At 44.5% G+C, this 71,888-nt stretch overlaps 1 protein-coding gene and 2 pseudogenes across 1 annotated transcript; 2 read left to right on the top strand and 1 right to left on the bottom strand.

The window, feature by feature from the left end:
* The first annotated feature begins 18,676 nt into the window (after positions 1 to 18,676).
* Positions 18,677 to 30,639, top strand: LOC130036012 (butyrophilin subfamily 1 member A1-like). The gene is given in 6 exon segments (XM_056127974.1): positions 18,677 to 18,784; positions 19,885 to 20,023; positions 20,773 to 20,799; positions 21,768 to 21,794; positions 29,658 to 29,684; positions 30,059 to 30,639. Coding segments are annotated over 6 exon segments (909 nt in total).
* A 13,513-nt stretch (positions 30,640 to 44,152) lies between these two features.
* Positions 44,153 to 45,601, bottom strand: LOC130036057 (calcyclin-binding protein-like; annotated as a pseudogene).
* A 13,632-nt stretch (positions 45,602 to 59,233) lies between these two features.
* LOC130036010 (butyrophilin subfamily 1 member A1-like) lies at positions 59,234 to 71,498 on the top strand (annotated as a pseudogene).
* The last annotated feature ends 390 nt before the right edge of the window (positions 71,499 to 71,888 follow it).

Raw genomic sequence — 71,888 nt, 5'->3', positions numbered from 1 at the left:
AACGGGTATTTGATCATTGTATAATTGAAACCCAAGCACAAAATTTGTAAGTCTACAACTCTACCTCATGGTGTCTCACTAATAAAAAAAGAAGAAAGAAGACATAAGGGAAAAATCACCAAAAGGTAACTGATGAGCAAGGAACCCACTAGCTTTCAACTCACATCCCACTGACAATGAGTAACGCCTGTTGAGAAATCTCTGTTCAATGGGGAGACTTCTCAGGCCTAGGGTAATAGAGGAGAATTTTGATATGAGGAACTGAAAAGATGGAGTAAACTCAATTTTACTGATACCCACAAACGACACTACTGCTACTGTATTGATAGTCCTTGGCTCTCACCCACTCAGACAGAGATAAAGGCACAGGCCTGGGCCCTCCATGTAGTGCTGGAACATTAAACCAGAGCCTGTCGGAGCAGGAGGGGCACCCTGCAGGCCCCGCCCTCCCCTCCCCGGAGTCCCAGCCCCACCCCAGCTCCTCTCAACTCAGGGGAAAGGGGAGTAGGAAGGGGATCTTGGACTCTGATTTGTCCCTGAATAATAATTCTTCCCTGAAAGCTGAAGTTTCCCTGAGTGCCAGCCCCTGGATTCCTTCTTGGAGGAGAGAGGATCAGAGCCCAAGCCCAGGGAAGGTTTCCTGAGACGGCTGGAAAGACACTGGGCACTGGGGCAGGGAGGACAGCAAAGAGCAGCCACCACTGTCCTTCCACAGTCGCAGACTCATGCTCCCGCTGCTTTCATGCTTCCACACTTCAGTCGTGTTTCTTGCTGAAATACAAATTGTCCTTGTAATAAATGGGTTAATATTTTCCTTGAAGCCCCTGTGCCTGCACCTCCCCAAGGAACACACCTCCCAGCTGAGGTTCAGTCTCCACACCAAAGTGTCTGACTGAAGTGCCCAACCAAGGTGGTGCCAGGATTGTCTAAGGGGTCGCTCACTAGCAGGAGGAGTCTGCCCAGTTCCTCCTCGACATTGCCTGAGAGTCCCTTCCCAACCTCGACCCTAATCCCTGCACCTCCTCAGTGGGCTCTGCACCGTGCTTCTCATAATACCAAGTGTAGGATTATATTGGTTTGACCTTGCTCCTCCTGCAGGGAATTTAGTTTTATTGAGTTATTCCCAACAACAGTGCTCCTGGGGCACAGCCAATTCCATTAGACACTAATAATGAGATATTGCTTTTTTTCTTTATGTCCTTTGTATGGTTTAGTAATGTTCTTTTTGTATAGGCACAGAAAACAGCTAATGCTTTGCTTTTGTAACATGGGAGTTAATTGGTCACGGTCACGGTCTTCCCATTGTTTATCGATTTGCTCGAGCGGGCCCAGTAACATTGTGAGACTTGTTACTGTGTTTGGCATATCGAATACATCACGGGTAGCTTGCCAGGCTTTGCCGCGCAGGCGAGATACTCTCGGTAGCTTGCCGGGCTCTCCGAGAGGGGCGGAGGAATCGAACTCGGGTCAGCCATGTTGGCTACGTGCAAGGCAAACGCCCTACCGCTGTGCTATCACTCCAGCCAAATGGGAGCTCTATTTCTAATTTTTTTGAGAATCGTCCATACTGTTTTCCAAAAGGACTGAACCAGTCGGCATTCCCACCAGCAGTGAAGGAGTGTCCTTCTCTCACCACATCCGCACCAGCATTGGTTGCTTTTGTTCTTTTAGATGTGGGCCAGTCTCTGAGGTGTGAGATGGTATCTCATTGTGGTTTTGATCTGCATCTCCCTGATGATTAATGATGTAGAGCATTTTCTTACGTGCCTTTTAGCCATTCGGATTTCTTCTTTGAGAAAATTTCTGTTCATTTCATCGCCCCATTTTTTGATGGGGTTGGATGTTTTCTTCTTGTGGAGTTCAACCAGTACTTTATATATCCTTGATATCAATCCCTTGTCAGAGGTGTATTTGGCTAATATCCTTTCCCATTCTGTAGACTGTCTTTGTATTTTGGTCACTGTTTCTTTGGAGGTGCAGAAGCTTCATAATTTAATATAGTCCCATTTGTCTATCTCGGTTTTCACTTGCTTGGCCAGTGGTGTGACATCTTTGAATATTCCGTTAGATTCAATATCATGGAGAATTTTGCCAACTTTGTCTTCAATGAACTTTATGGATTCTGTTCTGATGTTGAGGTCATAAATCCATTTTGCGCCCACTCCTCTCTGGAAAGAAAGATGGCGGCCGCATGGGAGCCTTGTGGACAGCAGGTTTGAGCCGGGGACGGGGGGTGGCAGGGGCCTCATGGGAAGGGGGGCGTTCTGGGCAGTCCTTCACGCCCGACCGAGGTCACCAGCTGCCCCCCACAAGCGGCTCTCCGGCACGGCCACGGCCCCGGAGGCACAAGGACTTAGCACAGAGAGCCACCCGCTTGGAGCAGAAAAGCAAATGGACTATGTGTTAAACCACTCCACCATGCCTGCCCGGAGGGGAAAGGGTGTTGTCCCACTCGCCTGCTCCTCTCTGGAAAGAAAGATGGCGGCCGCACGGGAGCCTTGTGGACAGCAGGTTTGAGCCGGGGGCGGGGTGCGGCAGGGGCCTCATGGGAAGGGGGGCGTTCTGGGCCATCCTTCACGCCCGACCGAGGTTACCAGCTGCCCCCCACGAGCGGCTCTCCGGCACGGCCATGACTCCAGAGCACAGAAACCAATCTCTTAACTATCTAACTTTTAATAGAAATACTTCCAGGGTTAATAAGTAAAACAGCAGAAATCCAAAACCGCGTGGCCGCTATTGCGGCCGCGTGACATCATTTTATTCTTAAACCAAGCTGTAGAAAGCAAATCATTTCACAGCGCTGTTTCAGCATATCTAATTGGGGGGGGGGTCGTAAACTCTAAACAATAATTGTGCATCTTCTATCGAAACAATGTATCTAGTCAAAGTAGATAGAGTATTAACTAGAACTCATCTGCCTCACAGGAATTGGGAGGGGTGGGAGGTGGGGGTTCTATTGGGGTTCACGGTTAAAAATAAGTATTGGTAAAGGGAAATGTGTGTGATACTTACGTGACTGAGACCTAAACCCAAAAGCTCTGTAACTTTTCCCACAGTGATTCAATAAAGAAATAAATTATAAAAAAATATCCATTTTGATCTTACTTTTGTGCATAGCGTTAGGCAGAGATCTGAGCCCACTTTTTTGCATGTAGGCATCCCAGTTTTGCCAGCATAATTTGCTAAAGAGACTTTACCTGCTCCATTTCACTTTTCTTGCCCTCTTATCGAAGATTAGATGATCATATGCTTGGCAGGAGATGTCAGGATATTCAACCCTGTTCCATTGGTCTGCAGCTCTGCCTTTGTTACATTAACCGTGCTGTTTTAATTATTAGTGCTTTGTAGTAGAGTTTGAAGTTAGGGAGGTTGATTCCTCCCATTTTCTTTTTCCTAAGAATTGATTTAGCTATTCGTGGGGGCTTATTGTTCCATATGAATTTCAGGAGTGTTTGCTCCATTTCTTTGAAGAATGTCATGGGTATCCTTATAGGGATTGCATTGAATTTGTACAATGCTTTGGGAATTATTGACATTTTGACAATGTTAAATCTCCTGTCCCATGAGCAAGGGATATCTTTCCATTTTCTCATGTCCTCTTTTATTTCCTGAAGTAGCATTTTGTAGTTTTCTTTGTACAGGTCCATTACTTCCTTAGTGAATCTGATTCCTAGGTACTTGATTTTCTGAGGCACAATTGTGAATGGGATTGTTTTCTTCATGTCACTTTCTTCTCTTTCACTATTTGCGTATAGGAAAGCCATGGGCTTTTGGCTATTGATTTTATAGCCTAGCATTTTACTATCAAAGTCCTTTGTTTTTAGGAGTTTCTTGGTAGAAGTTTTAGGGTTCTCTAAGTATAGTATCATATTATCTGTGAATAGTGAGAGCTTGATTTCTTCCTTTCCTATCTGGATGCCTTTAATATCTTTTTCTTGCCTAATCGCTATTATAAGTACTTCCAGTACTATATTGAACAGCAGTGGAGAGAGTGGGCATCCTTGTCTCGTCCCTGATCTTAGGGGGAAGGCTCTCAGTTTTTCCCCATTGAGGATGATGTTTGCTGTAGGCTTGTAGTAGATGGCTATAACTATATTGAGGAAAGTCCCCTCTATCCCCATTTTGGCTAGAGTTTTCATCATAAAGCGTTGCTGGATCTTGTCAAATGTTTTCTCTGCATCTATTGATATGATCATATGGTTTTTATCTTTTCTTTGTTGATATGATGGATTATGTTGATTGATTTCTGAACGTTAAACCATCCTTGCATTTCTGGGTGAATCCTACTTGGTCATGGTGTATGATCTTTTTGTTGAGTCGTTGGATTCTATTTGCTAATAGTTTGTTGAGGATCTTTGCATCTGTGTTCATCAGGAATATCGGCCCGTAATTCTCTTTCTTTGTGGTATCTTTGTCTGCTTTTGGTATCAGGGTGATATTTGCTTCGTAGAAACTGTTCGGAGGTGTTTTTGATATTTCAATTTCGTGGAAAAGCTTAAAGAGCATTGGGAGTAAGTCCTCTTTAAAGATTTGGAAGAATTCACTAGTGAATCCATCCGGGCCAGGACTTTTGTGCTTGGGGAGACTTTTTATTACCATTTCAATTTCCTTTATGGTGATAGGTCTGTTCAGGTATTCCAGGTCTTCTTGGTTCAGCCTTGGGAGTCTGTAGGAGTCTAGGAATTTATCCATTTCCTCGAGGTTTTCATGTTCTGTGGCATAAAGCTACTCAAAGTACTCCCTGAGGATCCTTTGAATTTCTGTAATTTCTGTTGTAATGACCCCCTTTTCATTTCTGATTCGGTTTATTAGGGTTTTCTCTCTCCCTTTCTTTGTGAGTTTTGCTAGAGGCTTATCGATCTTGTTAATATTCTCGAAGAACCAGCTCTTGGTTTCATTGATCTTTCAGATTGTTTTTTGGGTTTCCATCTCGTTAATCTCTGCTCTGAATTTTATTATTTCCTTCCTCCTGTTCGGGTTGTGCTCCTTTTGTTGGTCCTTCTCCAAGCTCTTAAGCTGTGAGGTTAGGTTATTTATGTGGGCTTGCTCCTCATTCCTGAGGAATGCTTGTAGAGATATAAACTTTCCTCTTAACACAGCTTTTGCTGTGTCCCGTAAGTTTTGGTAACTCGTGTCCTCATTTTCGTTCATTTCTAGGAATCTTTTGATTTCCTCTTTGATTTCCTTTCTAAGCCACTCGTTGTTCAATAGTGCACTGTTTAATTTCCAGGTGTTTCACTTAGTTTATCGTTTTTGTGTGTGATTTACTTCTAATTTCTGCGCATTATGGTCTGAGAAGATTGTTGATATGATCTCTATCTTCTTAATTTTATGGAGGTATATTTTGTGGCTCAGAATGTGGTCTATCTTGGAGAATGTTCCATGTACGCTTGAGAAGAATGTGTCTTCAGCTTTTTGTGGATGAAGTGTCCTGTATATATCTACTAAGTCCCTTTCTTCCATTGTTTCCCTCAGATGAAGTATGTCCTTGCTAAGCTTGAGTCTGGTTGATCTATCAAGAGGTGATAAAGCGGTGTTGAAGTCTCCCACTAGTATTGTGTTGCTATTGATGTCTTTCTCCAAGAATATGAGTAGTTGTTTTAAGTACTTTGCTGGTCCCTCATTAGGTGCATATACATTTAGTATTGTAAGTTCTTCCTGTTGTACAGATACTTTGATCAATAAGAAATGGCCTTCACTGTCTCTTGTGACCTTCTTCACTCTGAAATCGATGTGGTCTGATATTAGGATGGCTACCCCAGATTTTTTATGGGAGCTCTTTGCCTGTAGGATTGTTTTCCAGCCTTTGACTCTGAGCCTGTGTTTGCTTTGACTATTGAGATGTGTTTCTTGCAGGCAGCAGAATGTTGGGTTGAATTTTCTAATCCATCCTGCCACTCTGTGTCTTTTAATTGGTGCATTTAGCCCATTGACGTTGAGAGAGATTATTGTTATGGGGTTTTGTCCCATTTTTCTGTTAAAATTTGGTGGAATTGAGAGGCCTGTCTTGTTTTAAAGTAGCCCATTTAGTTGTTCTTGCAACCATGGTTTTGAGTCCATGAAGTTCCTGAGCTGTTGTTTGTAAAACTCTGTGTTGTTCCTTCTATTATGAATGAGAGTCTCGCTGGGTAAAGTATTTTTGGTGAGGCATCTATTTCATTGAGTTTTTTCACTATATTCCACCACTGTTTTCAGGCCATGAGGGTTTCATCAGACAAATCAGCTGTGAATCTTAAGGATGCTCCTTTGTAGGAAATTTCTTTCTTTGATCTTGCTGCTTTCAGAATTTTGTCTCTATCTAAGGTTTTGGTCATTTTGATAAGGATGTGTCTTGGGGTATTTTATTCAGATTTTTTCTAGCTGGTACCCTTCGGGCCTCTTGAATGTGGTCACAAGTTTTCTTCAGCTCTGGAAACGCTGTAGCAATGATGTCTTTGACAGTTTCTTCTTTATCTAGGTTTTCTTCCTGTCCCTCTGGGACTCCAAAAATTCTTATGTTACCCCTCTTGGCTTCATCACGATCTTCTCTTGCCATCTGTTCCCGAATTGTGAGTCTTTTTTCTATTTTCTGCTCTTTTCTAGAGAGTCTCTTAACTTCATCTTCGAGCACACTGATTCTGTTCTTAGCAGCTGTTACTCTGCTGCTGAGGCCTTCTACTGACTTTTTCAATTTGCCTACCAGGTTTTTCAGGTCTGACATTTCCCTTTGCATTTTCCTCATTTCTGCTTTTAAATTCTCTTGTCTTTTATTGGCATTGCTTTCCATTGTTTCTTTTAGCTCCCTAAACATCGTAAGTAGCTCCCTTCTGAATTCCTTGTCAGAGAGGTTGTCTAACACTACAGTACTGTTAGTGTCTCCTGGGCTAGCCTCTTCAATAAGAAAGTTTGGTAGGCTTTTGTATTGCTTTTTCATTGTGACCAGTGTGGTTTAGACCTTCATGTTCACTATTACTATTCTGCTTGATAAGCAGAATGAATTGAGATAGGCTTAACGAATTATTGGCTAATGTGTTTCTAGTGGTTGGGCTAACCTAGAGAAGGTTTTATCTAACAGGGTAACTTATGGTTCCTAGGGGATATGTAGTGGGAGAATAACTCACGACTGCTAAGGCAGCCACAGCTCCGGAAAGGATCCCTGGCCCTGGGCGCGGGGTGATAACTTTTTGAATGAGGAGAGAATGCCTGGAGCCATTCAGCTTTGTTTTCTCCAGATGTGTCTCAGTTCCTGTCCCACGCAGATCAAGGGTTTTGAAAACGGGCTGTTCTAAAGGATCAAACTAGCTGCGCATGCCCAGAAAGAGTACATGTTGCTGGGTGCCGGGTGGTACCTGTTTGAATGAGAGAATGCCCGGAGCCATTCAGCTTTGTTTCTGCAAGATGTGCTTCAGTTCACATCCCGTGCAGATCAAGGGCTTTGAAAACTGGCTGTTCTGGGGAGTCAAACTACCTGGCACTGAGTACTGGGTGGTACCTGTTTGAATGAGGAGAGAATGCCCGGAGCCAATCAGCTTTGTTTCCGAGTGATGTGCCTCAGTTCCTGTCCAGTGCAGATCAAGGGTTTTAAAAACCGGCTGTTCTGGCGGATCAAGCTGGCTGCGCATGCCCAGAAAAAGTCCCTGGCGCTGGGCGGTGCCTGTTTGAAAGAGGAGAGAATGCCTGGAGCCATTCAGCTTTGTTTCCCTAAGAGATCTACAAAGTTTTAGGCACTTACCTTGTATGCAACCAAGCTCAGTTCAATCTCCAGCATTGTATGGCTCCCCTACCTGCAGCCAAGCAAGTTCAATTTCCAGCATTGTATGGCTCCCCCCGGAGCATCTAGGATGACCCAGGTAACCCCAGCATCAAAGTGCTTTAGCAGCACCTTCACACTGAACTACTTGCCTGGTTGGCCAAGAGTCTCTGGAGGAACACCCGTGTCATTAGAACACTGCTTGAGAGGACACCCCCTACCCCCAATTCTTCCCCTATTAGAGAGAAAATGAAAGAAAAAGAAGGAAAGGGCTAAATAAAAGAATAATGGAGAGAAAGAGGGGGCGAGAGACAATAGACAGATGACCTGGGAATATGTAGAGGATTTGGTTTCAGCCATACTGTTTATGGGACAGGTGACAGATGCACACTCAACTGCCCAGAGACTCTCAGGCAGGTTCCTTGGTAGCACAAGCACTGAATGAGGACAGAGCTAGTACCAGAGCTGACCATGTGGCGGCCCCAGTCAAGGGCCTGAAGGAATTTGCTCACTCTTCCATGGCCATGCAGGCCAGGTGATCAAGGTTCCAGGGATCCCTGGGATGGAGTTGAGTCCTCTAATAACTTTGGACCATTTCACTCTGAGCATTACATGAGTTTTCCTTCACCTTGAAGAAAGTCTTACCTTCCCACCTCAGAGCTGAGAAACAGAAACTCAGCAGGATGAGGAGACCTGCCTGGGTCATGTGGCTGTGTGGACAGCACCCGAGAGCCAGGACCCTCTGAACTCAACTGAGCTCTAATGGGGCAAAATGGATTAGGACAACATCCTCAGGGGGACTGCAAACATTTATTTTTAGGCAGAAAACATATTATAACTACTGGGTTGGAGCAATAGTACAGAGGGTAGTGGTTTGCTTTACACATGTGATCAGCCCTAGATTTGATCCCGGGCATCCCATATGGTCTCCTGAGCACTGCCAGGAGTGACTCCTGAGTGCAGAGTTAGGAGTAATCCCTGAGTACCACACGGTGTGTGCCATCCCCCACCATTAAAAAAAACATTGAAACTTCTACAAAAGCTTTGGTCTTGGGGATCGGGCTATAGTACAGAAAGTAGGGCATTTTCCTTGCATGCAACCAACCCAGGTTTAATCCTTGGCATCATATATGGTCCCCGACATGCCAGGAGTAATTCCTGAGTACAGAGACAGGCACCAGAAGTAACCTCTGAGCATCACCTGGCATGACCTAGAAAGAAAACAAACAAACAAACAAACAAACAACCCCAACCCTTTAGTCTCATCTCTTTTAATGTATATTTTGTATTTGTGTTATAACTGTGCAGCATTTGTTAATATTTCCTAATGTACATTAAAATATACTCACGTTGGGTATGTGACTCTGTTGAGCCCTGCCTAGTTACCTGAGATTGTGGGTGTGCTATTACCCAACATCTCTGAGTGTGATTCTCAAGTTCAGTTGTATGTGACCTACAGAGCATGGGAAGGAGAAAAACAAAAATTCCTCGTAAGGAGAATGTGACTATCAGTGGGAACCACACCTGAAACACTCCCAAAGTAGCAGGTCCCAGAGAGGTTAGCAGCAGCACCTGCGGGGGGGGGGAGGGGGTCAGTCAGAAAGAGGGGCTGGGTGCCTAGAAGGGTTTATTCAGGTCACTCCAGATTATTTCAGGTCTGCCACCTTGTGGCCAAGTGTGTATGCAGCTCTTTGATTATTTACTGAGTTGGAGGTAGTGAGAAAAACAGAAGATGTTGCATCACTGTGTCCACCCAGAGTCTGATTTATTTAGATCAGAGCTAACAACTTGTTTCTTGATGAACAATGTTGTTTCCGGACTTTGGACAGGACTGAGCAGCCAGTGTGAGGGAGTCTTCGTGAAGTGATTAGCAGGTGCTGTCCATGAGCAGGACTCACAGTGGCTCCTCCAGTGGATTCCACAGACGCTCCTCACATGAACACATCTCAGGACTGTGTGGTGGAGAACAGGGAGCCAAAACTCTGCTGAGCCTGTGCCTGTGCACATTAGGAGGGAGCATCTGGGAGAGCAATGGGGAGCATCCAGAGAGGAGCCCTAGAAGTGATTGATCAGGGGAATTCCTCAAAGGAATGAGCAAGAGAATAGATCTAAGTTGACTAGAGAAGGTCACGGGCTTGGGAGGAGAATGAGCCCGATGAGGAGCGGCTGCAGTAGGTGGGACTCCCTTGAGAGTCCTCTGTTTTGGCAGGTTAAATGAGGGTGGTTGGGAACCTATTTGAAACCCTAGGTAACCCCTTGTATGCAGCCTGGTTGTGAGGACTCCTGTGCCCTCTGTTGTGAGGGAAAGAGAAGCAGCTACTGTGCAGACAGGCAGATAATGTGCTCTGTGTCATCTGCAGGAGGGCATTTTGGTTCTGAGTCTGTGGTACAGATAAAGCTCTGCCTAGGGAAGCATCAGCATTGGCTGGTGCCTGGAAGCATCAGCAAGGGCTGGTGCCCTTCTCAGTGCCTGGGCCCTATCGTTCCTCCCTGGTAACCAGTTGCCCTGTCCACAAGGTAGGGCAGAGTCCCCTTGGGAATGCCTCTTGTCACTTTCACTTTCAAACCGAGAAATGAGCCAAAACGCTGTAGACTTGATTGCTGTAGAAAAGGCAGCGCTTGTTCTTGGTCTCTACGGACACCCAGAAACCTGCTTCTCTGCAGAGAATGTGTGTGAAGTGGTCTAGTTGAGCCCTTAGCGTGGCTGTAGTGATGGGTGAGGTGCTGCTGCAGAGTTTTGACTCAGAGTGTGTTGGACGTACCCACCTCTCATGGATGCTTCAGAGTTTTCAGCTGCGGGGACCGGTGATTCCATAAAATTGATCTGCCTGGTGTGCATCTTCTGGGAGATTGAGTTAGAAATTTTTTTGTTGTTGTTATTGTTGTTGTTTTAAATTCATGAGGTAGTGAAGTTTTTAAAAAAATTTTATTGGTGAAACAACATGCGGTACAGTTGTAGACTAACAAATTTTTGTGCTTGGGTTTAAGTTATACAATGATCGAGTACCCATCTTTCCACTAGTGCCCATTCTCTACCACCAATGATCCCAGTATCCTTCCCACTCCCCCATCCACCACATCCCACCCTGCCTCTGTGGCAGGGAATTCCTTTTTACTCTCTCTCTCCTTTTGGGTGCTGTGGTTTGCAAAAGGGGGATTGAGTGGCAATCATGTTCAGTCTATAGTCACTTTCAGCATGCATCTACCATCCTGGGAGAATCCTCCCAACACCCTTTACTTGGTGCTCCCTTCTCTATCTGAGCTGCCTTTTTCCCTAACATGTGCAGCTGGCCTCCAAGCATGGAGTGAACGTCCTGGTACTTACCTCAGCTATTCTTGGGTGTTATTCTCCTATTTTGTTACTTTATATTCAACTGATGAATGCAATCTCTCTATGTCTGTCCCTCTCTTTCTGACTCATTTCACTTAGCATAACACTTTCCATGTAGTACCACTGGTATGTAAATTTCATGACTTCATCTTTTCTAACAGCTACATAGTACTCCATTGTGTAGACGTACCAAAGTTTCTTTAAACAGTCATCTATTCTCGGGTACTCGGGTTTTCCCAGATTTTGGCTATTGTGAACAGTGCAGCAATGAATGTAGAAGTGCAGATGTCATTTCGACTATACTTTTATTTTATTAGTGAAACACCATGAGGTACAGTTGTAGACTTACAAGTTTTTGTGCTTGGGTTTCAGTTATACAATGATCGAGTACCCATCCCACCACCAATGCCCATTCTCCACCCCCACCAATCCCAGTATCCCTCCCACCCCCCATCCCTCATCCCACCATGCCTCGGTGGCAGGGCACTCCCTTTTGTTCTCTTTCTCCTTTTGGGTGCTGTGGTTTGCAGAAGAGGAATTGGGTGGCAATCATGTTTGGTCTATAGTCTACTTTCAGCATGCATTTTCCATCCTGGGCGGATCTTTCCAGCACCCTTTATTTGGTGCTTCCTTCTCTATCTGAGCTGCCTTTACCCCTAGAGTGTGCGGCTGGCCTCGAAGCCATGGAGTGAACCTCCTGGTATTTATCACAGCTGTTCTTGGGTGTTAGTCTCTTATTTTGCTACTTAATGTTACCCAGATGAGTGCAATCTTTCTATGTCTGTCCCTCTCTTTCTGGCTCATTTCACTTAGCATGATATTTTCCATGTAGTACCACTTGTATGTAAATTTCATGACTTCAGCTTTTCTAACAGCTACATAGTACTCCATTGTGTAGATGTACCAAAGTTTCTTTAACCAGTCATCTGTTCTCGGGCACTCAGGTTTTTTCCATATTCTAGCTATTGTAAACAGTGCTGCAATGAACAAACAAGTGCAGATGTCACTTCGACTATACTTTTTTGCCTCTCCGGGGTATATTCCCAGGAGTGGTATTGCTGGGTTAAATGGGGCTCAATTTCTAATTTTTTTTAGAATCGTCCACACTGTTTTCCAAAAGGGTTGAACCAGTCGTCATTCCCACCAGCAGTGAAGGAGGGTCCCTTTCTCGCCACATCCACGCCAACACAGGTTGCTTTTGTTCTTTTGGATGTGGGCCAGTCTCTGTGGTGTGAGATGATATCTCATTGTTGTTTGGATCTGCATCTCCCCGATGATTAGAGATGTACAGTATTTTCTCATCTGCCTTTTAGCCATTCGGATTTCTTCTTTGAGAAAGTTTCTGTTCATTTCATCATCCCATTTCTTTGAGGGGGATGGATGTTTTCTTCTTGTGGAGTTTCACTAGTGCTTTGTGTATCCTTGATATCAACCCCTTATTGGATGGGTATTGGGTGAACATCCTTTCTCATTCTGTAGATTGTCTTTGTACTTTGCTCACTGTATCTTTGGAGGTGCAGAAGCTTCTTAGTTTAAGATAGTCCCATTTGTTTATCTTTGTTTCCACTTGGTTGGTCAGTGGAGTGTCGTCTTTGAAGATACCATTAGCCTCAATATCATGGAGGGTTTTGCCGACCTTGTCTTCAATGTACCTTATGGATTTTGGCCTGAGGTTGATATCTTTAATCCATTTTGATATGACTTGTGCATGGCGTTAGGTCGAGGTCTAAGCCCATTTTTTTGCATGTGGTTGTCCAGTTATGCCAGCACCATTTGTTAAAGAGACTTTCCTTGTTCCACTTCACATTCTTGCTCCCTTATCAAAGATTAGATGTTCAAACATTTGAGGTGTGTGTACGGATATTCCACCCTGTTCCATGGATCTGCGGCCCTGGCTTTGTTCCAGTACTATGCTGTTTTAATTATTACTGCTTTGTAGTAGAGTTTGAGGTTGGGGAGGATAATGCCTCCCCACATCTTTCCCCCCAAGGATTGTTTTAGCTATTCATGAGCGTTTGCTGTTCCCTATGAATTTCAGGAGTGCTTGATCTATTTCTTTGAAGAATTTTATAAGTATCCTTATAGGGATCACATTGAATCTGTATAATGCTTTGGGGAGCATTGCCATTTTGACAATGTTAATTCTTCCATCCATGAACAGGAGATATGTTTCCATTTCCTCAAGCCCCCTTTTATTTCATGGAGTAGCGTTTTGCAGTTTTCACTGTAGAGGTCCTTTACCTCTTTAGTTAGGCTGAATCCAAGGTATTTGATTTTCTTGGGCACAATTTTGAACGGGATTGTTTTTTTCATGTCACTTTCCTCTGTCTCATTATTTGCGTATGGAAGGCCATGGATTTTTGGACATTAATTTTATAGCTTACGACTTTACTGTACAAGTCTATTGTTTCCAGGAGTTTCTTGGTAGGGGATTTAGGATTCTCGACATATAGTATCATATCATCTGCAATTAGTGAGAGCTTGATTTCTTCCTTTCCTATCTAGATGCCTTTAATGTCTTTTTCTTGCCTAATTGCTATTGCAAGTACTTCCAGTACTATATTCAACAGAAGTGGTGATAGTGGGCATCCTTGTCTTGTCCCTGATCTTAGAGGATAGGCCCTTAGTTTTTCCCTATTGAGGATAATGCTTGCCATGGGTTTGTTGTAGATGGCTTTGATTGTCTTGAAAGTTCCTTCAAAACCCATTTTGGTGAGAGTTTTCATCATGAATGGGTGCTGGATCTTTTCAAAAGCTTTCTCTGCGTCTATTGATATGATCATATGATTTTTACCTTTACTTTTTTTGATTATGTTGATTGATTTCTGAATGTTAAACCATCCTTCCATCCCTGGGATAAGTCCCACTTGGTCATGGTGTATGATCTTTTTGATGATTGTTGGATTCTCTTTGCTAATATTTTGTTGAGGATCTTTGCATCCTTGTCCATCAGGGATATTGGCCTATAGTTTTTTTTTTGTTGGTGGTGTCTTTGTTTGCTTTTGGTATTAGGGAGATATGTGCCTCATAGAAGCTCTTTGGGATAGTTCCTGTTTTTTCAATTTCCTGGAAAAGCTTGAGGAGAACTGACAAAAGTTCTTTAAATGTTTGGAAGAATTCATTAGTGAATCAGTCTGGGCCTAGGCTTTTGTTTTGGGGAAGACTTTTGATTACAGTTTCAATTTCCTTGATATAAATGGTTCTATTCAGGTATATCTTGGTTCAATCTTGGGAGATTATAGGAATCCGGGAATTTATCCATTTCTTCTAAGTTCTCTTGTTTCGTAGCATACACACTCTCAAAGTAGTCTCTGATGATCTTTTGAATTTCATTGGTTTCTGTTGTGATGTCCTCTTTTTCATTTCTGATTCGGTTTATTATGGTTCTCTCTCTCTTTCTTTGTGAGTCTTGCTAGTTGTTTATCAATCTTGTTTATGTTCTCAAAGAAACAGCTCTTGGTTTCATTGACCTTTCGGATTATTTTTTTGATTTCCATGTTGTTAATTTCTACTCTAAGTTTGATTATTTCTTTCTTCCGGTAAAATTTGGGTTTATTTTGTTGGTCTTTTTCTAAGATCTTGAGCTGTGAGGTCAGGTTATCTATGTAGGCCCTTTCCTCCTTCCTTAAGAATGCTTGCAAAAAACCACAGCACTCAAAAGGAGAGAGATAACAAAAGGGAATGCCCTGCCACAGTGGTAGGGTGGGATGGGGGGAAGGGAGGAGGGATACTGGGACTGGTGGTGGTGGAGAATGGGCACTGGTGGAGTGATGGGTATTCGATCATTGTATAACTGAAACCCAAGCACAAAAATTTGTAAGTCTAAAACTGTACCTCATGGTGTTTAAAATTTTAAATGGTAATAAAAATTTAAGGGAAAAAAAGAATGCTTGCAAAGCTATAAATTTTCCTCTTATCATGACTTTAGCTGCATCCCATAGGTTCTGGTAGCTCGTGTCTTCATTCTCATTTCTTTTCAGGTATCTTTTGATTTTGTCCTTGACTTCCTTCCTGACCCACTCGTTGTTCAACATTGAGTTGTTTAATTTCTAAGTGTTTGATTTATTTCTCAGTGTTTTTGTGTGATTCGCTTGTATCTTCAATGCATTGTGGTCTGAAAAGATTGTTGATACTATTTCTATCTTCCTGATTCTATTGAGGTATGTTTTGTAGCCTAGCATGTGGTCTATTTTAGAAAACTTTCCAAGTGCACTGGAAAAGAATGTGTATTATTTCTTTTGGGGGTGTAAAGCCTTGTTAGCCCTATTATCCCTCTCTCTTCTATTTCTTCCTTCAAAGCCAATCTTTCCTTGCTGAATTTTGTTCTTGATGATCTATCCAGAAGTGATAAGGCGATGTTGAAGTCTCTGACTACTATTGTGTTGCTAGTAATGTCTTCTTTAAAATCTGTTAGCGTTGTTTTAAGTATTTATCTGGTCTCTCATTAGGTGCATATACATTTTTCTTATATTTATTTATTGAGTCACTTTGGGAAAAGTTGCAAAGCTTTCAGGTTTAAGTCTTGGTCATACAATTATCAAACACCTTTCCCTTCACCAGTACTCATTTTTCACCACCAAGAACCCCAATATACCCCCTTCCACCCCTCCCAATGCCTGTGAGGCAGACGATTTCTACTTAACTCTTCTCTACATTGATTACATTCATTATTTTAACAAAAGATCCACCATTATTGTTTAGAATTCCCCCCACACAATCAGAATTGCTGAAAAGGCATTGTGAAATAATTTGTTTTCTATAGCTGGTTATGAGATTCATATAATTTTGCGCAGCTGCTGTGGATTTCTGCAAAGAGCCAGATAATTACGAGATTGGTTTCTGTGCATCTGGTGTTATGGTTGTGCCAGAAAGCCGTTCATTGGGGGCAACTCGTGGCCTCGGTAGGGCGTGAAGGAGGAGCCGGTACCATCCCCCTTCCCATGAGACTGCCGTTGCCCCATCACCGCCGGCTCATACCTGGCTTTCCTATAAGCTCTGAGGCGGTGGCCACCTTGTTTGTGGTCCAGATGCATTTCTGCCAAAAGTCGCTGGGTTTCAAGATTTGTTTCTGAGTCTCTGGGATCATGGCCGTTAAGCAGCTTGATCAGGAGCCAGAGAGGCCATTTGCAGGTGACAACTCAGGGTCTCGTTGGGATGGGGAGGAAAGGGCCGGTTCCACCCACATCTGGTGAGGCCCTGCGTGTCTCATCACTGCAGGCCCAAACCTGACTGTCCAGTTGCCTCTGGAGGATGGAAGTCACTGGGCTGCCAGGAGGAACAGGCCAAGGCAGGAAACCTATTCCCACCTGGAGTGGCCCAGCCCCAGTAACCTACTGCAGGAACAGGATGCATTTCTGCCAAAAGCCTTTGGGTTCCTAGACTTGTTTCTGAGTCTCCTGTATCATGGCTGTTAATTAGTTCTATCAGGAACCAGAGAGGTCATGCCTCCAATCTTATAGCCGATCCGGAGGTGGTTTGTGTGTGTGTCTCCCACATACCTAACTTTTGGCCGTTTACTTTCTTGGTAAACATTGCCCCAAGTTTTGGGGGTCTGGCCAAAGGGACAGCAGCAATTTTGGGGTATCTGAAAGTCTAACGTTGCCATCAGGCTGCTGATGCACTTGCTTCACAGGTATACAGATTGACCTGCTGGCGGAACCATACCTCCAGGTGCATATACATTTAAAAGTATGATTTCTTCCTGTTGTATGTATCCCTTGGAAAATAGAAAGTGGCCTTTGCTGTCCTTTCTAATCCTTTTCAACCTGAAATTTATTTGTTGTATACTAGTATGGCCACCCCAACTTTTTTGAGGGAACTGTTTGCTTGCAGGATTGTTTTCCATCCTTTAACTTTGAGTCTGTGTTTGCTCTGACTTTTCAGATGATTTTATTGTAGACAGAAGAAAGTTGGTTTCAGTTTCTGGATCTATTTTGCCACTCTTGTCTCTTGATGGGTGCATTTAGACCACTGACAGTGAGAGAAATTATTGTCATGGGGTTTTGTGCCATCTTTCTATAGGGGTTGGTTGTGCTTATAAGTGTTTTCCCTTAAAGGAGCTCCTTTAATCCTTCTTTTAGGTTTGGTTTTGAGTCTATGAAGTTTCTGAGCTGTTGTTTATCTATAAAATGGAGTATCATTCCATCGAGTTTGAGTGAGAGTTTAGCTGGATAACGTATTCTTGGTGATGCTTTCATTTCATTGAGTTTTTTTCACTATATCCCATTACTGTCTTCAGGCTTGGAGGGTTCCTCTGATAGATCTTCTATAAATCTAAGGGGTGCTCCTTTGTATGTGATTTCCTTCTTTGACCTTGCTGCTTACAAGGTCTCTATCCATGGCATCCATCATTCTGACCATGATGTGCCTTGGAGTGTTTTTATTAAGGTCTCTTTTAGCTGACACCCTTCTGGCTCCTTGGATCTGGAAGTCTGCATTCTTTATCTCTGGGAACTTTTCAGCAATGATTTCTTTGACTGTGGCTTTTTCATTGGTGTTGCTTCCCTGTCCTTCTGGTACTCTGATGATTCTAACGTTGTTCCTCTTGGCTTCTTCCATAGGTTTCTGATTCACCTTAGTGCTATTTTGATGTCTTTTCCCATTGTTTGTTGTTCCCTATACGATTTCTGTTGCTCATCTTCAAGCTCACTAATCCTGTCTTCGGCTGTAGTCATTCTATTGCTGAGGACACCCACGGAGTTTTTAATTTCATCTACTGAATCCTTTATTTGTGACACATCTTTTTGTAGCTTTTTTATTTTTGCTCTCATTTCTTCCTGATTTTTTCTCGACTATCTGTTCCACTTTTTCTTTCATTTCTTCCTTTAATTTTCTGAATGCCTGATCCATTGATTCTTTGAGTAATTCCTTGAACGTCCTCAGCATTTCATCTTGGAATCCTTTATCGGAGAGAACATATTTATGGGTAACCCCTGTTGATGATTTGGAAATCTTTTCTTTGTCCTCTCCTCGTAGAGGAGATTTGCACTGTTTCCCCATGTTTTTGTGGTAGTCTAGAGGTAAAACCTTGGAATTCACTAGCACTGTTCCCTCTTATTGGGTGAAAGGATTCTGAATAAGGTCAGTTGATGGGGGTCACCCTTCTCCACTTCTAGAATGTGTTCTTCCTCTCAGGCATTATTCTGTGGCTTATGACAGGCATCTAGTGAAACGTTGGAGGAAATTCTCTTTTATATTGGGCTTGTACAGCTTCTTTGTGTACTGGTCTTTTGTTGGAATTGAAGTAGGCAAGTGGATTATTGTCGTATTGTGGATGAGATGGCCAGGACTTTTCCCACAGAATTAGGTGATAAAGCCTGGGATGTGAGTCAAGAGTGCTGGGAGTGGGAAATATAACTGCACCTGCCACACAGAAGGCCATTCCCACTTTTGAGAAGGCCACGACTCCTACGGTGGAGGCCTCACCCCCAGCCAGTCCCAGGGGCGCACTGACCTAGGAATCTGCAGAGGAGGGAACTACCCTGAAGAGGTGTGCGGGCTGTCCGGTGGAACTCGGGCTGCTGCTCCCCAAAGTCTCCCACGGCTGCCCGATGGTGGGGGCGTGGCGTGGGGGAAGGGGTGGGGCGGTGGACAGGGACACGTTCCCCAGCTCCCAGATGAACCTGCAGAGGAGGTCAGTGCCGCGTCGAGGTCCTGAGTTGGTTTTTGATGAAGCAGGGCTGTCAGCTGTAGAGTTTTTGAATAGGGGAAAATCATACCTGAAAGTAAGAGGGATACCCCCAGTTGGCATGCTTGGGGGACTGGGAAACTCTCATATGCAAAACATAAACTCCAGGATTTTGAGCCATTTCCATGACCCCAAGAGTTCCAACCTCCTCAGACCCCCCCACTTGGCCTTTTCCAGGTCAGGGGATACTAGGGAAGCCATGTGGGTTTGGGACGAACCAGGACTCTATGAACGATGGGCATGAGCTCCAGCCCTTTATTATATCTCCCTGGCTCCAGCCCGAGAATTCTGAGTATGATGGACATATGAAGAATGTTGGTAATGATAATACTCAGGGAAGAAATGATTAGGAGGGGGCTCAGGGACAGTGCTATTACTTTAGGTAATATTTTGGTGCTAGTCAGTACACATTTTAATGTCAGTTTTCATTTTTAAAGTATTTTTAAAAAATTAAATCGGTTACAAAGTTGTTCATGATTTGGTTTCAGTCATTAAATGTTCCAACACCTGTCCCTTCGCCAGTGTACATTTCCTACCACCAGTGTCCCCATTTTCCCCCTGCCTGTGTCTATGGAAGGCAGTTTTCTTCCTCTTCTTTCTCTCTCTCTTTGGTCTTTATGGTGTGCAATACAGATACTGAAAGGTTAATTTGATGTAATTTTAAAATATTTTAGCATAAGGCAGCTGGAGTGGAAGAAAGATGTCCTGAAAGATGTGTGAGTTGGGAAGGGTGGAGGATGAGGATGGAATGGGGATGAAATTCTTCCTCCCATTCTCTAGTCCTTGAACCTTCTCCCTGCCCAGTTGGGGAGAAGTGTTCTGCTCAGTGCCATCCTTGTCCCATGTCCCTTCTTTTCCTGGTGATGGGGCGGCTGCTATCCTCTGGGGGCGGGGGGGGGGGGCGGTGGGGGATGACCTCCTACACAGCAAAGATGCAGTGTGACTGGCTCCAGGGCTTGTGTGCATGCTCAGATTCAGCCTCCTGTACCCTCCCTCTCCCCCTCAGGTGTGGGCTCTGCCCCTCAAGTGCACATCACAGGGCCCTAGGAGGATGGGGTCCGTGTTGTGTGCAGGGCGGTGGACTGGTTCCCCAAGCCCAAGGTGCACTGGCGAGACTCCAGTTTCTGGCCTTCTCAGAAACCCACACTCAGGACTGAGGGGCTGTTCAGCGTGGAGGCGGCGCTGGTGGTGAGAGACAGCGACATGGGGAACGTGACCTGCTCCATCCTCAACCCCATCCTGGACCAGGAAAAGGCCATGGCCATATTCATCCCAGGTGGGCTCTGCTGCCCTCTCCCGTGTGGGTGCTGGAGCTGGGGGGTGGGGGTGGGCATTTCTGGGGGAGCTGGGCTGGGCTGTCCTGGCTGTGCCCTCATGGTGTCTCCTGGGGGCCACAGAGCCCTTCTTCCCCAAGGCCTCTCCATGGAAACTGGTCTGTGTGGTGTGTGTGACCTTGCTGACATTCCTGGTCCTTGGTGCTGCCTATTGCACATGGAGAGAACATTCCATAAAGGTGCTGGAGAGTCAGCAAGGAGAGAAGCTGCGCCAGGATCGGGAGAAGGATGAGCAGGCAAAGCAGGCTGCACTGGAGGTCATAGGTAAGTCAGGACAGGCCCAGGCCCGGAGTGACCCAAGGACTGTGGGTCAGAGTTCAGAGCTCTGGCTCCATGATCACAGAGCAAGTGGCCCAGGAGTCCTCAGAGGGTAGAGTTACCCACGGACCCTGATGGGTTTGGAGTGGAATTTCATGATATAGATATATATTTTTTTTGTTTTGGTGGATTTTGCAGGCCCACAGTTTTCTGCTCCTCAGGTAAGGGAGTTCATGCTTTTATTTTTCATATTCCTTCACGTGAATTACAGGCAAATTTAGGTGAGTTTTGTTCCAATTTTAGTATATGTGCTGCCTAAATTAGCACCTAAATTAGCACTAATTTAGGTGAGTTTTGCTTTTCTTCAAATTCCTGAATCTCCTTCCTTAGAGGCCTCGTGGTTCTGAGCTTACCTGTTCCTGTTGCCTTCCAGACAAGAGGAAGACTGAGTACTTGGCTGGTGAGTGATGCTACAGGTGCCCTGTGTCCCCTGTCCCACCTGTGCCCAGGTGTTCCTCTCCCTGTGTGTGCTGGGGACACACATGTGGTTATTACAGGAGCCAGATGAGTTTAGGAGTGTGACTCCCACCCTTCTCCCAAAACAATACCAGGGGAGAGTCTGTCCCCTGAAGTCTTTGATGTGATGGTCAGATATTGATGGAAGATGGTCAAGTAGTGATGGGATACCATCAAATAGTGAGGTCAAATGGCTGGGGACTTGGTTCAGCAGCTGTGGGAACGTGACGGGGTGGTGGCTTCATTATTTTTTCTTTGCTTTTTGGGTCACACTGGCAATACTCAGGGGTTACTCCTGGCTCTGAACTCAGGAATTCCTCCTGGCAGTGCTCGAGGTACTATATGGGATGCTGGGAATTGAGCCCTGGTCGGCCGCGTGCAAGGCAAATGCCCTACCCGCTGTACTATGGTTCTAGCCCCGGGATGGTGGCTTCAATGCTGCAGATATTGTCTGAGAAAGTTCACTGCCCCAGAACTCACCTCTTCTCCTGCCTTAATCATTTCCCCTTTTATTTCTCTAGTATCTTTTCAAGAGAAAAACTGAATATAAAATTTAACACATAATAATTATGGGATAGTTAATGTCTTATTCTCTTAAATATTTGAACATGTAGTATAATCTACAAAGCCTTAGTGGCAAAACTGAACGAAGGTGGCAGAAGCATTTCTTACAATTTGAAGCTAAAGCAGCTGGCCACAACAGGACAGGGGGGATCAGCCTGTTATACAGACTTCCTGATCGGTGTCCTGACCTGTGTCTGCACATGGCAGGAGCTCCCCCACTCCAACACCTCCTCTTCTGTCACCCTGACATTGAAGATCCTGTAACTGTCAGAGAGGGTGTGGTGCTGTACCATAGCCTGGGCTGGGCAGGCTGGTTGGCTGAGCTCTCACCTGTGTGTTACCTTTTAGCCTGGAGGAAGGCCCAGCTGTATGCAGGTAGGTGCTCTAAGTGTCCTATGACTCCTCACTTCTGCCCCTTCTCTACCCAAGGACCCCACGGAAGGAAGGAGTCACTGTCAGTTTTGTAGCCTCCATCTGAGGGCTGCAGGAACAGTCCCTAGGGCACAGATCTGCCTCCTGTGACTCTCTTCTTCCGAAGGTCATGTTAGGGTGAGCAGTCCCCTCAGAAAATACTTTTTTAAAAAATTTCTTTTCTTCTCCCATAGTTTTCATACACAAATGCAACGGATTTCTCTAGGCAATTTGTAGTGTCTCTACAGTAGATTCATTGTTTCTGAAAGTATATTTTACCTTTATTAAAGACTGATGCTGGAGCGATAGCACAGCGGGTAGGGCGTTCGCCTTACAAGCGGCCAACATGGCCGACCCGAGTTCGATTACCTCCGCCCCTCTTGGAGAGCCCGGCAAGCTACCGAGAGTATTCAATATGCCAGACACAGTAACAACAAAGTCTCCAATGGAGACGTTACTGGGCCCGCTCGAGCAAATCAACGATCAACGGGAGGGCCTTTACCTTTACCTATTAAAGACTGATATGAATTAGTCCAACTGTTTTTGCATCTATGTAAGCAACAAGACAGAAATGATGATTTCTCTGAATGAACATATCGCAGTGGAGTTGTTCACAAATTTTCACCCAACTGTGCCAAAAATGTTATTTCCTCTATTCTTGTTCTTGGGAGACAGCAACTCCCCCACAGAGGACATTTCAGGATTCTGCGAAATATGTAAGCTTTGCAATGGTCAGTGATCACTTATTCTTTCCAGGGGGATTATGAAGTCCAGAGAGATTATGTGTCACTGGGTCAGTGTTTGACAGAGAAATCTCTTCATCTTTAGTCATTTTAGGTCCTCACTTGGGAGAATTATTGAATTTGCTTGTTAAGATCTTTGGGTTGGTTTTTGGGGAGTAGAGGCACGTCCCATATGGCTGTTTGGGGACTATTGTGTTCTCCTTACTTTATCCGTTTTGATCACTTGTCTCTAACCAGAGATAACCCTGGTATATAGATTTTTTCTCATATTGGAGGTAGCATTGAGAGAACTGAGAGAATTGTCCTCCCGTTGTTCATCGATTTGCTTGAGCGGGCCCAGTAACATCTCCATTGGAGACTTTTGTTGTTACTGTGTTTGGCATATCAAATACATCACAGGTAGCTTGCTGGGCTCTCCAAGAAGGGCGGAGGAATCGAACTTGGGTCAGCCATGTTGGCTGCGTGCAAGGCAAACGCCCACCGCTGTGCTATCGCTCCAGCCTGGAGGTAGCATATGTGAATATATTAATTTTTTTCTGCTGCCTTTATGAATTCACTTATGTGGTTTAAAGCAAAACACATTTCCTATTTCCTTGCTCTGGAAGTTATATTTCATGAAAATGTGGCTAGGGCTGTGTCCTGTTTCTGGAAGCTATTGACATCCCCTTCTTTTCCTTTTTTGGGTCATATCCAGCAGTCTTCAGGGCTTACTCTTGACTTTCTTCTCCCAGATCACTCCTAGCAGAGCTTGAGTGATCATATGGGTGCTGGGGATTGAACTAGAATTGACCACATGCGAGGAAAATGTCTTACCTCCTGTACTAGCACTTAGCCCCTTATTTTAAAATACTTTTTATCATGTTTTACAATAGGATCAATATTTATGAGTCAGAAGGCATACCTACTGACCATAACCACCTTCAAAGTGCCAGTATCCTTCCACCATTGTCCCTAAGTCCTTTTCCTCCTGGAGGCAATTGTCTTTTCCTTCTTCTAGAGAACATCTTCGATTGTGGCCCATTTTCATCATCTGTATACCAGCAGCACAGAAGACTGTGACTCTGCTTCTGGGGTCACATCTAGTTGTCTGAACAAATCCTTGACATGATTTTGCTTTTAAGGATTCTTATGATTAATTCTATATTACTCAGGATGATGTCTACATCTCAATATGTCTACAGCCATACCACCCTGAACGCGCCCTATCTCGTCTGATCTCAATATTTATAATCTTGGTTTTTTTTCTTCTTTTTTTCTGGGTCTCTCAAGCAGTGCATAGAATTCTGGGATCTCCTCCCAGTCATTCTCAACCAATAGAAGCAGCAGGTCAGTGAGAATGTACAAGGATGCTGAGCTTCTTGAGCTCTTCAGTTCAGGCCACCTGGGCTCTGCTGGAGAGTAGTGGGAGTTGGTCCTTGAGAGTTATGCTTAGGGGAACATTTGGTGTTAGAGAGTGAGAATGAGCTGGTGTTTACCTCTAGTGAACATCATCTCTTTGACCCCATAATTTTAGTCACAGCTGTAAAATTTATATTTTTCATGGAATTAACATTTTTTCACATACCTTGGGATTAAGACCTGGGATTCCTTGGGGTTCTACTATGACAGAGATTCTCCTGGAAGCTTTCTGGTCAAGATTTGGCAAAACAAAGTGACTAGATTCAGTTTTGTTTGATTTTGTTCTCACTTATCTCTCTGGGAGCTTTATTCTCCCCCTTCCACACTTCCCTAAAGAGGTAGATAAATCAAATGTCTTTCCTTTCACAGAATATGTGTATCTCTTTGCGTTGAACCTTTCTTCTTCCCTTGAAACCTCTCAATTGCCTTCTAACTGGTTAAGAAAAATCTTTCCCTGTATCCTGAGTTTCCTTTACTTATGGATTACAATCATGATATAAGTGAAGCTCAGTCAAGGTGTAATTTCCTCCTATTGTTTACAGAATGAGACCAGTTGTAATTACTGGTTTTGGCATATTGAATACACAACGGATAGCTTGCCAGGTCTTCTGTGCGGGTGGAATACTCTCGGTAGCTTGCCAGTCTTTCCGAGAGGGATAGAGGCTTTTGGGGCGACCTCTAATCACCCTCGTAGGTGTTACCATATTTGAACCCTATCAAATATGGTACGGCAATTCCAGAAGATGGGTATTTAGTGTCTTATGATGGGTCTGGAAAGCATCCTGAAGTGTGGCGGCGGTTGGGTAGTGGAGGTAGTGTCGGTAGTGGAAGTCTGCCAGTGGGGTATTTATCTGGTCCCAGTAGGGGTACGGTGGGTCTTCTGTGTGCAATTCGATCCCTGGGTCTCTAGTGGTTGGTAGGAGCAGATAGGGCAGGGTAGGGTTGGGCTCCTGATTAGAATCCCTTTGTCACCTAAGGTTGGTGGGAGCAAGCAGAGAATCTCTGTACCTGGGTCCGTTGAGCCTGGAGTCCAAGGTCTCAGAGAGTTCCGCTTATCTTGTTCTGTGGGTCCCCAGTCATGCGTGAGTCTCAGCCGGAGCTGCCACGCGGGTCCAGAAAGCGTCCTGGAGTGTGGCGGTGGCTGGGTAGTGGAGGTAGTGTCCAGAATCGTTGGACATGGGAGTCTCCCGGTGGACGATTCCACAACGAAATTTACCACATCATATTCAATCGATGGTTTTGCCTGACCGATGTCGCTGTTGTCTCAAAATTCCGAACGGGATCAGACCACTGTCTCCTTCATGCAAAATTCTACTTCACAGAGCGGGGAGAAAGAGCTGCAAAGTTTAAAAAGAGAACTCCCAGAACGACCACCAACTGGGAGCTCTTTGGCACTATTGCAGCAACATGGGAAGATGCCATTGTTGACAACATAGACGAGGAATACAATCGACTGGTTCAGCACCTCCATGATTGTGCGAGGAACGCCAAGAGAGAGATAGCCACAAAAAAAACGCCTGTCTTCTAAAACTCTTGAGCTTATTCACCAACGTGGTTTGGCGCATGCCTCAGGCAACCGCAAGCTAACGTCCGAGCTCGCAAAGCAGTGCAGAGATGCGATCAAGGAAGACCTCAAAGAGAGAAGAGCAGAAGTGCTGGTAGATGTGGCAGAAGCCGGGAAAAGTATTCGTAATGCCCGCCTGTCCTTCGCCAACTACAAGACCAAGATGACTGCCCTCCGACGTCCTGATGGATCCATCACATCCTCCAGAACGGCAATGGAGAAGATTATCCATGACTTCCACTCAAATCTCTTCGATAGCCATGCCCACTTGCCGACATACCAAATTCCACAGGATGGATATGTCGTTCCCAATGTTCTCCCTTCCGAAATCCGACATGCCATTTCTTTTTTTTTCTTTTTTTTCCCTTTATTTTATTTTATTTTTTTTAAAGTTGTAGATTTACAATTTTTTGTGCTTTGGTTTCAATCATACAATGATCAGATACCCATCCCTCCACCAGTGCCCATCTTCCACCACCATGGATAATATCCCTCCCACCCCCATCCCCCCATCCCCCCAGTCTCTGTGGCAGGGCAATCCCCTGTGTTCTCTCTCTCTTTTTGGGTGTTGTGGTCTGCAAAAGAGGCATTGAGTGGCAAACATGTTCAGTCCATAGTCTACTTTCGACATGCATCTCCCCTCCTGGGAGGATCCTCCAAACATCCTTTATTTGGTGCTTCCTTTTCTATCTGAACTGCCCTTTCCCCCAGGATACCCGGCTGGCCTCCAAGTTATGGAGTAATCCTCCTGGTGCTGATCTCAGCTATTCTTGGGTATTAATCTCATACTTTGTTACTTTATATCCCCCAGATGAATGCAATCTTTCTATGTCTATCCCTCTCTTTCTGACTCATTTCGCTTAGCATGATACTTTCCATATTGTACCACTTGTATGTAAATTTCATGACTTCATCTTTTCTAACAGCTACATAGTACTCCATTGTGTAGATGTACCAAAGTTTCTTTAACCAGTCATCTGTTCTTGGGCATTCAGGTTTCTTCCAGTTTCTGGCTATTGTAAAGAGTGCTGCAATGAACAAACAAGTGCAGATGTCACTTCGACTATACATTTTTGCCTCTCTGGGATATATTCCCAGGAGTGGTATTGCTGGGTCAAATGGGAGCTCAATTTCTAATTTTTTGAGAATCGTCCATACTGTTTTCCAGAAGGGCTGAACCAGTGGACATTCCCACCAACAGTGAAGGAGTGTCCCTTTCTCGCCACATCCACGCCAGCATCGGTTGCTTTTGTTCTTTTGAATGTGGGCCAGTCTCTGAGGTGTGAGATGGTATCTCATTGTGGTTTTGATCTGCATCTCCCTGATGATTAATGATGTAGAGCATTTTCTCATGTGCTTTTTTGCCATTCGGATTTCTTCTTTGAGAAAGTTTCTGTTCATTTCATTGCCCCATTTTTTGATGGGGTTGGATGTTTTCTTCTTGTGGAGTTTAACCAGTATTTTGTATATCCTGGATATCAACCCCTTGTCAGATGCGTATTCGGTGAATATCCTTTCCCATTCTGTAGACTGTCTTTGTATTTTGGTCACTGTTTCTTTGGAGGTGCAGAAGCTTCTTAGTTTAAGATAGTCCCATTTATCTATCTCTGTTTTCACTTGCTCGGCCAGTGGCGTGGCATCTTTGAAGATACCATTAGCTTCAATGTCATGGAGGGTTTTGCCAACTTTATCTTCAATGTACCTTATGGTTTCTGGTCTGATGTTGAGGTCTTTAATCCATTTTGATCTTACTTTTGTACATGGTGTTAGGCAGAGTTCTGAGCCTATTTTTTTGCATGTAGCCGTCCAGTGATGCCAACACAATTTATTAAAGAGGCTTTCCTTACTCCACTTCACATTACTTGCACCTTTATCAAAGATTTGATGAGCATATGATTGAGAAGAGATGTCAGTGTATTCAACCCTGTTCCATTGGTCTGCAGTTCTGCCTTTGTTCCAGTACCATGCTGTTTTAATTATTACTGCTTTGTAGTACAGTTTGAAGTTTGGGAGGTTGATTCCTCCCATTTTCTTTTTCCCAAGAATTGCTTTAGCTATTCGTGGGGGCTTATTGTTCCATATAAATTTCAAGAGTGTTTGCTCCATTTCTTTGAAGAACCGACATGCCATTTCTTCAGTAAAGAAACGAACAGCATCCGGCCCAGACAAGGTCAGACCTGAACACCTGAAGAACCTGCCGTCAGTACTCATCAATACACTGGCTCGGCTCTTCACATGCTACCTGTCTGAATGCAAGGTTCCATCCCAATGGAAAACCAGCAGGACTGTACTACTGTTCAAGAAGGGAGACATCCATGACGTTGGCAACTATCGCCCGATCTGCCTATTGTCTGTCATCTACAAGTTGTTCACTTGAGTCATCCTAAATAGGATTGGCAGAACACTAGATGAAGGACAACCATGAGAGCAAGCCGGGTTCCACAAAGGATTCAGCACTATCGACTATATCCACACGATAACCAAGCTCATTGAGGTTTCTCGGGAGTTCAAGATGCCGCTCTGACTAATGTTCATTGATTTTAAGAAGGCCTTTGATTCTGTTGAGATGGAAGCGGTCATTGAAGCCCTAGCCAATCAGGGCATTCAAGCTCAATACATCAAGATCCTCCGTGAGCTGTATTGTGGATTCACAACCAGGATCTCACCATTCTACAAAGAAGTAATCATTGATGTCAAGAGAGGGGTTCGGCAGGGTGATACCATTTCACCAAAACTCTTCAGTGCCACCCTCGAGAACATCATGCAATGACTGGAATGGGAAGGAATGAGAGTGAAGATAGATGGTCGGCAACTACACCACCTCCGCTTTGCTGATGACATTGTTTTGATAACACCAAACATCAGCCAAGCAGCCAAATGCTGGCCGACTTTGACCGTGATTGTGGAAAGGTAGGACTACAGCTGAATCTTACGAATACAATGTTTATGAGAAACAGCCTCTTTCCTGACGCCCCATTCGCTCTCAATGGAGCGACCAACTCCGAATGCAACAGCTATGTGTACCTAGGTCGAGAAGTCAACATGACAAATGACCTGGCACCTGAGCTGTGCAGGAGGAAGAGAGCGGCTTGGAACGCCTTCAAGATCGTCGAAGAAATAGATAAGAGGACGAAGAACCTCCGGCTCAGGGCACATCTCTTTGATTTCACTGTTCTTCCTCCATTAACATATGCCTCAGAGACTTGGGCCCTACGTAAACAGGATGAGAACGCTATTTGGGTCTCCCAAAGAGGAATTGAAAGAGCTATGCTTGGAATATCACGTTTCACTCAAATGAGAGAAAGAATCCGGAATTCTGACAATCAAGAATCAGGGACGCTGTCTCGTTTGCCAAGGTGTCAAAAATCAGATGGGCTGGTCACGTAATGAGATTTAAAGACGACCGCTGGACTAGAGCTGTTACGGACTGGATCCCACGGGATGTCAAAAGACCGCGTGGCCGCCCATCTACCAGATGGTCAGATTTCTTCATCAAGATCATGAACAATTGGTTTGAGGCTCTTCATGTTCCCAGAGCGAACAGATGCCATTGGGCTACACTAGCACGGGACAGGGACAAATGGAGACATTACTGGCACCCGCTTGAGCAAATAGACGACTAACGGGAAGTTAAGTGATTAAGTGAAGTGTGTACAGAAAACTTAGAGATCCAAAAATTTTTTCTAAGTTCTTTATAGCTAAAGTGAGGCCTAGAAAATATTGATCTCTTAATTTTTTTCCAAGAAAATTTACTTTTCAGGTTAAACAAGTCTATGTGCTTTGTCAGCACAAAAAGAAAATCATATCTGGGCAATAACACTTCTATTTCTCATACTGAGAGATGTTTATAACACCTATCAATCTCTGGGTATTGAGCTTTTGGGCTTATCCTTATGGGGACGTGGGCACATGATGGTTTTGTGTGTGGGTATGTGTGTGTGTGTGTGTGTGTGTGTGTGTGCATGCACATATATCTGTCAAGGGTGTATATAAAAGAATCAGTTGAATGTTTTCAAAATATGCCTATTGTTAACTTCATTATGATGTTTCAAATATGTAGCTGGTGTGTAAAGTGTATACAAATCTCTGACATGTATGTGTGTATGTGTGTGTTTCTTACAGATTGGTGCAAGGACAAGTTCCTGACCTGTGAGTGACTTCTTGTTCTTTCTGGGAGGTCCTACTGTTGCTGCCCATACAATTCTGGTCTCTTTCATCTCTGTGGTGACACAGATGCTCCCACTATCAGTGGTGGTGTGTGGTGTGTGGTAGGTGTGTCTTATATGGAGTCTAAAGAAGTTTGCTTCATGGAGTTCACATTGATCCTTAAGGGTCTTGTGACAAATTTAACATCAAATCCCGAATCAGTATTGTGGTTCCTTTTCTTGCTTACAAGGCTTGTGTCACTAGCCCCTCATCTCAGGAGGCTAATTTCTCCATTACTTGGAGCTAAGATATGGAATGAGGTTTTGTGTGCTCCTATTGTGCTGAAGGCCTTGTGTGATTGGTACTTCTCCCTGCAGGGCCTGTCACTCTGGATCTAGGATCTGCCCATCCCAACATTGTTGTCTCTCACAAGAATAAAAGTCTGACCTTGATGGACACTAATTCAGTATCAGAAGACACACATAGCATCTTAGGCCTTGAGGGCATCACATCAGGGCACTGTTGTTGGGAGGTGGAAATCAGGAATGGAGACAGAAACATTTGGTTTCTAGGGGTCTGTAGAGAAGATGTGAAAAGGACAGGCTGGTACAACAAGTCTTCAGACAAGAGTTTCTGTGTTGGGGGGAATTTTGAAGAAGGATTTCATGCTTTAACTACTTCTTGAACTCCCCTGTTCCTTAGTTAGGTTCCCCACAGGCTGCGGATTTTCCTGGACCCTGAGGAAGGAGATGTCTCATTCTATAACATGACTGATGGCTCCCACATTTACTCCTTCTCTCATGTTTCCTTCTCTGGGACCCTCTTTCCATACTTTATGATTCACTCAGGAGCTGTGTCCCTGTCCATCTGCTCCGTGGTGGGTGGGCCTGAGCCCCCTGTGCCCATTAAGTTTTCCTTTTTCTCAGGAGGAGCCTGTGAGCTCAGACTTTGGTGTTGATGGTGCTACCCCAGGACCCAAGTCTCCATTACTCCACTGAAACCCTGAGGTCATGTCCCCATCAATGTCCCTCCCCTTACTGGTGACTCTTCCAGGAACTGCAGACCCTATTCCAAAGGCCTCTCAGTGAGTCCTGTGTGACTGCAGTCTTGCTCTGTTGCTCTGGCTGTAGACCTTACTAGGATATATATATATATATATATATATATATATATATATATATATATTTCTTTTGGGGTCACACCCAACGATGCTCAGGAGGTATTCCTGGCTCTACACTCAGGAATTACTCGTGGAACAAATGGGATGCCAGGGATTGAACCTGGTTGCCACGTGCAAGGCAAATTCCCTACCTGTACTATAATGACAGAATTATTTTTGTTAATAAAAATGGGGGTATGGGAATTTTATACTTTTGGACAAAAGTATGAGTACTGAATTACTCTTCAGAATACAAGGAAGTTGACTTGTAGCAGCTTGAATTGGTTCAGAGAAACTGAAATCAAGTGTGGGTCCTCAGTTATGTATTTGGGATCTGGGTCTGCCTAGAAAAGCTGGTCATTCAGTTTTTCTTGGGAATGAATAATAAATGGATCTTTTATAGAAGAAGAAATTCATATTTTCCTCTACTTTCTGTTCTGGCGAGAGAGAAACATCTATTTTCCCAATAGCAGTAATTTTTAAAAAAAATTTTTTTATTAGTGAAACATCATGAGGTACAGTTATAGACTTATAAATTTTTGTGCTTGGGTTTCAGTTATACAATTATCAAGTACGCATCCCTCCACCAGTTCCCATCCTCCACCACCACGGGTCCCAGCATCCCGCCCACCCCCCATGCCCCCGTCCCACCCTACCTCTGTGGCAGGCATTCCCCCTTGTTTTCTCTCTCTTCTTTTGGGTACTGTGTTTTGCAAGAGAGGCATTGAGTGGCAATCATGTTTGGTCTATAGAATACTTTTAGTATGCTTCTCCCACCCTGGGAGGGTCCTCACAACACCCTTTATTTGGTACTCTCTTCTCTATCTGAGCTTCCTTTTCACCTAGCACGTGTGGCTGGCCTTCAAGTCATGGAGCAAAATTCCTGGTACTAATCTCAGCCATTCCTGGGTGTTAGTCTCCCTTTTTGTTGCTTTATGTTCCCCAGATGAATGCAATCTTTCTGTGTCTATCCCGCTCTTTCTGACTCATTTCGCTTAACACGATATTTTCCATGTAGTACCACTTGTATGTAAATTTCATAACTTCATCTTTTCTAACAGCTACATAGTACTCCATTGTGTAAATGTACCAAAGTTTCTTTAACCAGTCATCTGTCTCGGGCACTCAGGTTTTTTCCAGATTCTGGCTATTGTAAAGAGTGCTGCAATGAACAAACAATTGCAGATGTCACTTCGACTATACCTTTTTGCCTCTCTGGGATATACTCCCAGGAGTGCTATAGCTGGGTCAAATGGGAGATCAAATTCTAATTTTTTGAGAATCGTACATACTGTTTTCCAAAAGGGTTGGACCAGCCGGCATTCCCACCAGCAGTGAGGGAGGGTCCCTTTCTCGCCACATCCGCGCCAGCACTGGTTGCTTTTGTTCTTGTGGATGTGGGCCAGTCTCTGTGGTGTGAAATGATATCTCATTGTTGTTTTGATCTGCATCTCTCTGATGATTAGTGATGTGGAGCATTTTCTCATGTGCCTTTTAGCCATTCGGATTTCTTCTTTGTGAAAGTTTCTGTTCATTTCCTAGTCCCATATTTTTTTTTTAATTTTTTTTTTATTTATTGAATCACCTTGGGAAAGGTTACAAAGCTTTCAGGTTTAGGTCTCAGTCATGCAAATATCAAACACATTTCCCTTTACCAATACTTTTTTTTTTTTACCATGAAGAACCCCAATAAAACCCCACCCCCCACCCCTCCCAGTCCCTGTGGGGCAGATGAATTCTAGTTAACACTCTATCTGCTTTGATTAGATTCATTGTTTCAATAAAAGATTCACCACTATTATTTAGAGTTTACCCCCCCCCCCCCCCAAATCAGACATGCTGAAAAAGCATTGTGACGTGATTTGCTTTCTACAGCTGGGTTCAAGAATTAAATGTTGGTTTTGGATTTCTGCTATTTTACTTATTGACCCTGGAAGTATTTATACTGAAAGTCAGATAGTTAAGAAATTGGTTTCTGTGCTCTGGAGTCGTGGCCGTGCTGGAGAGCCGCTAGTGGGGGGCAACTGGTGGCCTCGGTAGGGCGTGAAGGGCGGACCGAAACCCCCCTTCCCATGAGGTTTTAGTCGCCCCCCCACTCCCCCGGCTCATACCTGCTGTCCACAAGGCTCCCATGCGGCCGCCATCTTTCTTTCCAGAGAGGAGAAGGCGACTGGGGCAACACCCTTTCCCCTCCGGACAGACATGATGGCCTGGATTAACGCATAGTCCTTTCACTTTTCTGCTCCAAGCTGCCGGGTTCTGCATTAAGTCCCTCTGCTTCTGGGGCTGTGGCCGTGCTGGAGAGCCGCTCGCGGGGGGCAACTGGTGACCTCGGTAGGGCGTGAAGGACGGACCGGAACGCCCCCCTTCCCATGAGGTTTTAGTCGCCCCCACACCCCCGGCTCATACCTGCTGTCCACAAGGCTCCCATGTGGCCGCCATCCTTCTTTCCAGAGAAGAGAGGGCGAATGGGGCAACACCCTTTCCCCTCTGGCAGACTTGATGGCCTGGATTAACGCATAGTCCTTTCACTTTTCTGCTCCAAGCTGCTGGGTTCTGCATTAAGTCCTTGTGCTTCTGGGGCTGTGGCCGTGCTGGAGAGCCGCTCGTGGGGGGCAACTGGTGGCCTCGGTAGGGTGTGAAGGACGGACCGGAACGCCCCCCTTCCCATGAGGTTTTAGTCGCCCCCACTCCCCCGGCTCATGCCTGCTGTCCACAAGGCTCCCATGTGGCCGCCATCTTTCTTTCCAGAGAGGAGAGGGCGAATGGGGCAACACCCTTTCCCCTCCAGCAGATTTGATGGCCTGGATTAATGCATAGTCCGTTCACTTTTCTGCTCCAAGCTGTTGGGTTCTGCATTAAATCCTTGTGTTTCTGGGGCTGTGGCCGTGCTGGAGAGCCGCTCGTGGGGGGCAACTGGTGGCCTCGGTAGGGCGTGAAGGACGGACCGGAACGCCCCCCTTCCCATGAGGTTTTAGTCGCCCCCACACCCCTGGCTCATACCTGCTGTCCACAAGGCTCCCATGTGGCCGCCACCTTTCTTTCCAGAGGGAGGAGGGCGGAAGGGACCAACACCCTTTCCCCTCCGGGCAGACATGATGGCCTGGATTAACGCATAGTCCTTTCACTTTTCTGCTCCAAGCTGCTGGGTTCTGCATTAAGTCCTTGTGCTTCTGGGGCTGTGGCCGTGCTGGAGAGCCGCTCGTGGGGGGCAACTGGTGGCCTCGGTAGGGCGTGAAGGACGGACCGGAACGCCCCCCTTCCCATGAGGTTTTAGTCGCCCCCGCTCCCCCGGCTCATGCCTGCTGTCCACAAGGCTCCCATGTGGCCGCCATCTTTCTTTCCAGAGAGGAGAGGGTGAATGGGGCAACACCCTTTCCCCTCCAGCAGATTTGATGGCCTGGATTAACGCATAGTCCTTTCACTTTTCTGCTCCAAGCTGCTGGGTTCTGCATTAAGTCCTTGTGCTTCTGGGGCTGTGGCCGTGCTGGAGAGCCGCTCGTGGGGGGCAACTGGTGGCCTCGGTAGGGTGTGAAGGACGGACCGGAACGCCCCCCTTCCCATGAGGTTTTAGTTGCCCCCACACCCCCGGCTCATACCTGCTGTCCACAAGGCTCCCATGTGGCCGCCACCTTTCTTTCCAGAGGGGGGAGGGCGGAAGGGACCAACACCCTTTCCCCTCTGGCAGACTTGATGGCCTGGGTTAACACATAACCCGTTCACTTTTCTGCTCCAAGCTGCTGGGTTCTGCATTAAGTACTTGTGTTTCTGGGGCTGTGGCCGTGCTCAAAGCTTAACTATGATTTTCAGAGAGAAACGTTAGGTGGTTTACTTCCCATGGATCACTTTGTATATAGAGAGATGTTGCGCGATAAGCGGCCGCGCGGTTTTGAGGAAAAGTCCTAGTTCCCGCATACTCGAGCTGTGCTTGTAGAGGTTTCTGGTCACCGGGGTTCCATCTGGGGGAGGCGGGATGCGGTACCTACCCGATCTGGGACTTCCCGATGATCTCGGCTCTTTTTGGAACCTGTTTTTTTTTTTTTTTCCTTCGGGATCTGTGGATCCCGCCCTCCATGTTGTCCTTCTCTTCGGCTAAATGCTGTCAAGATGGCGCTGGGGGGCGGGCTGTGGGCGTGACTTCCGGAATCTGAGGTTACCTGGGAGTTGTAGTCCCGGCATTTTTGAGGAAAAGTCCTAGTTCCCGCATACTCGAGCTGTGCTTGTAGAGGTTTCTGGTCACCGGGGTTCCATCTGGGGGAGGCGGGATGCGGTACCTACCCGATCTGGGACTTCCCGATGATCTCGGCTCTTTTTGGAACCTGTTTTTTTTTTTTTCCTTCGGGATCTGTGGATCCCGCCCTCCATGTTGTCCTTCTCTTCGGCTAAAGGCTGTGAAGATGGCGCTGGGGGGCGGGCTGTGGCGTCCCATATTTTTATGGGGTTGGGTGATTTCTTCTTGTGGAGTTCAACCAGTACCTTGTATATCCTTGATATCAACCCCTTGTTGGATGTGTATTTGGTGAATATCCTTTCCCATTCTGTAGGCTGTCTTTGTATTTTGGTCACTGTTTCTTTTGAGGTGCAGAAGCTTCTTAGTTTAAGATAGTCCCATTTGTCTATCTCTGTTTTCACTTGCTCGGCCAGTGGCATGACATCTTTGAAGATACCATTAGCTTCAATATCATGGAGAGTTTTGCCGACTTTGTCTTCAATAAACATTATGGATTCTGGTCTGATGTTGAGGTCATAAATCCATTTTGATCTTACTTTTGTGCATGGCGTTAGGCTGAGATCTGAGCCCACTTTTTTGCATGTAGCCATCCAGTTTTGCCAGCACAGTTTATTAAAGAGGCTTTCCCTGTTCCATTTCACTTTTCTTGCCCCATTATCAAAGATTAGATGATTATATGTTTGGGAGGAAATGTCAGTATATTCAACTCTGTTCCATTGGTCTGCAGCTCTGCCTTTGTTCCAGTACCATGCTGTTTTAATTATTATTGCCTTGTAGTAGAGTTTGAAGTTAGGGAGGTTGATTCCTCCCATTTTCTTTTTCCCAAGAATTGATTTAGCTATTCGTTGGGGCTTATTGTTCCATATAATTTCAGGAGTGTTTGCTCCATTTCTTTGAAGAATGTCATGGGTATCCTTATAGGGATTGCATTGAATTTGTACAGTGCTTTGGGAAGTATTGCCATTTTGACAATGTTGATTCTCCCCATCCATGAACAGGGGATATTTTTCCATTTCCTCATGTCCTCTTTTATTTCCTGAAGTAGCGTTTTGTAGTTTTCTTTGTACAGGTCCTTTACTTCCTTAGTTAAGCTGATTCCTAGGTACTTGATTTTCTGGGGCACAATTGTGAATGGGATTGTTTTCTTCATGTCACTTTCTTCTCTTTCGCTATTTGCGTATAGGAAAGCAATGGATTTTTGGGTATTGGTTTTATAGCCTGTCACTTTACTATACAAGTCTATTGTTTCTAGGAGTTTCTTGGTAGAGGTTTTAGGGTTCTCTAAGTATAGTATCATATCATCTGCGAATAGTGAGAGCTTAATTTCTTCTTTCCCTATCTGGATGCCCTTAATATCTTTTCTTGCCTAATCGCTATTGCAAGTACTTCCAGTACTATATTAAACAGTAGTGGAGAGAGTGGGTATCCTTGTCTCGTCCCTGACCTTAGGGGGAAGGCTCTCAGTTTTTTCCCATTGAGGATGATGTTTGCTGTAGGTTTGTGGTAGATGGCTTTAACTATGTTGAGGAAAGTTCCCTGTATCCCCATTTTGGCAAGGGTTTTCATCATGAATGGGTTCTGGATCTTGTCAGATGCTTTCTCTGCATCTATTGATATGATCATATGATTTTTATCTTTTCTTTTGTTGATATGATGGATTATGTTGATTGATTTCCGAATGTTGAACCATCCTTGCATCCCTGGGATGAATCCCACTTGGTCATGATGTATGATCTTTTTGATGAGTTGTTGAATTCTATTGGCTAATATTTTGTTGAGAATCTTCGCATCCGTGTTCATCAGTGATATCGGCCTGTAGTTTTCCTTTCTTGTGGTCTCTTTGTTTCCTTTTGGTATTAGAGAGATATGGGCTTCATAGAAACTGTTTGGGAGAGTTTCTGTTTTTTCAATTTCCTGGAAAAGCTTGAGAAGAACTGGCAATAGGTCCTCTTTAAATGTTTGGAAAAATTCGCTAGTAAATCCATCTGGGCCTGGGCTTTTGTTTTTGGGAAGACTCTTGATTACAGTTTCAATTTCCTTGATGTGAATAGGTCTATTCAGGTACTGTATATCTTCTTGATTCAGCATTGGGAGATGATAGGAATTCAGGAATTTATCCATTTCTTCTAGGATCTCGTGTTTCGTGGCATACAGACTTTCAAAGTAGTCTCTAATGATCTCTTGAATTTCTTTAGTTTCTGTTGTGATATCCCCATTCTTATTTCTGATTCAATTTATTATGGCTCTCTCTCTGTTTCTTTGTGATTGTAATAGCAGTAATTTTTTGTTAACATAAAAAACTCATGTTTTGTTCATTTATGGATTCAGGTGCAGGAACTGGTTTCCCATTAACAAAAATAATGTCAACATTAGATGTAAAGAAAACTGCTATCAAATGAAGATGTGACTAGGAAAATTTTGTTTGTTTCTTTGGGTCACACCTGACTGTTCTTAGGGCTTTCTCTGGCTCTTGTGCTCAGAAATCACATCTGATGTGGTTCAGGGGACTATATGGGATACCTGGGATTTAACCTGGCTGGCAGTGTGCAAGGTAAGTCTCTTAGCCGCTGTACTATCACTTCAGTCCCACACTAAAAGAATTTTAGGTGCAGAGTAAATTGCAGAAAGCTTTGTAATGCCAAGTAAAAGTTAACAGGGGACAAAGGGAAGCAGGCTTTTGAAGACTCATATCTTCAGAAATGTTTACTGAAGGTATGTTCTTTCAGCTATGTAGGGAACAATAACCTGCGGTATATTGACCCTGACCTAGGCTTTGAACGTTTTAGGTAAAAAGCAATGTGATGTCTGCATTTTGTCCTTTTTATGTCTGTACTTATCTGCATATATTTACTGAATTTTTCCTTTCTTTGGTTGATAATGTTTATAATTTGAATAGTACCTTTTATGACTTTCATAATAATATTTCTAACATTGTTTTTCTTGGGGGAGAGATTTAGTCCTTTTCCAGTACCACTCAAGGCTTACTCCTGGCTCTGTGCTCAGAGGTCACTTCAAACAGTGATGAGTTAGGAGTCTAACTATGATCAGTCTTTTGCCAAGCAAAGATCTTAACCGGTACTATTTCTCTGACTTTATAATATTGTTTTTAGAAAATACCATAGGTAAAAAGATTGTGACTGAATTTGAGGAACAAACAGCAGTTGTTTTGATTACACTCAGACTGTGTGTCTTCTCATTCTTGGGAAAGTGTGAGAGGTTTGTTTTGTTTGCTTTTGAACCACACTCAGCAGTGTGCAGGGCTCTGTGCTCAGGGATCACACTTGGTGGTGTTCAGGAGACCATATCAGGTGCTGGGGATAGAACTTGGGTTGACTCTGTGCTAAGCAAACACCCTGCCAGGTGAAAAATGTTTCACTTGTAAGGTAAGCTTTGTCTTGATGGGTGAAAATGTAGTGTTTGGAGTCAGGTATGTAGGTCAGTGCTAGAGTGCTTGTCTTGAATGTATGAGACCTTGGATTTGATTGCCAACACCCCAAAACTAAAAAACAGAACAAAAGGAACCCCCCCATACAAAACAAAACAAAACACAAAGCCACAGAAAGTGTAAGGTTTGCATGAAATTAAAATGCAAGTAAATAATGTGTATGAAGACTAAGTGGACCAAAGGTTGCCATCAACTAACAGCCATCAACTAACAGCCTTTCAGTCCAAGTGTCCCCTGCTGTGCCATGCTGTGTGATATTGGAGCGAGTTCTTAACTGTTTCCTGTCTGCCATCTGACAGTATTAGCTTTTGTCAGCAATGTGCATGGGGCGCTCATGTCACAGACTGAAGTTTGTGGGCTCCCATGGTGGTTTATGTGAGGCAGAGAGGAGAGAGAAGGTCACTTTCTCCTGATCCACCTCTGCCACCTGGGGACCAGTTGGAAAGACTAGGCCTCAGGATGGAGTGAGTATTTGCTCTTTTCAGAAAAGGAGAGTCAGTCCTAGGCCTTTACCCAGAGATTATAGGCACTTGTCTTCCTCGCTAAAAGGAATTTCAGGAGCGGATGAGCAGTGAAGTAAAAGCATATATTTTTTTCTTTTTTTATTAGTGAAACATCATGAGGTACAGTTATAGAGTTACAAATTTTGTGCTTGGGTTTCAGTTATACAATGATCAAGTACCCATCCCTCCACCATTGCCCATCATCCACCACCACGGGTCCCAGCCCCCCCCCCATCCCCCCCGTCCCACCCTGCCTCTGTGGCAGGGTATTCCCCCTTGTTCTCTCTCTCTTCTTTTGGGTACTGTGTTTTGCAAGAGAGGCATTGAGTGGCAATCATGTTTGGTCTATAGACTACTTTTAGCATGATAAAAGCATATTTTATATGGAGTTTTTTAGGAAGGTGAAGGAGGGAGAGAAAATGAGAGAAAGCAACACACTCAAGGGTGAAGCCAGGCTTCTCTAAAGATGGAGAGAACCTCATGACACATGTGGGCACAAGCAGCACATGGGCTCAGGCAGCATATGTGCACCCTTTCTTTGTTCAAGTTGACTTTTAGAAGGTTTTTCCAACCTGCCTCTAAGTGGGGGATTTCTAGCTAGGTAAGAGTTCATTGCTAGGGTGGTTGCTAAGGAATGTTGCTTTATCTAGAGTTTCTCTGGCAGAGGTGGGGGTCGTTCAGGTGTCATTAATCTTCTTCAGGTCCTTATTTGCAGCCTCTGTCTCTGCTGAAGTTTGTGTCTCCTCCTGGTCTGTCACTGGCACCAGGAAGATTAAATCAGGCCTAGGCCTTAATTTTTGTATCTTTGAGGCTACTGGATTTATTACTTCTCAGAAATTCTATTGATGGACCTTCTCCTATCTTTCTGCCTCCCTCAAGATAAAGAAATGGCTTGTCTTCTAGTTCTGGTACTTTTCTTCCTGAAGCTAAGATGTGATGCCATTGTGATCAGAAGGCCTGTTCTCTCCCCTCTTTTAATGGTCATGTCTAACACTGACATAGCACAGTGGTAGGGCGTTTGCCTTGCACGCAGCCAACATGGCCAACCCAAGTTCGATTCCTCAGCCCCTCTCAGAGAGCCCGGCAAGCTACTGAGAGTATCTCGCCCACACGGCAGAGCCTGGCAAGCTCCCCGTGCCGTATTCGATATGCCAGACACAGTAACAAAAAAGTCTCCAATGGAGACGTTACTGGGCCTGCTCGAGTAAATCGATGAGCAACGGGAGGGCCTTTAATTAATTAATTAAAATTAATTAACACTGACATAGGTTGTATCCAGAGATAATCTTGTCAGTTAAAAGTGGTGAACTTCTGCTCAGCGCCCTTGGTCTGTGGCATAATAGTGAACTTCATGACCTTCCCCAGGCCAAAGTTCCATATTCTTCAATTTAAGGGTCGTCTCCTAAAGTTCTCCGTTCATTGGGAGACTGCCCCAGCTCTAGAGGGAGTATCTGCTCCCCACACATGCTATTTCTATGCTCCTTAAAGTTTTCTTTGCTTTCTTTAGTAGAAAACTACCTCTTACTAGTTAATAATTTTTTATATCAGTTTTTCCCTCTTCAAATAATTTAGGTGGTTTATCTCTCCTGATTGGACTTTGACTGATAACAACCTCTTAATTGTGATGTAGTTTGTAGGAGTCCCTGGACCTGCTCACATTACGTGGCGAAGGGTGATGGAAGCTCCCACATTCTTCAGAATCATTTCCCCCCACTCTAAGAGCCTATAGCAATAGTCTCTGGGGTGCCTTTGTGAATTTTAGGTACCCTTATTTATTGTATTATTCACATTTGTCCCCCTTCCACTAAACTTGTACCTTTTGATATAAGGAATTTGATTGTAGGCAAATCACTTGGTCACTTGATATCCCGTTACTCATCGATTTGCTTGAGTGGGCACCAGTAACGTATCCATTCATCCCTGTTGCATGCTAGTGTAGCCCAGTGGCATCTGCTCGTTCTAGGAACATGAAAAGCCTCAAACCGATTGTTCAGGGTCTTGACGAAGAAGTCTGACCATCTCGTAGGTGGGCATCCATGTGATCTTTGGACGTCCTGTGGAATCCAGTCGGTAATGGCTCTAGTCCAGTGTTCATCTCTAAATCTTATTACGTGTCCAGCCCATCTGATTTTCAATGCCTTGGCAAACACAACAGCGACCCTGATTCTTGAGCGTTGACAGAGGTCAAAACTCTAGATTCTTTCTCTCATTTAAGTGAAGCGTGATACTCCAAGTATAGCTCTTTCGATTCCTCTTTGAGAGACCTGAATAACGTTCTCATCCTGTTTTCATAGGGCCCAGGTCTCTGAGGCATATGTTAATGCAGGAAGAACAATGAAATCAAAGAGATGTGCTCAGAGCCGAGGTTCTTTGTCCTCTTAGCTATTTCTTTGATGCTCTTGAAGGTGTTCCAAGCCTCTCTCTTCCTCCTGTGCAACTCAGGTGCCAGGTCATTCGTCATGTTCACTTTTCGACTTAGGTGCACATAACTGTTGCATTTGGAGTTAAATAAATAAATAGGCAAATAAAGGAGCTTTTATCAAAGGGGAAACCAGCATAGAGGGATGAAGGCCTTTGAAGTATGGGACTCATGTGAGAAGCCCAGAAAAGCTATAAAAAACAGAACTTCATTTCCAGAGAGTGACTGGATCCCCTAAGGGGAGCGGCTCAGACTGCAGGAACTGTAAGAATATCAAAGGAGAACTTCAAGAGATCCAAGCTCTGCCTCTTGGTCACCATTCTAGTATGAGACTTTAGGGGTCAGTTTGAGAAATCTGAACATATAAAGTAGCTTGAAGGAGCACAAGGCTGCATTTCAGCTTCTTCAGAGGTGGCCAGGATCCCTGCCTGAGCCTGTGCTCTCTGGTGCATTCTCCATCTTGGGTATTTGTTTGCATCTCTGCTGGGGATTGTGTACTTGGCTCTTTCCACTCTGGAAATGGTTGAATACTCTCTTATGTCTCAAACTATTTCTCTCTCTGTGTACTTCCCAAATACACTTTCTTGCATCATTGTTCTGATTTTTTCCCATGTTCCCTGCTGCCATAAGGTTAGGCAGCAGAACAGAGGAGAAGGAACCTGAATGTAAAAAACTAAATACGTGGAAGGTTGTGTGTTCGCGGTCTCTCTGGACGGCTCTGTCTCACTGCCCGTGTTTGGTGCTCTTGAGACTCTGCATGTGTGGCCTGGATCTGGACGGCTGTTGGCCAAGGGCAGGTGAAGGAAGAGACAAGAGCCAGGCTGTTGGTCTTGCAATTTATTCCAATCCTCTCTTCATTCATTCATGTCTCTCCTCTGCCTCTCTCCAACTCTCCTGTCTCTCCAACTCTCTTGCACTCTGGGCTGATACTGCACCCAGTCAGGTAGCAAAATCAACATAAAAAAGCCCTTCCTGAGGGGTCACCTGAAAGGTATTCTAAAGCCCTTCCTGACTGCCCCAGGCAAAAAATGTCCTAAGGTGTTTTTTTCCTTTCCTCAGTCCAATAACTATCAACATTTTAATACTAGTTATTTTTGTATGGACACAGTAAGAGATAACATTGAGACTTGTAGGGCAGCTCACCTGGGAACATCTTGCCACAGACTCAGACTACAGCGCTCAGGCCAGATTAATCATTCCTAACCCTAGCAGGGTCCAAATCTAGTTATTACCTTTGGATCATAGCAGCATTTGTTCATGACCAAGCTCTTAACTTATAGTTAAGCATTATGGCTATTTGGCCAGGCCCATCTCGATGCCAGGGTAGCACATACCTTACAGCTTGCCCTGGTTCCATCCAGTCCCTCATCGGGACCCTGCTTTGGGGGGCGGTAGGAAGAAAGGGCAACTGAGGCTTAGGTGAGAGAACAGATGCCATGGAGGGAAATGTCACTGAGAGTCACGTTACAAAAACATGTCTTCTTGTGTCCAAAAAGGACATTGCTCTGAATAAACTATGCAAAGGGAGAAGAGAAAAACAATATTTACAAGTCAACAGAGCACAAAAAAAGAAGTTACAAATAAACCCAGAGGATTGGGAACACCGTGATGGGAGGAACCCAATAAACCTAAACTACCTGATGCTATGCAGGAAGGACAAAACAGTGTTATCCTATACCTGCGTGTTAGCTAGAACTACTTTTTTTTTCTTTCTGCAAAGAACAAATATTTGGTCAAGCCTGAATTCCACAATTCCCAAAGAAATTGGGTAGCAGGGATAACTTTCCATTGACAAAGAAATTCTCTGGATGCAGTTTTATTCTTTCACAAGTGGTTATCCAATTTCCCCTACACCATTTATTAAAGAAATTTCCTTGCTCCACTTTAGGCAGCTAATTCCCTCTTCAAAGGTTAACTGTCCAAGTAGCTGAGGATTTATCACTGGGATTCCAGTTCTGATCCATTGTTCTGTCATACCATATTTATCCTTGTACCAAGATCCTTTAATTACTATAGCTCCATAGTAAAGTTTAAATCAGGGACTTTGATACCTCTCAAGGTTTTATTTTTTTGTCCAAAATGGGTTTGTTTATTTTTGGGATTTTTATGTGTTCATACAAATTTTAGTAGTTCTTGTTGTGATTCCTTGAGGAGTATTGGGATTTTGATAACGATTTTATTAAATGTTTATTGCCTGGTCAGGATAAATATTTTGAAAATATTAAATCTTCCGATTCTCGAACATGGAATATTTTTCTATATCCTGGTGTCTTCTATTCCTTTCATATCCTTTGTTAAGTTGATTCTTTGGTATCTGATGTCTTTGAACATTAAGTTCTTTTTTTTATCTTCTTTTGTTCTAGTTCATTTTTTTATATATAGAAACACAACAAATTTTTGTGTATTTGTTTTGTATCCTTCTACTTTGCATAACTGATTAATTTCTTCTGGTACTTTTTTTTTTAGGTAAAACTTGTTTATTTACATTCCCCGGGAGAAAACAGTATTATCCTTTCTTGAACAAAAAGTGGGTATTATGGAAACCATCTTTGGAGGAAGTATTCAATAAACTTATTATTTAAATAAACTCTTGAGTAGGAAAGAAAGAACAGGCTGGGAATCGCTGTCGAATATACTGGTTCAGCTCTGCAACATTTCCTCACTGGAAACATTAATACCGCAGTGTCAGAGTCCCCAAACTTGGACTCAAAGCCTCAAAACTCTGTCTCCTTGACTTGCTTCTCTCTCGACTCCACCCAGTTGAGATTATTAATGGTTTGCTTCATGTCATCATCTCCGTCTTCATAAATTTTCTTCAGAACATTCATTAGTCCCTCGCTAGGATCTGTCTTAATGTCATAGGAGGACTTTTCTTTCTCTTTGCAGTCCTGAGTCAGGTATTCCCACCATGCGTTCTTGGCTTTCATTCTACACAAGATCAGAACTGTATCAGTTTAAGTCTTTTTTTTTTTTTTTTTTGCTTTTTGGGTCACACCTAGTGGTGCACAGGGGTTACTCCTGGCTTTGTGCTCAGGAATAACTCCTGGCGGTGCTCAGGGGACTATATGGGATGCTGGGAATTGAACCCGGGTCAGGTGCATGCAAGGCAAACGCCGTACCTGCTGTGCTATTGCTCCAGCCCAGAACTGTATCAGTCTTGACCTTTTTTGAACAGCCTTCTACAGAGATGGGTTTCAGGAGATTGTTCACGATCATCAAGTGGTTCTTCCCGTTTAGGTTCTTGACCAGAAGCTCGAATGACCTCTCTATGAAGCACACCTGCACGCTCTTGGAGGGGGGCATGGGGAACGCACTGGTGCACTCCAGCCAAGGTGATGTAGATCTTCACGAACTTATCAGACTGGGCCCACCTGTAATAACTGATCTTCACCCTATGTTAGGGTGCGGATAGAAATCTCCCTCTAATGACAAAGAGACTCCAGAGACTGCAAACAGCAAGCAGGGTTTATTGTAAGACTGGCTAGTCAGGGTCCAACTGCCTACACAAAAACGCAGGTTCGGCAGGTTGGGTAAAGACCCCTCGCTTCTTCATAGGAGATTTTATATAGGCCCTCCTCAGTCATTACAGCAGAGCCCGCGCATTTCATAGCCAATAGATTTGTAATAACCCATACTTTCCTGACCAATCCATTTTAAAGTACATCACTCTTTAGCCTATAGTATAAAGATCAGCATTTGCGTCAGTGCTTAGGAACATCCTGGTTTTTATGGAAGTCCTGGGTCTTGTGACATGGGTCTTGTGAGAGACATCTGGTTATCTGGTCTGACCCCCCATCCCCCTTTCTCGTGACTTGCAACTCGGGACATCTGTATCTGAATTCCTTGCTCAGGGGCAGAAAAACCAGTTATTTTGCAATGTGGGTTCCTGTTAAGCTAAGCTAGATTAATTTTGGTGGTCCATTTTGGGCCTGTCCCTCACATGTGTAGCCTGTGGTCACGGGCACCACCAGAGCCATGCACTTCTCACTGCTGACAACATCTGTTTTCTTCTGTGACTGTGGCTGCGGCTTGTTCTTGATCTCTGTTTCAAGCTTAGACTTCTCTGCTGTAAGGGTATCGCAGATTCTCTTTCTGGAAGTCTTTCCCAGCAGTACCTTCACTTCTTCTGGATCTTTCTATAGCTTCTCCATGACTGACGCCATGGCAGGCTGTGCCCCGGACACCGCAGCTCTGGAGCGAGGTGGCCCTGCGCATGCGGTGTGTCTGGAACCTTCACAAGCCTGCCCCAGCACCGCTCCCCAGGACATGTGGCCCTGCCCAGCCCACACCCCAGGCACCGCTTATGTCTTGTGAGTCAAGATGGAAGAGTTTTTCAAAAATTTTAAAGTGGAATTTTTGTGTCTTTTGTGGATATTATCATGCCCTGTGCCTGGGTTGGTTTGACTTTTTCTTTTCCAATTTGGATTCTTTGATTTATTTTTCTTATCTAATTGCTGTGACAGGGCCTTCCAAGAATATATTAAATAGTAGTGGTTGACCTACTCTTGGCCATGTAGAAACTCGGTTAAACTCACTAAGGCCATACCACCCTGAGCTTGTCTCATTGTGTCAAAGATAAATGCACTTTTGTTTCTCATATTTTTGAGAATGATGATGTCTTAGATCAAAATTTGAGTTTTTTTCCTTCATTCTGTTCTTTGAAGGGTTTGAAATGCCCTGGTGATTACCGGCAGTCTGTGCATACTAGATAATAAAGCTAATAAGTTTGTTCGAAAGTAGACGTCAAATCAAAACTGCAGTTCAAGAAAGTTCAAGAAGGGACTAGAAGATTTGACTTTTCCGTTTGCAGATAATTTCCTGTTAATTCTAATAAAGAGTAAATTTAAATAACTTTTGATAAAAGACTATTAAAAAAATGACCTCCCCCCACCCCATCCCTCCTCCAAGCCTTCCAGGAGTGATTCCTGAGTGCATAGGCAAGAGTAAACCTTGAGCACAGCCAGTGTGACCAAAAAATTTGAAATTAAAAAAAAATTTTTAATGATCCCCTTTTGTTCTGGTCTTCTAATTAATACTTATTAAGTATTAATACTTACCATAATAGGGTTTAAGGTGCTTGCCTTTCACATGGCTGATCATGGTTCACTCATTCACTCACTCACTCACTCACTCACTCCCACAATGGTTCCCCAGCACCACCAAGTATGATCCCTGAACATTGCTGGGTGTGCCGCTTCCCACTCCCCCCCCACAAAAAATATTGTACTAAGGTCCTTTTTTTTTTAACATGAACTTTCATATATTAAGCAAACACTGCATTGCCTTTAAATAAATTCAAGAGAAGGGAGATCATATACGGTGCCCAGAGTATGATAAATCCTGAGAGTTGTATTCCTGAGTATCATTTTCTGTAAGCAGAAATACTTTGTTCCTTTGTTCCTTCTCCTTCTTAGAGCATTGCTCTAATTTGCTGAAGCTGGATTAAGACTTTACCACCTTAGTTGTCAAAATATGTTCTTTGGCTTCCTCTTATCTGCCTTTTCTCAAACACGGGGAAAGAGATACTCAGTTGGGGCTCTGGAACCAAAGCCTTCATATGTATCTTCTGTTTTCTTAAGCTAGTTCTAAGCAGATTATCTACACTGGCCAGAATTTGCATTTGAAATGTTTCTGTAATAATTTCTTAGGAAAATGTACTTTTATTGAGAATTTTGGCACAGTTAAGTGACAAACTCCTAAAGACTGAATAGCTTCAGTTAGGTATATAAAATGGTTTTTTTCTAATAGTATGTTTTTGTGACTGTTGAAAACAACTCTAGTTTACCTCAAAATATGATTCTTTTCCCAAGTTAAGTGCCTGGCCCACTATGATCAATTACATATTACTTCATGCGTGTTTGTGTTTAACAGTTGTTCTCCTTGAGTATGGAAATAAGATATTGTGTTTAAAGGCAACTGTGTTTAATATAAACGAATCTGTCAAATACTGTGTGAACTCCAGCAGCTTACTATAGGCTCTCCATAACAAAATATTAAAATCATTTTCACTTTAAGAGTACAGTAGGATCAATAGATATTTTAGTGGGCCCCGAATCTTACATCATCCTCTAAACTGCTGTGAATTTTTTGTCTTCACTTGGAGGCAAGGATAGAGAAATACTTTCTTTCTTTCTTTTTTTTTGTTATATTTATTTATTGAATCACTGTGGGAAAAGTTACAAAGCTTTCAAGATTAAGTCTCAGTCATACAATGATCAAACACCTTTCCCTTCACCAGTACTTATTTTTCACCACCAAGAACACCAATATACCCCACTCCAAGGCCTGTGAGGCAGATGATTTCTACTTAACTCTCTATCTACTTTGATTACATTCATTATTTCGACAAAAGATGTACCATTATTGTTTAGAATTCCCTCCTCAACAATCAGAGCTGCTGAAAAGGCATTGTGAAATAATTTGTTTTCTATAGCGTGTTATGAGTACCATTGTATTTCTGATATTTTACTAGTTAAGTTGGGAAGGATTTCTGCCAAGAGCCAGATAATTACGAAATTGGGTTCTGTGCGTCTGGTGTTATGGCCATGCCAGAGAGCGGCTCGTGGGGGGCAACTCGTGGCCTCAGTAGGACGTGAAGGAGAGTCGGTATGGCCCCCCTTCCCATGAGACTGCAGTTGCCCCGTCATCACTGGATCATACCTGGCTTTCCAATAAGCTCTGAGGCAGCGGCCACCTTGCTGCCGGGGTGGGGGGGGGGGGGGCGGAAGGGAGAGACACCCAAGCGATAGTTTAACGCATGGTCCATTTACTTTTCTGCTGCAAGCTGCCAGGCTCTGGATTAAGTCCTTTTGCCTCTGGAGCCATGGCCGTGCCAGAGAACCGCTTGTGGGGGGCAATTCGTGGCCTCGGTAGGGCGTGAAGGACGAGCCTGTGGACTCAGCTATTTTATAAAAAAGCACAATGGCTCTGGAAACAAAATCCAACCTTCTGTTGCCTACAAGAGACATGTCTGAGCTCTCCTGCTAAATCACAGTTCAGAGAAAAAGCTTGGAAGACAATCAGACAAGCAAATGGTAGCCTCACAAAAGCACTGACAGCCATACTTATATTCAAGCTAAAGAAAGTAATAAGAGAAAAAGAGTGAACTTACATACTGTTTTGTGATATTATTCTTTGGAAAACAGATTGGGGACCTCTTAAATAGATCTCCATAACCAGTAATTCCACTCTTATTTATCTGACCCCAAAACACAAAAATATTAATTTGGAAAGACATGTGCAGCATATCTGTATTAGCCAAGATTTGAAAACAACCAAAATGCCCGACAACAAATGAGTGGTTAAAGAGAATGTGGCATAAATTCATAATGGAATAATGCTCAGCTATGAGAAAAGAGGAAATTTTGCCTGTGCATATCTGAACAGGATTTCTGGAGAATGGGTGAGGAGAACAGAGGGGTCCTCAGAAGCCAAGCTCATGACTGAGCTGTCGGGAGGCAGCCCTCGCTGACCTTGTGGTGGAAGCAGAATCAGGACTGCATAGCCTACTCTGTCCCCATGAGCTGGGAGATCTCAGGCCTGCACCACAACCTCTCCACTCGGTGCTCACATGGCCCAGACCCCAAGGCCATTGCTCTGGAGGCCAAGACCGGCAAGCTGGATAAGTCCCTGACTCAGAGTCTGCTATGCCAGAGCCAGCCCTGCTCTCCCCAGCCCCAGCCCCACCACTGCCACCTCGAGGTAGCATCCACAGCCATGGCATGAAAGCCACCAGCCTACTTGTAGAAAGTCAGGTTCTTCTACACAAGTAAGACCTGTTGGGGCCCGAGCAATCAGGTGAAGGGTAGTTGCCTTACGTGTGGCCAACTCAGGGTTGATCCCTGGCATCCCCCGAGAAATACTTTCAAGAGATATTTTTTTTCCATTCCAAAATTTGTGGACATTCTCACTTTGGCTTTACATTTTCGTTCATACTGCAGCCAAGAACCTAAAGTATAATGCATTTTACTTCTTGAATTTCATATCTCTGCTAATAAATTGCAAGAAGCAAGGACAATTAGAGAAACCATTTAGGCTTTGGTTAACAGGGGACTAATCCTTGTACATTATGTTTAATGTTTGCCATCAGAATAGTTGTTGACCTTTTTTTTTTCTTTTTTAAAAAAATTTTTATTAGTGAGACACCATGGGGTACAGTTGTAGACTTACGAATTTTTGTGCTCGGGTTTCAATTATACATTGATCAAATACCCATCCCTCCACCAGTGCCCATTTCCCACCATCACGGATCCCAGTATCCCTCCCACCCCCCATGCCACCTATCCCCCCCTGCCTCTGTGGTAGGGCATTCCCCTTTGTTCTCTTTCTCTCTTTTTGGGTGCTGTGGTTTGCAAAAGAGGCAATGAGTGGCAATCATGTTTGGCCTATAGTCTACTTTCAGCATGCTTCTCCCATCCTGGGAGGATCCTCTCCAAACACCCTTTATTTGGTGCTCCCTTCTCTATCTGAGCTCCCTTTTCCCCTAGCATGTGTGGCTGGCCCCCAAGCCACGGAACAACATTCCTGGTACTAATCTTGGCCATTCTTGAGTGTTAGTCTCCTATTTTGTTACTTTGTGTTCCCCAGATAAGTGTAATCTTTCTATGTCTATCCCTCTCTTTCTGAGTCATTTCGCTTAGCGTGATACTTTCCATGTAGTACCACTTGTAGGGGTTGATATCAAGAATATACAAAGTACTGGTTGAACCCCACAGGAAGAAAACATCCAACCCCATCAAAAAATGGGGAGATGAAATGAATAGAAACTTTCTCAAAGAAGAAATCCGAATGGCTAAAAGGCGCATGAGAAAATGCTACACATCATTAATCACCAGGGAGATGCAGATCAAAACCACAATGAGATATCATTTCACACCACAGAGACTGGCCCACATCCACAAGAACAAAAGCAACCGGTGCTGGTGCGGATGTGGCGAGAAAGGGACCCTCCTTCACTGCTGGTGGGAATGCTGACTGCTTGTTGACCTTTTTAAAAATAAGACTAGTGGTTTTTAAAAGCCTGAGGACTGACCTAGAAGCAAATGTCTGAATTATACTGTAGAGGGAAGGCGGGCTCCCAATGGGAGCTTCATGGCTTGTGTTTCTGTGCCATCATATAGGAATGAAATTGTCAGTTGTGTAAATCTGCTGTTTAAATGGAAATATTGGCCTTCTTGCCCTAAATAAAAGGGCTAATAGTTTAAGTTGTTTTTATTATAAATTAAGCCATCTTAGTTTTTTTTTTAAAGATTTGGTTGTATGATTGTTCTTAAATGTTTTAAAAATAAAAACTGGAAGTTCTTTGCTTAGTCATAAAAAAATAGTAGTGGTGGAAGTGGGTTTTTTATCCTGTGCCTATGTAAGGGTGAAGACTTTAGTTTTTTTGCTATAGAGTCTGATGTTGGCTGTGGGTTTGTTGTAAATGGATATTACTCTCTTGAGTAATGTTCCATCTGTCCCAATTTTGTTGAGATAATTTTAAATTTTATATTTTTATTAGAGTTTAGGTAATATGATCATGATAATGTCAAAATGTATAGTAATGATGTAGGAAGTTACTGCACACCACTACCATTGAAATGTTACATGAGATCTTGGATATCTTAGTGCTATATCAATCTGGTGGGAAAATATCCTTTCCCTTTTTGTGGCCTCCCCTGCTTCCCCTATCTGTTGTTTTATTTGCTTGGGAATGGCTTAGTTTCTAGCTGGAATTTGGGTCAAAAACAGAAAGGCTCTGAGAAAAGCCGGAACTGTTGGGTGTCTCTTGAATATACCAAACTGTGTCATCCCCAAGTCCATTTCTGCTTATTTCATTTAGACTCAGGGATGTTGAGGACCTACTTTTTTTGTTGTTTGTTTCTGGCCCACTCCAGTGGTGCTAAGCAATTTGTCTTGTCTCTGTACTCAGAGATCACATCTGTTCAGGGGATCATATGTGATGCCAGGGATTCAAACCAGGGTTGAATGCATGCAAGGAAAGGACCTTAGCCACTGTACTGTCTCTTCAGAGCAGGAAATTAATCTTAATCCAAAACTGAGTAATGTGTCAGGAGATGTCTCAATGGGTGAGTGCATGCTTTGCCTGATGGGCCCCAGTTTTGATCTCTGGCACTTCAGGCTCCTGTGAGCATTGCACAGGTAGCCCCTGAGCATTAAATTGTGCCTCCTTCCAAAAAACAAAACAGGGAAAAATTCTCAAAAGATGACTAATGAGTAAAGAATTCAGTAGCTTCTAGTCCACACCCCACTGACACCGAGTAACACCTGTTGAGATATTCCTGCTCAGTGGTGTATATTGAAAAAAATCAATTAGAAGCTGTGGCACTCTCTTGCCGCCTGTGTTTGGTGGTCTTGGACCACTTTCCATAACCTGGACGTCTGATGGGTGATGAAGGAGGAAACGAGGGTCATGCTGGTTGGTGATCAGTTGTGATTTATTCCAGTATCCTCTCCTTCTGCTACCTTCCAGTCTCACCTAGTCCCATATTCCACCTTTACCCCCCTCGACTTCCTCCTCGTGTCCACTCTTATAGCCTTGGTTATATTCCCAAATCATGAGGGGTTGAGGTAGCAATTACACATAGGGTGTGGTATACAGTTGACAGATGTAAAGTCCTTCCTAGGGGAAGCTTCTTCTAGGACAAATTCTCATCCAGCAAGATGACTCGCCTTAGCTCAGACAGAGAAGGGAACACCAAGTAAAGGGTGCTGAGAGGACCTGCTTGGGTTGGGAGCTGTTGAAAATAGACTACAGACCAAACACGATGACCACTCAATACCTCTATTGCAAACCACAATACCCAAAAGGAGAGAGAGAACAAAAGAAAATACCCTGCCACAGAGGCATGGGGGGAGGGGGCAGGGGAAGGAGGTGTTGAGGAGGGATACTAAGATCATTGGTGGTGGAGAATGGTCACTGGTGGAGGAATGGGTAACCGATCATTGTATGACTGAAATGCAAACACGAACATTTGTAAGTATGTAACAGTACCTTTGGGCTGGAGCGATAGCACAGCGGTAGGGCGTTTGCCTTGCACACAGTCAACATGGCCGACCCGAGTTCAATTCCTCCACCTCTCTCGGAGAGCCTGGGAAGCTACCGAGAGTATCTTGCCCGCACGGCAAAGCCTGGCAAGCTACCCGTGACGTACTCGATATGCCAAACACAGTAACAACAAGTCTCATGATGGAGACGTTACTGGGCCCACTCGAGCAAATCAATGAACAATGGGAGGACCGTGACCGTGAGAACAGTACCTTATGGTGATTCACTAATAAAAAATTTGGAAAAAAAATGATCTGCCTTAGAAAAAAAAAAGATCAGCCTAAAGGGCAAAATACCATGTACGGGTGTGTTTCTCCTTTCCTTAGTCCAATAACCATTTAAACATTCACCTTAAATCTACTTCTTAATAATATTAGTAATTTTGGACACAGTAGAAGATATATTAAGCTCATAGGGTGGATCTCCTGGGGACGTCTTGCTATAGATCTCCGACTACAGTGCTCAGGCCAGATGAGCTATTCCTAATTCTAGCAGGATCCTTGTCCAGTTGTTTTTCTTTGGATTATGACAGAATTTGTCCATGACAGTGCTCTTACCTTATGGTTAAGTATTATCTCGCTTGGCTGGGTCTGTTTTGATGCCAGGGTAGCTCACAGCTTGCCCTGGGTCCATCCATTCCCTTGTCGGGATCCTCTTTTGAAGTGCTAGGAACTAAGGCAACTGAGACTTAACTTGAGAAAACAGATGCTCAGGAATGAATATTATTTGGAGTCAATTAACTCCCAAGTTACAAAAGCATAGCATTAACTGTCTTCCTGTCCTATACAAAAAAGACATTGCTCTGAAGTAAACTATGCAAGAGTCTGTGGGAGGGACACTCGTGTCTTTTGCGCACTGCTTGGGAGGATGGCCCCTAACCCCCAATAGTTCCCCTATTAGAGAGAACATGAAATGAAAAGAAGGAAAGGGCTGAATAAAGAAATAATGTAGAGAGAAGGGTGAGGGACAATGGACAGATGACTAGGGAATATGTAGGAGCTGGTCCCTCGGATTCCAGCCATACTGTTTATGGAACGAATGACAGATGCACAAACAACTGCCCAGAAGCTCTCAGGCAGTTTCCTTGGTAGCCACAAGCACCAAATGAGGACAGAGCTAGTACCAGTGCTGACCTTGAGGCTGACATAGTTAATGGCCTGGAGTAATTTGCTCACTCTTCTACGACCATGCAGGGCAGGCCATCAAGGTTCCAGGGATCCTTGGGAGGGATTAGAGTCCTCTGATAACTATGGACTATTTCACTCTAAGCATTACATGAATTTTCCGTCACTCCTTGAGGAGAATTTTATTTTCCCACATCACAGCTGAGAAACAGAAGCTCAGCAGGAGGATAACTGCCTGGGTCATGTGGCTGTGTGGAGAGCACCCAGGGAGCTGTCCCCCCCACAGCTCAGCTGTGCTCTAACAGGGCACCCTAGATTAGGCCAACACCCTCAGGGGGGATTCCAAAATTATAGAAGCAAAGGGGAGGTGAAAACATAACTTCTCTTCCTCCTCCTCCTTCCTCCTCCTTCCTTCCTTCTTCTTCTTCTTCTTCTTCTTCTTCTTCTTCTTCTTCTTCTTCTTCTTCTTCTTCTTCTTCTTCTTCTTCTTCTTCATCTTCTTCTTCTTCTCCTCCTCGTCCTCCTCGTCCTCCTCGTCCTCGTCCTCCCCTCCTCCTCCTCCTCCCCTCCTCCTCCTCCTCCCCTCCTTCTCCTCCTCCCCTCCTCCTCCTCCTCCCCTCCTCCTCCTCCTCCTCCTCCTCCTCCTCCTCCTCCTCTTCTTCTTCTTCTTCTTCTTCTTCTTCTTCTTCTTCTTCTTCTTCTTCTTCTTCTTCTTCTTCTTCTCTGCTATTTATTCAGCCATTAAGCTGATTGAATTGGGAATGAACTCCACATTACCTTTTTTTAAAAAAATTTAATCACTGTGAGATACAGTTACAAAGCTTTCATGTTCGAGATTCAGCCTTATAATGATTGAACACCCATCCCTCCACCAGTGCACAGTTTCCATCACCAGTGTTCCCATTATATCCCCCTCTCCCACTGTCACAGTCCTCACCCTGCCTCCATAGCAGGCAATTTATCCAATACTCTATCTCTACTTTTGGACGTTATGTTTTGCTCGAATTTTCCCACCAATTCAAACCTGTCTGCCAGAGGCAGATGCTAGATCATTTATTGTCCATTGCTCATTTTGAATGGATCATGTGTGCCATGGCTGCGTGCTTCTGGAATCCTAGATTGTAAGTGGTTGGGTTCCAGAGACGTTTCTGTAGGGCACTAATCCATTTTGGGACTCAATTGGGTGTCTCTGGACCAGGGCCATTGGTGCGCCAAGGTGGTGCCCAGAGGCACATTGTGGGTGTGACAGCCAAGACAACAAGTAGGTGGGGAGCTGGGGAGGGACAGCCCGACACCTCTGTTGCCATGCGGCATGGAGATTTAGTCCTAGATCCCAAATACCTGGGCCTTGCTTGTGGAAGTTCTTGGTTGCAGGGATTCCATCTGCAGCAGGCAGGGAGACTGCACCTGATCCATCTTGGGTGCCCCGGAAAATTAGCTCAGTATGGGACTTGGAGAGATCTCCAGCTCTGTGGTGTCTTTCAGGACTTGCTGCTGTGTCTCTGGCTTTTTATCTTTTTTTGAGATTTTTTTATGGGTCTCTGAGAAAACATAACTTCTGGGTTGGAGAGACAGTATAGCAGGTAGGGGGTTGTCTTACACATGTGGTCAGCCCCAGATTTGATTCTGGATGTCCCATAAGGTCACCTGAGCACCGCCAAAAGTAACCCCTAGTGCAGAGTCAGGAGTAACCCCTGAGCACCACAGGATGTGACCCATTCCCCACCATTAAAAAAGGAAACATATTAAAACTTCTTCTACAAAAGCTTTAGTCTTGTCTCTTTTAATTTTTAAGTATTTGTGTTATAATGTGTACAACATTTGTTGATAGTTTGCTAGTGTATATTCAAATATGCTCATGTTGGCTCCGGTGCCTCAGTTGAGCCTTTCCTTGTTACCTGAGATTGTGGGTGTGCTACTACTACTACATCTCTGAGTGTAATTCTCAACTTCAGATATGTGTGACCTACAGACCATGGGAAGAAGAAGAGCAAAAATTCTCTGTAAGGAGAATGTGACTATCAGAGGACCCAGCTGTCATCTCTCCACACCTAAAAACACTCCCAAGTAGCAGGTTCCAGAGAGATTAACAGAGTTAACCTGCAACAACTGTGGGGGGGGCGGGGTCAGTGAGAAGGAGGGTCTGGGAGGGTAGAAGGGACTATGCGGGTCTCTCCAGGTTACTTCAGGCCCTGCTGCCACTTTGTGGCCAAGTGTCTGTGCAGCTCTTTGATCATTTACTGAGTTGGGGGTAGTGAGAAAAACAGAAGATGATGCATCACTGTGTCCACTCAGAGTCTGAGTTATTTAAGTCAGAGCTAACAACTTATTTCTTGATGGACAATGTTATTTCCTGATTTTGGACAGGTCTTAGCAGCCAGTGTGAGGGAGTCTTCGTGGCGTGATTAGCAGGTGCTGTTTTGTGAGTAGGACTCACAGTGCCTCCTCCAGTGGATTCCACAGACGCTCCTCACATGAACACACCTCAGGGCTGTGGTGCAGAACAGGGAGTCCAAATTCTGCTGAGCATGTGCCAGTGCACATCGGGGGATGCAGGGTACAAGAAGAGGTCCCTCTTGGGAGGGCACTTACTGCGTTGGAACAGTGGGGAGTCATGTGAGCCTGGAAAATTCCCTGACTTGGAGAAATGACCTGACCAAGAGGGAGCATCTGGGAGAACAATGAGGAGCAGCCAGAGAGGAGTCTTAGAAGTGATTGAGCAGGGGAATCCCTCAAAGGAACAAGACATAGATCTAAGCTGACTAGAGAAGGCTTGGGAGGAGAATTAACCTAACGAGGAGGGGCTGCAGTAGGTGTGAGTCCCTTGAGAGGCCTCTACTGTGCCAGGTGAAATGAGGGTGGTTGGAAACCTACTTGAAACCCTGGTTAACCCTCTTGCATGCAGCCTGGTTGAGAGGGCTCTTGCTCCCTCTGTTGTGAGGAAAAGAGAAGCAGCTACTGCACAAACAGGCAGGTAGTGTTCTCTGTGTAACCTACAGGAGGTCATTTTGGTCTTGACTCTGTGGTACAGACACAGCTCTGCTAGGGAAGCATCAGCGTTGTCTGGGCCACACACAGTTCCTCATGCTGAAGCCTGAGAGCAACCAATTTGGAGTGCAGTGGCTGTCTGTATGTCTGTCTACCTTGAAGTGCTGTTTCAAAGTACCTGGACCACCCTCCTCAGTGCCTTGGTCCTGATCTTTCCTTCCTGACAACCAGGTGCCCTGTCCACAGGGCAGAACAGAGTCCCTTTGGGAATGCATCTTGTCACTTTTACTTTCAAACCGAGGAAGGAGCCAGAAAGCCGTAGACTTGGCTGTCCAGGAACAATTTTAGACAGCGCTTGTCCTGGATCTTGTGGACACCCAGAAACTCCCACCAGGTTCTGCTTCACCCTCCTGGGAGCCTCCTGCCTCTCAGACATGAGGGACCCCGCACACCCAGCCTTTGGGCCAGAAGCAGGGTTGGGGCTTTGAGCAGCTGACTACTAGTGGAAAGCCTGAACTTCCTGAACTTCCTCAAGCTGCTGCACTTCAGAATGCTTCTTAAGGGACTTTGAAGCAGGTATGTTGGCTTTGTGGACATTTGTCCTCAAAGTACAGTTGTCAAAGAGAAGTTAAGTGGTGACCATCTGGCTATGAGGTGAGGACAGAAAATGTAGGCTTTGAGGGGACTAGTTGTATGGCTCTAGAATGGTATAATTGGAAAAAGGATCAGGACTGACACAGTGAGTCTTTTTCATAATTTCATTATTGCCCTTACTGGGGTATAAGTGGCATATTCTGTGTAAGCCCTGATCTTAGTAAATGCAGTGAGTTTACAAATGTCAGTTCATTTGGAGGAGCAGATGCTGTCACCATTCCCATTTTGTGGGGGAAAAAACTGAGGCAGGAAATCTGTTATATGGCATCAGAGAGTGGAGGAGTCTGGGATTCTCAGCTTTCAGCCACCAGAACCTGTCCCTCCTGGAACTCTTGCCTGCTCCCCAGATTCCATTCCATGGGAAGGAAAGGAGGAAAAGGAATCATGTGTCAGCTGGGTGTGACCTGGCAGGTCCAGTTGAATGAAGGGTCATGTCCTGGGTCCCTCTGCAGGGTCAGGGGTGGGACTGAAATGCAGGTGAGTGGAACAAGCTAACAGGAGCATCGCTGTGAGGACAGTGTTGTCTGTGCCTAGGCTTCTCACATCAGGGGTATGAGAGTCACTAGCTGAGCTGGTCTGTCCCTCATGGTGAGGACCTGTTGGGGGCTTTTGTCCTGAGTCACAGGTGGTGTGTTACAATGGAGAGATGGAGGATGGTTTCCTACTGGGGCTCAAGTACTGACAAGAAGCCCTGGGTAGTGTGGGGAGCAGTGGGCATGCTGCTCAGGAGGGAAGGGAAGGAAAGGAAATGGGAAGGAGAGAGAAGGGAAGGGAATGCAAGGGAAAGCAAGGGAAAGGAAAGGAAGAGAAGTGGAAGGAAGGGGAGGGGAGTGCTGAGAGGGAAGGGAAGGGAAAGGAAGAGAAGGCAGGACAGCATTTTCTCGAGCTAACTGTGAGTCTCTGCAGTGGGGTGATCTCATAGCTGGGAGGGGTCTCAGCTGACATCAGGCTGTGTGGGACCCCCTGCCCTCACAGGGGAGCCAGGAGAGATGCTCTCTCATGAAGGGGTGTCCTAGCCCTGAGCCCTGCTCTCCTCCTGAGATCCAGAGCTCTGGAGACCCGGCCTTGCATGTTAGTCCTGGATGTTTCCTCCCTCTGTTTCTCTCCAGCCCCGAGGAGATGGAGCGTTGGTCTCCCTCAGCCCCCATGCTCTGCCCGCTGGCCTTCCTGCTTCTCCTGCAGCTGCCCACTGCAGGCTCCGTAGTTGAGTCTGTGCTGTGCTTCTGTGTCTCCCCTGGCTGCGCCCTGAGCTCCTGACCTTGTGCGGTGTCCTTGGCTCTAGAGATTACTCTGCTTTTCCAGCTGCTGTATCCACTTGAGAATTTCAGAGGAGTCAGTAAATTGTATAGTAAGGGGAGTGTGCCTGACAATTGTCCAGTGAGACATTTATGTTTAAACATCAGCTGTCAAAAAATAATTTTCTCCTCTGTCTTCCAGCCTTATTTGTATGTGAAGCAGTAATAAATCTTTCATTTCTTAATTCACAGATGCTGTGAATAAAAGGACAACAGAGCTATCCAATCTGCAACCGGGGACTGGGGAGGGGGAAGGTGCTGCAGTTCATGCATAGGAGCAGGCTGGGCAGGGGTGTGTGGAGGCCTCTGTGTTGAATAAGACTGGCAGTGAGGATTAGCGCTTTCTCAAGGGGTGGAGTACAGTTCCCTGGACCCTGGAACTATTCAGGGGCTGATAGTAGACTGGAACACAACTTTCTGACCTTTGCCTAAAAAGGAAATTTTCCGGGGTCTTTGTGTCATTATTTTCTGAAAAGTTGTGGTAGCCTGAATAAATTTGGGAACTTCTGGTGTAGATATAAAGATCAGACCAAAGATTTGGATGAGGCGGGGCAGAGCCTATGAGGGTTTCCATCGAAAGTGGGCTTCAACAGAGGGAACAGTCCATGCAAAGCTCTCCTGGTATCTAAGGACAGTGACTGGGGCAGAGTGAGCAGAGGGTGGTCACTGCAATGGGGTCTGTGGGCCATGTGGGAATGGCAGATCTATCACAAGGTTTGGAGTGGAGGTAGGACATGGTTAACTCAGGTGAAAAGGCTTTAGGTAGGGGGAGGGGAAAAGAGAGAGACAGAGAGATTCAGGGCTGCTCCTACAGAGTTATTCCAGGCCTCAGGAGACAAAGAGGCTCAGAAGGGGCAATAGGTTGGGAGATGGTCCTTGTTTAACAAGCAGTGTTTGGGCTCCTATGAGTGACAGAGTGAGGCAGGTGATTAATGAAATGATATCTAGCTCTAGTTATTTTTAACTTTTATTTTCAAAGAGTAGTTCACAGTACTTGATTACATTCAATATTTCAACACCAATCTCACCACCATTACACCTTCCCAACACCATTTTTTTAGTTTTTTCAACACTCAATTAGCTCTATTTTTTAGTAGATATAATTCCCCACAGGAGAAAGGTATGAACACAAATGACCAAGTTAGGAGTGGAAGTGGGACATTTCTGCTGTGTGGTCAGGGCGCCCACATTGACTGCAGGTGTGCCCTCTGCCCAGTTTTATTTCTATCTTTACATTCCTTTTACATTTTTAAAAACTTTTTGTTTCACATCCGGTGGTGCTCACGGTTTTTCCTGACTCTGTTCAAGGATCACTCCTGGCAGTGCAGGGAGAACCGTACAGGGTGCCAGGGATCAAACCAGAGACAGACACATGCAAGGTGAGCACACCTTAATCCTGACACTTTCTCTTTTCCATTCTTCCACCCTGACCTTTTTTTTTTTTGGTAGTATGTGCAATGCTCAGGAGCCATTCTTTGTGGTCCTTTGGGACCCTATGGAATTTGGGATTAAACCAGGTTTCCCACATATAAAGTGTGTGGATCAGACCTTTGAGCCATATCCTCAGCTTCAGTTTTCATTCTGTCCTTGGTTGGCCAGATTATAGCTGTGTTTCTCTGCAATGTGGTGCACTCTGCGTGCCACAACTACTTTCTTCATGTGCACACTTGGCCATGCCCAGACTTACTTATTCCATTGGGATTTGGGACCAAGTATTTTGTTTGCTTGCCTTTGTAGTGCTTCTGATGCAGGTGGAAGGCTGAAACTTACTGGATCTTCGACCCATGGAGCCCTGTATAAAGGCTGTACTGGGAAGGTGACTTAGGCAGGAATTTCTTTGCCATCATTTCTGGGTCACAAAGAGCAGACAGAAGATCTTACCAAGATTCAGAGTCGTGATTACTCAGTCTGCCAGCCTGGGCTCTTTTCATTAGGACCTGCTCCAGCTCTCCTGGCTCCTACTCTGGGTGTATCTCCTGCCCTGGGAGAGCAGTCCCCCAGCCTTTCACTCCTGTGTCTGTGTCCACAGAGGAGTTCCTGGTGATTGGATCCTTAGACCCTATTATAGCTGTGGTGGGAGGCGACATCACACTGCCCTGTCATGTGTCCCCGGCCATGAATGCTGAAAACATGGATCTGAGGTGGTTCCACTCCAGGTTCTTAGAAGCTGTATTTATTTACCAAAACCATCGGGTGGAGATGGAGGAGCAGTTGGTCCAGTACACGGGGCGGACCTCCCTGGAGACGAACCTCCTTTCCCAGGGGAAGGTAATATGAACATCCACAAGGTTCAGGTTTCGGATGCTGGAGGGTATACCTGATTCTTTAGGAAGGAAGGCTTCTCTAAAGAAGCTGGTTTGGAGTTGAAGGTGGTAGGTAGGTGACTTTATCTCTTTTCTAGAATCCTTGAAGGTGGATATTGAATGAAACCTCGGGGACCAGGGCAATTAGTCTCTTGTTTTAGAGACAAAGAAACTCATTCACTTATTTCATCCAGATACAGAACTCCTGTATGTCAGACCATGCTATGAATACCTGGAATAAGCCATTTTCCATGGCAAATATGCATTGTGAGTTTTGTATTCAAGAGGAAATAAATAAATAAGATAATATATCATTTGAGATAAGATTAAGAGGTAGTAACTTTTTCGAAAAGGAGCAGGTAGAATAGTGGAAGGAGATTAATTGGGGTAGGTGAGGGGGTAGTCTTTGGTATTATATAGAGGCTCAGTTTGCATCTTTTGATACTCAGAGCAAAAAAAAAGGAATGAAATAGGGATTTAATCAAGTGGATATGTGGGGGATGCGAGTATGAGCAGGGGGAGGACCCAGAGTGTTTGGGCACACAAGGAGGTCATCAGGGTTGTAAGAGTTAAAAGAGGTTCCTGGTAAGTGGAGCCCAAGAAGAGTTGACCTTTGCTACCTCTAGCATTTAGAAAAGCTTTTGGATGGTTGCTTGAGCAGCACCTGAGTTCAATGGACAAGTTTCCCAAGAGCTCTTGAGGAGGATGGACACGACATGAGTCAGCAGGGGAACATTGAGCGTGGGCACTGTGGTATCTGGATTGAACCTGGAACAAAATGCATGCTATACATGAGCTACAATCCTTTGAGCTCTGTTCTTGGTCCAGTTCTAAAATTTTGAATGAGAAGTATATGAGAGGAATCCCGATAATGGGGCTGAAGAAGATGCCCTGGAAGATATGTGAGGAAAATGGAGAATGAGGATGGAATCTGGAGGAAATTCCTTTTCCTGTTCTCTATAGTCCTTGGGCCTTCCCCCTGCACATCTAGGGAGAAGTGATCCTGCTTCAGTGTCTCTTAGCCCCTAATCAGGGCAGCTGCTTTCCGTGAGTGTGTGTGTGCGTGCCGCGCGCGCGTGTGTGTGTGGCTGGTGAGGGGGGAAGGTGGCCTCCCACACAGTGCACGAAGATGCAGCCTGGCTCCGGGGCTTGTGTGCATGCTCAGATCTAGCATCCTGGGCCCTCCCTCTCCCCCACAGGCTTGGATTCTGCCCCCCTGGTGCACATCACAGGACCCAAGGAGGACGGGGTCCGCGTGGTGTGCAGGGCAGAGGGCTGGTTTCCCAAGCCCGAGGTGCAGTGGCGAGACTCCAGCGGGGGGATGTTTCTGGCCTTCTCAGAGACCCAGGCTCAGGACACCGAGGGGCTATTCAGCGTGGAGGCAGCGCTGGTGGTGAGAGACAGCTCTATGGGGAACGTGACCTGCTCCATCCTCAACCCCATCCTGGGCCAGGAGAAGGCCATGGCCATTTTCATCTCAGGTGCCCTCTCCCGTGTGGGTTGGGGAGCTGGAGGGAGGGGCGGGCATTCCTTGGGGAGCTGGGCTGGGTTGTCCTGGCTGTGCCCTCATGAGGTCTTCTGGGGGCCACAGAGCCCTTCTTCCCCGAGGCGTCTCCGTGGACGCTGGTGTGTGTGTTGTGTGTGACCTTGCTGACATTCCTGGTCCTTGGCGTTGCCTATTACACCTGGAGAGAACGTTCCATAAAGGTGCAGGAGAGACAGCAACAAAAGAAGATGCACCCGGATAGGAAGAAGGATGAGCAGGCAAAGCAGGTGGCACTGAAGGCCATAGGTAAGCCAGTACAGGCCAAGGCTGGAGGTGTGCCAGTCAGTGCCCAAGGACTGTGGGTCAGAGTCCAGGGCTCCAACTCCAGAAGCTCAGAGCAGGTGTCCTAGGAGTCCCCAGAGGACTGTGGAGGTCCAAATTGGTGTGAAACTTTAGGATACAGAGGCTCTTTGGATAGATAAAACCATACTGAAAAATAAGGCACTGGGATGCATCTCATTACCTAAATTAAAGCATACTTACAGTCATAGTGATCAAAACAGTGTAGTACTGTAATAAAGAAGGACTCTCTGAGCAATGGGTCAGAATAGAGTATCTATGGACAAATCCCCATATACATGATTAGATGATTTTTTTTTACAAAAGATCTGAGAACAAGAAATGGAACAAAGACAGGCTTTGAAACAAATGGTGTTTGGGGGGCCTGGAACGACAGCACAGCAGGTAGGGCATTTGCCTACCCGAGTTTGATTACTTCGCCCCTCTCAGAGAGCCTGGCAAGCTACTGAGAGTATCTCGCCCGCATGGCAAAGCCTGGCAAGCTTCCCGTGACGTATTTGATATGCCAAACACAGTAACAAGTGTCACAATGGAGACGTTACTGGGCCCGCTCGACCAAATCGATGAACAATGGAAGAACAGTGACAGTGACAGGTGTTTGGGGAGATTAGAATAACCACATGTAAGAAATTAAAGTTGGGCTCGTATCTTAAGTCTTATACAAAAGGAGTGGATCAGAGTCTTAAGATCACAAATGAATCTATAAAGTGCATTGAGAAAATTATAGGCAGAAAATTCCAAGATATAGACCTCAAAGGAGGTTTAATACTATGATGCCATTGGCAAAAGCTACAGAATCAGAATAAAATCAGAAGAAACAAATGGGAGTATACTAAACTAAAAAGTTTCGTTATGCTACAAGGAACATGAGCTAAAATTAAAAGACAGCCGAGTGAGAGAAACTATTTGCACTCAACACTTCAGATATCCACAGTTGATATCCAAGATATATCCAAAGAGCAACCCAAATCAAAACAATCTAAAAGCCCCATCAGAAAATGGGGAGTAGAAATGAGCAGAAAATTCTCTGAGGAAGACCAACGAATGGTCAAAAGGCACATGAAAAAAGAATGCTCATCATCACTTACTATTAGGGAAATTCAATGAAGATGACAAAAGATATTGTATTACACTGGTAAGAACGGTACATATCAAAAACAATGGAATCAGTCTGAGTTAGCAGGGATGTGGTGAAAAAGAAACTCTCATTGCTGATGTAAATGTTGTCTGGTTGAACCCCTTTGGAAAAAGAGTTTAGAGGGTTCTCGGGAAACTTAAAATTGAGCTGCAATTCCACTTTTGGATATCTATCTCCAGCACAGAAAAATGTTCATTCAAAAGGACATATGTGCACCATTATTCATTGCAGCACTAAATACAATAGCTAAGATTTGGAATTAACCTAGATATCCAACAATAGATCAGTGGATCAGGAAGGTGTGGTATATATGTAATTTAATGGAAAAGTATGCAGAAGTATGCAATTATGAAATCATGCAACTCATGGGAACATGTGTGGAACTGGACGATACCATGTTAAATGATGTAAGACAGAGAAGAAAAAGAATAAACAAAGGATGACATCTCTTATATGTGGTAGTTAGAATTACTGGATGAGAGAATGTAAAGGCTTATAAGAGAATCCCTAGATCACCCTTAGGTCTAGAGTATGGGGAGAAGAAGCAGAGAGGAGGGGAGAAGGAGAAGACACAGATGAGAAGCAACGGGCTACAGGGATTAAGGAGATTCAGTATATTGATGGTGTTAAGGAATGATAGAGCTAAACATTCAAGCCACAGAGTCAGCAACAACAAAATCATGAGACCCTAACTTTTTTTTTTATTAGTGAAACACCATGAGGTACAGTTGTAGATTTACAAATTTTTGTGCTTGGGTTTCTATTATACAATGATCAAATACCTATCCCTCCACCAGTGCCCATTTTCCATCACCATGGATCCCAGTATCCCTCCCACACCCATCCCCCCCATCCCACCCTGCCTCTGTGGCAGGGCATTCCCTTTTGTTCTCTCTCTCCTTTGAGACCCTAACTTTAACAATGGAACTTAAACAGGTACTTGTCAAGAGGGCAGGCTGCAGTGAGAGATATGGGAGGGAACCTGGAAACACTAGTGGAGGAATGTTGACACTGATAGTGGGATCAGTACCAGAACACTGTATATCTAAAACTAAACTATGAAGAATTTTGTAAATCATGGTGGTTTAATAAAAAATAAATTAAAAAGGATATAGATATCCTTTTTTTGGTGGATTCTGCTGGCCCATTTTTTAAATAAGGGAACTCATGCTTTTATTTTTTATTTTCTTTCAGGTGAACTGCAGGCAAATTTAGGTGAGCTTTTTCTTTTATTTTAAATTTGTATTTAGAATTTTACCCTTAAGCTTTATATAAACACCGTGGTTTACAGAGTTGTTCATAATGATTTGTTACAAACATTCAATATTCCAACACCAATCCCACCACCATGACGCCTTCCCACCACCATGATTTCTAATTTTCCCAACCACCCCTTAAACCTGCCACTATAGCAGGTCTTCAATAATTTATTTAATATTGCTTGTTATAAATAAATTGCTAAATTTAATGTTTAAACAAAAATGTGTCCTTAGAAGAAAGCTAGTGAAGATTATTACATATCACTTTGGAGTCATTAAGCCCTCGTATAAGAGATTACTAAAATGTTACAGGTTAAACCTTCTGTGTTTATATTTTTTTAATTGAGATTGGTTGCCTTTGACATTACAACCCATTTAATCTGGTGTGCTATTCCCTCCTGGTTTATCAGTGTGTAGAGTTTAGATGTCGCATGGCCATGAATGTGGATGCATGCTCCAGGAGGTCGAATATTTTTACAGGAGTAAACTTTTTCTTTGCTGGGACCCGTGGTGGTGGAAAATGGGCACTGGTGGAGGGATGGGTATTTGATCATTGTATAATTGAAACCCAAGCACAAAAATTTGTAAGTCTACAACTGTACCTCATGGTGTCTCACTAATAAAAATTTTTTAAAAATAAAAAAAAAAACTTTTTCTTTGAGTAGTGACTTTGGGGTGCATGTGTGACTGCTGGGCCTTCTGTAAATACAGGGAGATGGGGGAGGTAGCCATTCTTGACTCTGTGAAAGCCTGGATATTTCAGTCACAAAACTCTGAGTTTTTCAGTGGATTAATTTCTAGATGAGTCTAATCTGAGCAGTGGAGTAGGGTCAGGAACAAGATGGAGACTGTGGAGTGTGGATGGTTTTGGCTGCCGGGTCTCTGTTTGGGTGGATCTGGAGCACACCTTCCCTCCCCATTCCCCTTCCAGGTTGTCCTCGATCACTCAGCCTTGTGCAGAGTCTGGAAAAATCTCTTGAATTTTGCTTTTCTTCAACTCCCTGAGTCCTGTTGATTGTAGGCCTCGTGGTTCTGAACTCCCCTGTTTCTGTTGCCTTTCAGGCCAAAGGAAGTCTGAGTATTTGGCTGGTGAGTGATGCTTCAGGTGTCCTGTGTCTTCTGTCTACCAGTCCCCAGGTGTTTTTGATGTGTGTCCTGGGGCAGGAATGGGCCCCTTTCCCTGAGGTGAAGCAGAATCTGCTTTGAGCCCCACCTGGCTCAAATGGTCTCTCAGATTCGAGCTGCTGTTTCACCCTGTAGTTAGTGATCTGGGTATCACAGAGACCTCTGTAGTCTCTTTCATCCTGGGTTTCTTTCCATACATTGCCGAGATTGTAGTCGTCAGGGCATCTAGTTCTTACTCTGCATCTAGAAACAGAAGTAGCTGTTCTGAAAGCATTGTAGAAGCCAGAAAACTAAATGAGAACTTTTAGTTTGGGCATGAGACTCTTGTCCCTGTCCCAAAAACATGACTTAGGGAAATTCTATTCCTTCTATCCTAAAAGTGCTGATTTTACAGTGATTGGAGCCATAGGAACTAGGTTGAGGAGGGTGGGAATGTGCTAGAATTACTCTCAATATGCTGAATAGTGATGTTTTTGGGGGGTTCGGGTGAGTTTTGGGCTGCTTCTGGTGGTGCACAGGATACCATTTGCCAGGAATCACCCAGAGGCAGCTGCATGCAAGGCAAACACCTTAACCCCTGTCCTTTTGCTCTGGTCCACTAGAATAGTGATATTTTAACTAAGAAAGTCTGAAAAAGACTATTTTGTCCCAGAGATCTCCAACAAGGTATCCTTCCCTGTCCTTAGTTATTCCCCTTCAAGTTATTTCTCAACTATTTTTGCTAGGAAAAAATGGTATAATTGCAACATTTTAAAATGAGCCATCGAATAATTTATATAATGTTCCTCAAAATATTTGAATATGTAGTATAGTTTATAACCCTCAGTGGGAAAAATGAGTGAAGATAGAAGAGGCATTTTTCAGGATCTTGAGACTCAGCAGCTAAGTGACTGCCAAGTCACACAGAAGCAGAGGGACAGCAGTGGGACTCAGCACCCTGTTGGGTGTACAGGGCAGGAGCTCCCTTCTCTCCAGTGCACCCCCTTCTGGTAGCAGAGATCAGAGATATTGTGACTGAGAGAACAGAGCAGGTGCTGGGCCAGAGGCTGGGTTTGGCAGGCTGATTTGACTGAGCTCTCTGTGTTCCCTTTCAGCCTGGAGAAAGGCCCAGCTGTACGCAGGTAGGTTCCCTGAGTGTCCTGTGGCTCCTTCCCAGCCTCACCCCTTCCCCTTCTCTACTCAAGGACCCCACAGCAGGAAGGAATTGTTGTCTCTGTTGTCCTTGTCATTTTTGTAGCCTCCATCTGAAGATTGCAGGGACACAGACCTGCCTCCTCTGACCCTTGTCTACTGCAGGTCAGGTTCGGGTGAGCAGCCCCCTTGGAAAGCTCCTTGTAGAGGTGCTTCCTGTGGAGGTGGAAACAGTGATAATGGAGGTCACTGCAGTGGACACTGCAGCAGGGTAGCTATATAGCTCAGGACTGCTGATTTCAGAAATCCTGTTTGCCTGCTCAGGATTTAGGTCTTGTTAATGGATAAATTATGGATTCTGAATCCTTTTTTTACTGAAAATAGAACCACTTTATCATCAATTTTGATTTTCTTTATTTTCCTCACCCTCCTCCCCCCCCCCCCCCCAATTCTCTGGAATATCGAGTCTCTGCTCCTTTAGGTCTGGTTCCTCATGCAAGTTGGGTTGATTCCTCTAAGTTGTCAAGAATTAATGCAATTTAGATTCTGTGTTTTGAATTTTGGGTTCAGAACCTCTGGGGAAGCTTGAGGCTACAGGACTTCATATAGGTTTTGCTTATTACGAAAGATCTGAAATCATTTGTCAAACTCTATGTGTATATGTATGACAGGAATATATGGAACTTTTTTTTTTTTTGCTTTTTTGGGTCACACCGGCGATGCACAGGGATTACTCCTGGCTCTGCACTCAGGGATTACTCCTGGAGGTGGTCAGGGGACCATATGGGATGCTGGGATCGAACCTGGATCGGCCATGTGCAAGGCAAACACCCTACCCACTGTGCTGTCACTCCAGCCCCTATATGGAACATTTTCAAAATCTCCCTCTGTCTCTCTGTTTCTCTCTTTCTCCAACTTTAGGAAAATTCTTTATCTGATTGACTGAACTGGTCCAGGTTAGTCAGTCAAATAAATGTGTGAAGACTGTGAAAAAAGAGACACGTAGAGTAGTTACCAGATTTGTAACAAGGGAAATTTGTTACCACAAGAAGTGTGGGGAGAAAAATCAGGAAAAAATGATGGGTGGGAAGAAGATGAGGACTTGAGGAGCAATGTAGTTAAGTGGAGTGTGTTTGAGATTCTGGGTGAATTGTGGTGGAAGATGAAAAAACAACTAATTAAAGCCAAGGTACTTTGAGAGGAAGAGAACTATTCTGAGGATATGATGCTTTCTAGGTCTTGTGGGTGGCCTGGTGGGTTACCCCTGCAGTGTTTGGGGGCCTCCAGGCCTATACCTGGTGATGCCTGAAGAACCATATGGTGCTGGGGATTGAACTGGGTTTCCATAGGTGAAGCATGCACTTTGATTCTTGTACTATTTCTCTGTCGCCTAACATGCATACATTTAAAAAATTATTTTTATTAATACTCTATGATTTACAAAGTTGTTCATAATAGTTTTTTCAGGTATACAATGTTCCAGGACTGGAGCGATAGTACAGCAGGTAGGGCATTTGCCTTGCACATGGCTGACCTGGGTTCAATTCCTCCACCCCTCTTGGAGAGCCTGGAAAGCTACTGAGAGTATCCTGCCGACACGGCAAAGCCTGGCAGATGTATTTGATATGCCAAAAACAATAACAACAAGTCTCACAATGGAGATGTTACTGGTGCCTAGTTGAACAACGGAGGACAATGCCGCAGTGCTACAATGTTCCAACACTAATCCTATCACCAGTGTCTTCTTCTCTCTACTAATGTTTCCAGGCTCCTTTATGCCTCCTCCTGACCCTCTGTCAGGCAAATAACAAATCTATTTCAAAACTTAAAGGATCAACAAATTGAATTATTAGAAAAAATCTGCAAAAGTTAATTTGCAATGATTGATTACTACATGCTTTTAACCTATTAAGAAATTAAAATCATTCAATTTAGTATAGTTCTTGTCTAATTTACATAAATAAATTTTCAACTGTGGTCACTAAAGTATGTTGCATTTTTTGGGTACTTGAATATTATTGTGGTAATCATCATGTCTTCCTATAATAAGTAAAACGGTTTTAAATTTTGTGATAATATATTTTATTTTATTTTTTTTGGCTGGAGCGATAGCACAGCGGGTAGGGTGTTCGCCTTACAAGCGGCCAACATGGCCGACCCGAGTTCGAGTCCTCCGCCCCTCTCGGAGAGCCCGGCAAGCTACCGAGAGTATTCGATATGCCAGACACAGTAACAACAAAGTCTCCAATGGAGACGTTACTGGGCCTGCTTGAGCAAATCGACGATCAACGGGAGGGCCTTTACCTTTACCTTACCTTTATATTTTATTTATTTTTTGCTTTTTGGGTCACACTTGGCAATGCACAGGGGTTACTCCTGGCTTTGCACTCAAGAATTACTCCTGGTGGTGCTCAAGGGACCATATGAGGTGCTGGGAATTGAACCAGGGTTGGCTGCATGCAAGGCAAACGCCCAACCCGCTGTAATATTGCCCCAGCCCCATTGTGATAATATATTTTACACTTTACATAGAACAGGTAGAATTGGGACTGGAGTGATGGTACAGTGGGTAGGGTGCTTGTTTGATTTTATTAAAATCTTTGTGTTGGTGTTCGTGGAGGAGGAATAGGTTCCATAAGGCTGTCTGGTGATTTCATTGGTTGCCTCAACTTGATCTCAGGGTGAAGTCCATGGTCTGGGTCATTTGTCAAAGGTTATATATGGTATTTGACTTCTGAAGGACACAAAACTTTCCATTTCCCTGTATGGCTGGGTTGCTCTCTGGTCTGTCTTTATGTTCCAGTACAACATTTGAATTTTTTTTCCTTTTTGTAAAAAACCATTCTATTCAAAACACTGGGATTTACAATACTGTTACTTATACTTTTTGTAACAGTATTGTACAAAAATTTATTTTTTGTACAATTATACTTTTTTTATGCAGACATCATTCCAGCAACACAGCCATAACTAGGGTATTAGGATGACCCCTTCCTTCCTCAGTGTACTAAAGGCCCCTCCCCATCACCCCTGCTCCCATGGAAGCTCAGTTTTCTACAGAGAAAATCTCCAGTTCTGATTTTTTTGACCATTCCCCCCCCTTATTATGTTATGTATCCCACATATGAAAGAGATCCTTTTAAAAGTTTGTGGAGGTGGTGACACATTATGTGTTTACACATAAATGAATAAAGCCAAACTCCTGAAATTCCACAAAATTGCAAATCAATGATAAGTTTTAAAAATATTCATTTTTCCCCCAAACCCTGTCTTTCTTTGGATTAGGTATATAAATTTTAAATATACTATGAATAATTCTGTGCTAACATATTTTAAAATTAGCAAGAACTAGGGGCTGGAGCAATAGCACAGCGGGTAGGGCGTTTGCCTTGCACGCAGCCAACATGACCGACACAGGTTCAATTCCCAGCACCCCATATGGTCCCCTGAGCACCGCCAGGGGCAATTCCTGAGTGCATGAGCCAGGAGTAACCCCTGAGCATGATTGGTGCTTCTATCTGCAGGGCCTGTTACTCTGGATCCAGGATCTGCCAGTCCTGGAATTGTCGTCTCTCACAAGAATACAAGTATCACCTTGAAGGATGCTATTTCAGCATCAGGAGACATACATAGCATCTTAGGCCTTGAGGGCATCACATCAGGGCGCTGTCGCTGGGAGGTGGAAATCAGGAATGGAGACAGAAGCGTTTGGGCTCTGGGGGTCTGTAGAGAAAATGTGAAAAGGACAGGCTAGTACTACGAGTCTCCACACAAGGGGTTCTGGGTTGTGGGGAATTCTGAAGCAGGATTTTATGCCTTTACTAGTATTCCTTTGACTCCTATGTCCCTTCGTCAGGTTCCCCACAGGCTGGGGGTTTTTCTGGATGCTGAGGAAGGGGATATCTCCTTCTATAACATGACTGATGGCTCCCACATTTTCTCCTTCTCTCAGGTTTCCCTCTCTGGCACCCTCTTTCCATACTTTATGATTTATTCAGGACATGTGTCCCTGTCCATTTGCTCCGTGGTGGGTGGGCCTGAGCTCCCTGAGCCCATTAAGAGTTTTTCTTTTTTTCAGGAGGAGCTTGTGAGCTCAAACTCTGGTGTTAATGGTGCTCCCCCAGGGCCCAAATCTCCATTACTCTGCTGAAACCCTGAGGTCATGTCCCCATTAGTGTCCCTCCCCTTGCTGGTGACTCTTCCTGAAATTGTAGACCCTATTCCAAAGACTTCTGACTGAGTCCTGTGTGACTGTTGTCTTGCTCTGCTACTCTGGATGAAGACAACTTTACGAGTGGAGATTTTTGTTTTCTTTTTGGGTCACACCCAGTGATGCTTAGGACTTACTCCTGGCTCTGCACTCAGGAATTACTCCTTGGGACCATTGGGATTCCAGGGATCGAACCCTACTTGACCATGTGCAAGACAAATGCCCTACCTAGTGTACTATCCTGAGATAATTATTTTAGTTAATGAAAATCACTTGATAACTTGACATCCCATTACTCATTGATTTGCTTGAGTGGGCTCCAGTAACGTC

This window comes from Sorex fumeus, unplaced genomic scaffold (genome assembly GCF_029834395.1).
Source record: "Sorex fumeus unplaced genomic scaffold, SorFum_2.1 ptg000063l, whole genome shotgun sequence".
Taxonomy (NCBI): Eukaryota; Metazoa; Chordata; class Mammalia; order Eulipotyphla; family Soricidae; genus Sorex; species Sorex fumeus.
This window is presented reverse-complemented; position numbering and strand designations above follow the sequence as displayed.